Raw genomic sequence first — 72,089 nt, 5'->3', positions numbered from 1 at the left:
AAACTTGTGTGTTGTGTGTGGATATCAACAATGAGATAGTCCTTTGTCGAATGTGAAGCTTCAATGATCAATTCAACCAAGACATACACAATTAGCACTAGATCATGTGACCAATCTCAATTATAGAAATATGAATATATGACCTCTCACACAACTTGATAACATAACTTGGAGTTTTTCATTTGACTCCACTTTCAGCCTTAACATTTGATCTTTTGAGGCAATCATCTCTCATTGTGAGAGGGATATGTAACATTTCTCTTTGAAGAACAGGCCTTTGGCCTTTTTGAAAGAAATTTCACTTTTAATATAAGGTCGCTTACCCTTTTTCCTAGTCAAATACTAGAATGTGCGACAGGCTTTTGCAGCTCAATATCTCTTTTCATTTGGAGATTTACATTTGGTGAGCTCTTTTTAGCAAAAAAAATAAAAAGTGGGAAGAGATATAGACACAAGTCTATGCATATTTCAAGATCAACATAACCATTCACTAATCATTCATGACAAGTTTGAAGATCTATTTACAACAATCACATAGATTTCCAGATTTTTCCCATAGTGATATGAGTGCATGAAAACAAGCAATGCTCGAAAATGCACAAAGCCATTAGCACAAAGGTACAAGGCAAAACGAGTTTTAAGACAAAAACTCAACAAAGTCAATCAAGCTTTTTGATTTTCAAATTTTTTATGTAATTTTTGGATTTTTGACTCAAGAAACAAAAAGATTGATAAAACACAATTAAGAAATATTCACAAGAAGAATAATCAAGCAAACAACCAAAAACAAAAACAACAAGCATACCAAACAAACATAGTCACAAAGCATAGGAAGTATTAATGCATGGACATGTTGTAATGCTTATGCATGTGTACCCCTTTTCACCCACACGGCACTTGCGTTTGGGGTGATTTCCTTAAAGGATTGGGTACGGGAGTTAGGGCTTTCAAACCTTCGTGAGAAGCTTTCCAAGCAGTTGGTGAATGCACCAATCATCTTCATCACGTTCACCATTCCGGGATCTCCATTTTGCTCTCTAGGTTGATCACCTGCCCAAGTTCTCCTATCAATTCTTGGTCCTCCTGACCTTTGAGGAGTTGCACTGTTCTTTGCTCTCAGCTTTTGGCAATTTGGTCGAGTGTGCCCTTGAAGTCCGCAATAATGGCACACATACATTCCTCTAGGACCTCTTTGTGGTCGAGGACGTGACTTGGCACGAGATTCAGACCTGCCCACCGACTGATTACGATGATTCAGCATCCGTTGGTCCACCACATTCTTCTTCTCCTCCACCTCGAGCTTCACACCAGTAGAGTCAGCTACAACTGGATCTTTGGCCTTTACAAACTTCACTTCTTTAGTGACATTTCCAGTTGAGCTACTTCCTCCGGCATATCCCAGTCCGGATTTGTCTGAAAAGCTCTTTTGAGATGATATAACATCATCTAGTTTCTTGGTGGTGACCCTCTCTATTTTAGCATTTGCTTGCATCACCTCGTTCTCAAGAAATCTCACTTTAGTGTAAGCTTCGGACAGCTCACCATTCAGAGTTTCAATCTCGCATTTGGCCTCCCTATACCGGATTAGGAGACTTTTGTAGTCCTCCTCAGCCTTCTTCATCTTTCTCACAGCAGCCTTGGCTACCCTTGTGTATTCACCCGACTTCTCCAAGAGTGAGTTGTAATTTTCTTGAAGAGTTGCTGTGCTTTCTTCTTCTTCAGCTTCAGACTCTTCAACAATTCCTAGTGAGTCATCATCACTATGTTCTCCAAGGTCTTGAACAATCAAATTCAATTCATCCGAAGACTCAACATGAGCGATAGTCATGAAAGCTGAATAGTTCCCTTCTCCATCACAGCTCTCTTCAGATTCTGAGTCGGACGAGTCTGAATCACTCAAGGTCGTGGCATACACCTTGCCTTTCGATTTCAAATAATTAGGACATTCCTTCTTGAAGTGTCCATGCCCGTTGCATTCAAAACAAGTTACACCTTGTGTGGATTGGGATTCTTTTCCATCTTTCCTGTTGAAATCCCTCTTCTCCCTTCCAGAATTTTGGAATTTTCTCTTATCATCAAATTTTCCATTGTTTTTGAATTTCAAAAACTTCTTGAAATTTTTAACAAGATAGGCTACTTCCTTGTCCACCATATCTTCTCCCGATGAGCCTTGATCTTCCACCTTCTCATTAACGGTCTTTAGAGCAAGGGATTTGCTCTTCCGTTGATTTGGCAGCGACATCTCATAAGTCTGTAGTGAACCAACCAGCTCCTGTACCTTGATGTCGTCAAGATCCTTGCTCTCTTCAATGGCTGTCACTTTAGCACGGAAGCTTTCCGGAAATGATCGAAGGATCTTCCTTACAATCTTTGAGTCCTCCATCTTCTCCCCCAAGTTAAACTTACTGACAACCACTTCATTTAACTTCCCATAGAAAGAGTCGAAAGACTCATCCTCACTCATCTTGAGCTCCTCAAACCGAGTGGTCAGCATTTGTAACTTGGTATCTTTTACTTTCTTCGTGCCTTCATAAGTTGTTTCCAGAATCTCCCATGCATCTTTGGCAATGGTAATGTGAGAAATCCTGTGAAATTCATCTGGAGACACACCACAGAAAATAGCATTTAGTGCTTTACTGTTAGCATTAGATGCAGCAAGTGCTGCCTTATCCCATGTGGATTTGGCTGCCTCAGGTTTGGTCCAACCAATCTCAACAGCATCCCACACGGATTCATCAATAGAGCATAAAAAAGCTCTCATACGAACCTTCCAAAATGCATAATTACTTCCATCAAAATATGGAGGTGCATTAAGGGATTGAGACCTATCCATCTCAAAAAGGGAGTCAAGGATCACACAATGGTAATGAAACCAAACAGCTGTGTACCCGCTCTGATACCAATTGAAAGTTCAAAAACGTGTACAATAACACTTTTGAACGTTTAGACCCCCAAAAACCAACTTAACCAACCCAAGCAATATGTCAAACAACTAGTGTGCGGAAACTTAACATATGCTATAATAAGGAATTGATTAAACAACTATCTAAGCCACAACAAAATAAACCACAGCAGATAATGTAAAGGCAGAGATAGAGAGGAAGGAAGATGCAAACACAGAGATAACACCAGATATGTTATCGAAGAGGAAACCGAAGACCTCGGCGAAAAACCTCTCCGCTGCCCTCCAAGCGGTAATCAATCCACTAGAAAATACAGTTGGGATACAAGGACAGCAATAGACCCTCCAAGCCTAATCTACCCAATGCACCTAAGCCCTCCAAGCTTCTTGCTCCAACGAGGTTGCGCCGAACCTTTTTCTTTTCTAGCTTTCCGGATTCCGCTACTACACTGTAGCATCAACCAATGAATATTGGCTCCTTCCTAACTGCTTCCCAGAACTCCAAACGACTGTCTCACAGAGATGATAATGGTGAGAACCAGGTTTGGTATAAAGCCTCTCAAGGATTTGACAATGGAGAGGAAGAGAGTGAGGGAATTTGATGAGACTCTAAGGTAGAGATTGTGGGTGAAACAATCTGGTTTTTCTTTAGGGTTTCTCTCTCAAAATTCTCTCTGGAAGCTCTCTTTCAATCGTGGGTTAAAAGGGTATTTATACTGGAGTGAAGAGGAATGCGAAACGTCAGGTTTTCCCAAAACAGGGGTGGCTCGCGGCTTGACCTCGCGGCTTGAATAAGTCACGAGTTCCAGTCGCGAGTTAACCGTATGGCCAGTTGTCCTGTTTTGTCCTGTAGTGCTCCAGCTAGCATGTCTGTTCATCTTCCAGCATGCTTGGCACGTGTGCATCTTCTGGCGGGTTGAAGCCGCGAGTCCACCAGCGAGTCCCAGCCGCGACACTCTGTTTTCTTGCACACTCTTGAGCAATCTTCACACTATCTCACTCACTACCCTTACAACAATCCCACCTAAATACAGGGTTACTAAATGCTGAATTACAAGCAAATTTGGCACGGAATAAAGCCAATTAGATGGTTGAATAAATTCAACCTTACAAAGGATAAAGTGTTTATCTGTTCTGGCAATAATGTGGATGGTCTTTATATTTTAACTCTTGTTAAGCATGAATTATATAATTTTGAATTAGATAATAACTCTCATGTGAAATCATTAAAGAGAAAGTTTCCTTCTACTAGTGATGCATATCTTTGGCACTTGTATTTGGGTCATATTAATTCAAATAGGATTCAAAGACTGATCAAAGATGGACTTTTAGAGCCCATGGACTTTGATGAATTTCCAGTTTGTGAATCTTGTTTGGAAGGCAAAATGACCAAACGACCTTTTAACGCAAAAGGTGGAAGAGCCCAAGATTTGCTAGAACTAGTGCATTTTGATGTATGTGGTCCTATGTCAACCGAAGCAAAAGGAGGTTATGAGTATTTAATCACTTTTACTGATGATTACTCAAGATATGGTTATGTGTACCTAATGAAACGGAAGTCCGAAGCCTTTGAAAAGTTCAAAAAGTTTAGGGCTGAAGTTGAGAATCAATTAGGTAAATGCATAAAAGCCATTCAATCTGATCGTGGTGCTGAATACCTTCTTAGGGATTTCAAGGATTACTTAACTCAAAATGGGATTGTATCCCAATTGGCTGCACCTGGAACTCCCCAACAGAATGGTGTAGCAGAAAGAAGGAATAGGACTCTTTTAGAAATGGTTAGGTCCATGATGAGTTACTCAACTTTACCAATTTCTTTTTGGGGTTCTGCCTTTAATACAGCAACACTTCTTTTGAATTTAGTTCCATCAAAATCTGTTCCCAAAACACCTATGGAATTGTGGAGTGGGCGTAAGCCTAGTATGAAATATCTCCACATTTTGGGTTGTCTTGCACATGTGTTAAAAGGGAAGCTTGATAAATTGGAACCAAAATCAGAAGTGTGTTTGCTTATAGGTTATCCAAAAGAAACTAGGGGTTATTTAATCTATAGTCGTAAAGATAACAAAGTTTTTGTTAGTACAAATGCTAAATTCTTGGAAAATGACTATATGAACAATTTTACTCCTAGAAGTTGAGTTGTTTTGGCTGAAATGAATGAACCTGTAAGAGAACAACCAATGGATGAAACTAGGGATGATGTGGCTGTATTAGATACACCACAAGATACTACTCATGAGATGTCTAGTACACAGGTGCCTCATCGTAGTGGGAGAATTGTTCGGCCTCCTATAAGATTCATAGGTTTGGGAGAAACTTATGAAGCTATCTCAGAAGAGGTTGAATCGGATCCCTACACTTATGAAGAGGCAATGAATGATATAGATGCACATCATTGGGTCAAAGCTATGAAATCTGAATTAGATTCTATGTATTCCAATCAAGTTTGGGATCTTGTAAAGGCGCCTAATGATATTAAACCTGTTGGTTGCAAATGGGTTTACAAGAGGAGAGAGGGATAGATGGAAAGGTTGAAACCTTTAAAGCAAGGCTAGTGGCAAAAGGGTATACACAAAAAGAAGGAATTGATTATAAAGAAACCTTTTCACTAGTAGCAATGCTTAAATCTATCAGAATTCTCTTATCCATTGCTGCTTATTATGATTATGAGATTTGGCAAATGGAAGTTAAGACTGCATTTCTTAATGGCAATCTTGAAGAGAAAATCTATATGATGCAACCGGAAGGTTTCATAGCAAAGAACCAAGAACATATGGTATGCAAGTTGAAAAGGTCCATTTATGGACTTAAGCTATCTAGGTCATGGAACATTAGATTTGATCAAGCAATCAAATCATTTGGTTTTGAACAAAATCTTGATGAACCATGTGTGTACAAAAGACATTAAGATAAAATAGTATGTTCCTAGTGCTTTATGCTGATGATATTCTACTCCTTGGAAATGATGTAGGGGTAATGTCATCGATAAAGGTTTGGTTATCAGGCCAATTTGATATGAAGGACTTGGGTGAGGCTAACTTTATTCTAGGGATCAAGCTTTGGCGAGATCGCAAGAATAAGATGTTAGGCTTATCACAAGTTGGATATATAGATAAGATTCTAGAACGGTTTAGCATGCAAAACTCCAAGAAAGGATTACTTCCTTTCAGACGTGGAGTTCCTTTGTCTGATGACCAAAGGCCTAAGACTCAAGAGGAAGTAGATATAATGAGACAAGTTCCTTATGCTTCTGCAGTGGGAAGTCTCATGTATGCCATGCTTTGTGGCACTCGCAAACTTTTCCGGAAGAAGATTGATGATGGGCTCAAAGCCCACCTCCCGGATATAACCCCTAGTTTTGGGGGCAAGTAGGTTGAACCACTCCACCACCTTATTGGTGCTTCATTTACCAGCATAAAGGGATGATGACAGCAAAAAAGAAAGATGTCATTAGATTCATGATTCAAGAGAGATTCAAGAAATATGGTGTTTTAATGCGAGAATAAATATGAAAAGAATGATACAGTGATAATCGGGTGCAAAATTGTCAAGAATATGCATTAGAATTGCATGTGGAAGTGAAACGGTTAAAAAAAGAAGTAGGAATGGGCAGAGCAGGGCTTCTACCAGGAGTCTCATGTACGCGAGTTAAAGCCCATGAATGCAAGCAAGACCTAGCATACGCAGGTCCATTCCCACATACGCAGAAACTCAAGAATACACCTGCATAAACAAGAACAGAGCTGCATACACATAAATTCAAGCTGCATACATAGGCCCGAGCCCACGCACGCAAGAACACATACAGAAGCAGTTCTTCGACATTCTCAAGGAGGCTTCATCCAAAATCAATCCTAGACATGTTCCTACCCCTACTAAGGCATTAGGTTTTCATCTAAACCTATCCTACATCAAAACCCAAGCATTTAGATAGCAAAAAATAAATCTAAACCAAAGATTAAGGGGAAAATTGAAAATGTGAAAAAAAGAAAAACTTACTGATTCACTCGCAGGAATGTGATTCTCTATCCGGTATATCAATGGTGGAGGCCCTACTAACCTTGTGGCTCCACTCCAACGGGTGAGACGGAAGGCATCATTAGCAAGGGCGTGGGAGGATTTCTTAGCCTTGGCTACCATTGGAGGAGATGATGAGGGGAAGAGAAAATGAGGAAATGAGAGAGTTTGAGAGAATGAGGAGGTCAGAAGGTGTATGGAAAAGAAAGGGGAAAGAGAGGTTTTTGTAGAGAGACAAGAGAAAGGAGTTATGAAGAATGTGAAGGGGTGAGGAAGATGAAGAGAATGAAGAAGAAGAAAGAAGAAATGGTTGGCAATCGTTGGAGAAAATAAAAAGGCAGGAACACACTTGATGGCTAAACTACGTGTAGTTTAGTCATGACTAGTAAAAAAATAAATAAAATAAAATAAAATTTCTTTCAAGGAAGGGATGTCTCAAGGTTCCTACAACTAAACACAAATTATCAAAAAAAAAAAAAGAAATAGCCCTAATGGATCAAGCACATCACACACTATCCCTGGTGGTTCAAGCACCTCAAAAACCTTCCCTCAGCGGGTCAAGCATGTCAAATACCATACTTAGTATGGAAGTAGAAGACTCTTCCTCAACCTTTCAAGCATCTCAAGCAAAACATCCCCAGTGAGGAAGCAGAAGATTCTTCCTCAAGTGAATCAAGCATGTCAAACACCATACTTGGTAAGGAAGCAAAAGACTCTTCCTTAACACTCCAAGCATCTAAAGCAAATCCCTAGTGAGGAAGCAGAAGATTCTTCCTCAAATGTATCAAATGTCATCCCCATGAAGGAAGCAGAAGACTTTTCCTCAATGATCCTGGCATGTCAAGCAAGTCCCCAGTAAGGAGGCAGAAGATTCATTCCTAATAGGCCCAAGTACATCAAAGCAAGTCCCTAGTAAGGAAGCAGAAGACTCTTACTCAAAGTATCCCTAGTAAGGAAGTAGAAGATTCTTCCACAGTGAGTCCCATATATAAAAAACATCCCCAGCAAGGAAGCATAAGATTCTTCCTTAAAATCCTCAATAAATAATGAAGGAAGTAGAAGATTCTTCCCCAGTGGATCACACATCTACACTACTCCTCAAAGAGTTCATCTATACTACTCCTCAGTGAGTTTCTTATCTCCAAGCAAGAGGTAGAAGATTCCTCCCCATGCACATCCACTCCTCAGTAAGTTTTTCACCATCCCTAGTGGATCCTACTCGTGCATATATCCTTTGAGAACTGCAGACACAGTAGAAAAAGGTATAGATAGTGATAGAGAAAAAGGCCAAGGCCAACCCGAGGCAAGAGCCTTACTCAACAAGGTAGAGAAAGAAGTGAAGAAGATAGGAGGAATAAGTCACCCGAAGAAGTTTGAGACAAGAGCCCTAGATGGACACCACAGAGACTATATCCTTTTGTTGTTTGTTGGGTTAGCTCGCAAGAGCACCCTTATTTGGTTTTTTTTTTTTTTCTTTTTTCTTTTAGTGACTCTAGGATAGTAAGTCACTCATCATTTTCTTAAAAGTGGCAAAACAGGTTCTGGGATATTGAACTTGTTATTGCTCGTTTTCTGAACAACAAAGGTGAGACTTTGGACATACGAATCCCACCCAGGTCTTTGGAGTTGCACCCCACCCTATGTATTCATGATGTGTATCGTGTGCGTGGGTTGGGCCCAAGCCGTACATTGAAACCAAATGTTTTGTCTCTTATTCTTTTGATTCCATTTGCAAAGCTCATGAATCAAAAGAGAGGCATCTGTAGACACCGTATTTTGTACCTTTTACGACTTGGGCCCTCATTCCCCAATGATACTCAAACTCTAAGGCCCAAGGCTAGTTTAGACCCAATCAGATATTAAATTGACTTGAGGAGCATTAAAATGGAAAATATAACCATTTCAATGAGAAAAAAATCTATTTTTGAAAATAAATTGACCAAAGTAACCCTCAGCCTACGTACGTGGGTCGCAGCCTGCGTATGTGTGCCACTGCATGCGTACACAAGCACGATCCTTCACACGAAATGCAAGTTTTCTGCAATAATTGCTGAGGTTTGAAATGAATCCCACATAATTTGGGAGCCACTCCAAACCCTATCTTTTCAACTATAAAAAGCCTTACATGGAAAAACCTGAGATTCACCAGAAAATAGTGAATTAAAAGGGAGTTTTTTACAAAACACCCTCAAGTCATTTTTATTTGATCAGGACATTTTCTGGCCCCAATCTCTTGAGTTTACGATTATTAATCACTTTTTCATTGAATTTTGATAGATTTGACTGGGAAACAGTAAAAAATCAAGCCTAGAAGCTTTCGCTTTAAGGTACTCTTTTAAACTTTTCTTTTTCTTTTCTGTCTTTAATTCTTGTTTTAATCTATTTCTTTTGTTTAGCTTACGTTTATATATGTTTGTTTAGGTTAGTTTTAGGTTTTGCTTATGTTTTTAAGCATGCTAGGTTGTTAGATTTTACGTTTTTGGTTATTGCTCTGTTTTTGTGTTTCTATCTAGGCCACGGGCTTTGAGCCTATCATCCTTCTTCTACCAGAGAGGTCGGCGAGCGCTCTCCTAGCTCAATGTCCTATTGAGAGGTGGTGGGACACTACTCACACATTTTATATTGCTGAAAGGGAGATGACTGTTACTCCCCGAGACTTTCACCGCATGATCGGCCTTAGGTGTGACAGTGTTACCATAAACCTGGATGGCAAGTCGGGCACTTGGTTGGTAATTGACTTGCTCGGGAGGAGTTATTCTTTAGACACAATCTACTACTTCAACATTAATGTGGATTACCACCCCCTTCCTTAGGAGATGGCTGTGTACTGTGCCCAAATGGCTAGGGCATTCTTGTTGTACATTATAGGGGCATATCTCTTTCCCAATAGAGGGTAGACTGTATCCTTGAGGTGGCTAGCCCTCTTTCATGACTTCAAGGTTGCTAGTGGAGCTAACTAGGGGCAGGCGTGTCTTGCTTACTTGTACTCATGCCTGGACACACTTAGTCTTAGGGTCTTGTGCTAGTTGGTGGGGCCTTGGAAGCTTCTAGAGGTTAGTTTCTTTCTCTTTTCTCTTATGATAAGCCAAAATGTATTGGCCCCTTTGGTAAATTAGTCAATTAATTATCCAAGTTAATTAATTAAGTCAATTTAACATGCAATAGCGTGGTAGCACAAAAAATCACCAATTATACTAAATGCAGTGGAAAATAAATTTGATAGAGGTGATTTGTTTACAAATGGGGAAAACCACCGAGGCAAAACCCCATCGAGTGAATTTAAGGTCACCACTCCCAAGAATTCACTTTTATCAATCATAAGCAGTTACAAGTAAAAAGAATCCTAGTACCCAATACCAATCTACAGTTGAACCCTTACCCTAATACCCAATTGGACTTATATTGTAGTGGCAATCTCTTTATTCAATGCACAAATCCTAGTACGTGACTAACTAATGATACACAGATCCTAGTACGTGACTAACACACCAACTTGAGGAAGATGTTGGCTGCAAAGTTCTTCAGTTCATCCAACAATGAAGATCAGGAAGCTCCTTGGTCACAAAACCCTTAGCATAAAGATGCAGTATCTTCTACAAATAATATGATGAACTAGAGCAATTTCTGTCATCGGTCACAATATGCATGGATTATCACTTTGCATCACCTTGCATCACTTGTGACGGCTCTTAAAATAATCCTTATATATGTCCAGGGTTGTGAGAAAAGAAACCCTACAAAAACTCAAGGATATGCATGTAATCTAATTTGGAAAACCTGATTTTGTAATTCTCGACAGATTCAGCTTATGTCGAGCTTCTGTCAGTAATTCTCGATAGAAAGGATTCTATCGAGACTTTTGTCGAGTTTTAATGAGTAACAATTCCTTTACTTGTTTCTTGGTCAGATTTGCATGGCTTCAATACTAAACTTGAACACTTGTTTCTTGAAGTATTAAACCCATCCTAGATCTACCTAGTTACAAGTAAAGTTCATTTTGTCAAAGGATTAGCCAATTACATAGATATGTCCCTAACATCTTTGATAGGCCAAAAACGTATTGACCCCTTGTGATGAATTAATTGATTAATTAGTCAATTTTATTAATTAATCAAATTAACATGCAAATGTGTGGTAGTACAAACAAATCACCAATAAACTAATTATGCAGCGGAAATTAAATAACACGGTGATTTGTTTACGAATGGAGAAAACCTAACGGCAAAAACCCCACCTGGTGATTTTCAGGTCACCACTCCCGAAACTCTACTATTATCACAACAAGTGGTTACAAGTAAAGGAATCCCAAGTACCTTACCAACCTACAGTTGAACCCTTACCCCAAGACCCAATTGAACTTGTTCTGTAGTGACAATTTCCCCTTTTGATGCATGGCTCCCAAGTACGTGACTAACCAATTGCGCGGATCCCAGTACGCGACTTCAATCACCAACCAAGAAGGTTGTTGGCTACAAAGTTCTTCAATTCATCCACACGATGAAGATCAAGAAGATGCTTGGTCACAAAACCCTACGGTGCACATACATAGCAACTTCTTCAAGAGAGAGAGATGAACTAGGGCAAGAACTTCGTCTCCGGTCACAATTTGCTTGAACAGAGTTTGCTCAATGCTTGTGCAACTTGTGAACTGTTTGACGACTCTTAAAACAATCGTTTTATATTTCTAGGGTTAGGAAAAAAAAAAGGCCCAAAGACACATTCACGGATTCCAAGAAAAACATATCTGAATTTCTGTTTCTTTAAACCTTGATAGATAGAAGCTGTCAAGCATCTGTCGAGCTAGCTGTCGAGCCACGGGGCTGAAACAGTTTCTTAAACCTCAACACATGCTAGCTGTCAAGCTTTAATAACTCTGCACTTTTAGCTTGTTTTCTTGAACAGACTTGAAGGCTTCAACACTTGATCTTGAAACATGGTTTCTTGAAGTATTTAAACACATCCGAAATCTACCCAAATACAAGTAAAGTACGTTTTGTCAAAGGATAAGCCAATTACATAAAATAGTGACATATGTTCTTAACAACTGAATCACATATGTCCTAACAATCTTGTAGCTCTTGTACATGCTAAGGAAAATGGTAACCCATGTTATTGCAAACTGTCTTCACACTCTCTTTGTGCCTTGCAAACTGTCATCTTACAAACTATATTCTCTGTACACTATAAAACTACATTCACTTCTACACTGTAATTCTTGCTAACTGTATTCACCTTATACACTATGCTCTTGCAAACTATATTCACCTTGTACACTATGCTCTTACAAACTGTATTCATGTTTCTCTTTTTCTTTTTAGTGCCAGGCTGTTTGATATGGTCTTATCATTTCAAGGCTGAACTTGAGCCTTAGGAATTCCCTTACAGTAAGGGCCCATCTAGATGGGTTATCTTCTGGTGATGTGAGTTTGAGATTCAATGCCTTTCATTATGTGTTTTTATTTATTTATTTATTTTAATTATTTTTTTACGCCTTCTTTCTAACCTTATGCATTTTTTAGGCCGGTGTTCCTCCTATTTTGACTCCTCATTTGGAGGCATCTACTATTATTGTTGCTGAGATCACCCAGCCTTTAGAGGGTGCAAGTTTAAGGGTGCTCTATTTGGCGAAGTGAGTGCACTACCAATTGGTGGGAAAGGATGCCCCACAGGTGCCTATGGACCCGTCGGAGTTCATGCTTACCCCACTCTCCATGATTGATGCTGAGTACACCTTATGGATTCCTGGTGTGGCCTATGTCAGTTGGCTTAAAGAGGATTTGGACTATGAGGAGTTCAACTACACTTGCCTCATGCTCTCCCTTACTGTTGAGGTATGTGCTCTTTCTTCTCATCCTTTCCATTCCTACTCTTCTTTTGTGTTCTTGTACATGGTAATGTTGAACTAACATGCTTGTACCAGGATGCCCTTGCTCCTAGCGTTCCTATTGACCCTCCTCATTTGCCTTGGAAGATCTATGCTTATGGCCATGATGGCTTTGCTAGGGAGCATCCCGTGCCTCATAACACAAACGTCATGGGCTATCCTTTTCCGGACAGCACATAGGCAGTGAGTTCTCTTCCATTTCCTTCTTCTCTATTTCTTCTTCTCTTACATCTTTCAACTACTCATTCTAACCCATTTCCATTCACATTTTTGTTAACTATCTAGGAGCACAAGGAGTTGGTATGGCTAGTTGGGAGCCTCAAACTAGAGGTGACTTAGTTTTCGAAGGACTTGTACAGTCCTAGAGGATTGGAGGTGACTCATAATCAAGGAAGATGCATTTCCAGTGATTCCTATAGACAGATAGATAGATAGGTATAGACACAACATAACATAGCATACCCTTTTCTTTATCTTCTATTGCTTTTATTATTTTCTCTTTTTAGCACACATTTCTGAACTTTGGATTTAGTTTAAGACATTGGGTTGTATTTTAAGAACATCTTTTACATTCTTGCTTTTTATTTGGGATATGTACTTAATTTACAACTTATGGGAATGGATGCACAATTCTATGCTTCTCTTATCTTTGATGCTTGAAAATCTGAGCTTGAGTTATGTCTTGAATAGTCCTTCAGGCCATAGGATTCATAGAAGAAACATGTAGAAGAAAACCATACTCAAAACATAGAAAATTAGGGTTTTTCCACTTGCTATGCATGCGTATAAAGGAACCTGCATACATAGCCTTGACCTTGCATATGCAGCTTTGACCATGCATATGCATGCCGTAGGTCAGAGAAACTCTAGCCACCCCTCCTTAGTATAAAATAGCTGTTGGGGGTTCCCAAACCTCACCAAACATATTTTGCTCCAAGAAAACGCTCTTTTTAGGTTTCCTAATGGCAGAATTCTCCCTCTTTGAGGTCTCAGCTTGGATTAGGAAGCTTGGCCCTAGTTTCAAAGAGGCTATCATTTCTTATGGCCTCTCTTGCGTTTTTCCATATCATTAAATCAAGGTGGATGAATCTCTTCTTCGTGCTACTACCAATTATTGGATACCTACTCAACATGTTTTTCATTTCAACGATGTACAGATATGCCCCACTTTTGAGGAATTTAGTGCAATCATGGGTGAACCTTTAGTGAATAACCTTGTCTTTCGTACCATGAGTGGTGATCTTCCAACTTTAATTCAAGTTTTGTTAGGTGTTCCTCTTGAGAAGGCCAAGCAATGGTGTGTTTTTGGCAAGGTGAATGTTTGTCTCATCTTTGCATACTTCTCTCTATTAGTTGTCCCAACGACCAAGATACTGCGCTTTCGGTTCCTCAATGCCTTTCACCTATGCATGCTGGCAAGGTATTTCTTGGTTCATGAGACTTATTGTGTGGATCATAGGATGTGCTTGGTGGTTGCCAATTTGAGGAATAGAAACCTTGTGGGCATGATATTGGCTGAGACCCTCAATGGTTGAATGCATTTCATAGGAAGGAAGCAAACTTCTTTGTAGGGAGCCCTCTCCTCCTTCAAGTATAATCCCTAATTTTTGCCTAGGTTTCCAACCTAGCAGGATGTTGGAAATATGCATATACGCAGCAGAAAGTTAAACGGATCTACTTCATTCACAATCTATAACATGCACTATGTAAATTTAAGAATTCAAGTATAAGAGAGCATACCTTGAAGCGGTGAATTTCAAAAACTAAGATCAAAGCACTTGGGAATACTTTTAATCTTCACTCCAATTCCACTAACGCCCAAGAAGTGTGGACTCTCAATTGGTTACAAAGGATGAATTTGAGAGTAACATACATTCACCTACACCATTTTACAATGATGTTTCTCATACACAAAATTCTGTACGTTTTTCCCTTTGTATCTAACCAATTATCTAATTGGGCTGACCTTTTGGGCCTTTCCAATTGGGCTTAAGTGTGTGGCTTGGAGTGGGACCAAAAGGGACTAATAAGACACTAGCTCCAATGGGCCTTGGGCTTTTCTGTCAACTCTTGACAAATCCAAAGTTACCATTAACTATATTTAATACCACTATATAAATATAGTTGCACTCTAGGCCTTATCTATAAATTATATCCCAAGACTTTATTGTTCATGCAACCCCTTCATAAAATATTCGTAGTAATACAAAGTCATTAATGTAGACTGTCACTTTGTAAATTACTACATCTTAATTCTTGAGTACCCGGTTTAATCATTTTAAGTTATTCACCATATATTTATGAAATCCAATTTCATAAATATATACTTTAGTAATTTCTTACTAAAGTGGTTAGGCCTAACTCTCTGAATAACTAAACCCATTAAACTTATCTCAAGGGAATATTTTATATCTCCGTTAAGAGACTATGAATTCCATCTTGAGAATATATGTTCCATCAACACTAAATGTGGCTGCCCAATATAATGAGGTTTTGACCGTTACTTTAGATCTCACTCCTGATATATCAAAGCAACCTACACTTCATGATCAAGTCCATTATTCTCTCAGGATTAAGAGTTCATGCAAATATAAGTCGTGAGATTTATTATTCCATTGACAGTCTTTACAAGAATAATAAATCTCACAGCGGTCCAGTTCAATATGTTTTAACTCTTAAAACATATCAACATATCAACTAGAAGTCACCACTTCCATGATCAAGACAAATCATCTTAGTTGATACGTTATAGTCTTCGCAGATGAAACGCCCAATTTCATCACCGACTACGAACTAAATTTGAGTTTACAAAGAACTTGTAATTTATATCTTCTGTGACTTTTCACATAAATCACATATTATGCATCTCATGGACTATATGATAATGTCCAAATATTCATGCTACCATAATTTCAGATAATAATAAAACAAATTTATTAATTACAATATTAAGTCATACATCATGTCATACATAATGTCACACATAATATCATACATAGCATCATACAATAGGATTTAAGGGCACTAATCCTAACACGGGATTCCTTTAATTTTTGCATGGGTTACCTTTCGATTTTCAACCCATCGATGCACCTTATATCATCTTTTCCATCTTTTTTTTTTCTTCACATGCTCTCTTTTTTCTTTTCTTTCCCTTCTTTTGTAGATATGGCTGTCTAAGAGGCTCCGTTTACTTCACCTTCCTGTTGTTCCTCCTAGTTAATACCAGCCCAAGCATTATCATGACTGTAGGCCCAAGCGTGTTGAGATGAGCTTTGAGGAGTTCATTGAGCTTATGGAGCGTATTGATGCTATAGACATCCAATGGGTGGTGAAGTGGTAGCGCATCTCAAGCATGGCTTACCGTAGCCTTAAGGACAACTGTGTTCCCTCGGGTGGGACTTCACTTTTGCTTTTACTACTCTACATGTCACATTGCTAGACAGTTTGGTGACTGCCAAGGGGTTTCTAGTGATGATGGCTCTTCCCATACCTTGGAGTTCACTGATAGGACTTTGAGCAGGATTCTTGAGGCTTGGTCATAAAGAAGGGTGACTAAGGACATTTGTCCTTCCCCATTCCTTCATCTAACTTCAGGGTACAAGAAGTGCCTACAAGATGACATGTAGTGGGTCCTAATAGATGAAAAAGCTTACAAGAAGTCTAGTTAAAGGAAGAGGGCTGAATGACAATCTTGATATGGCCCAAATTTTACTTTTCTACACTTTATAATTCTCTTGTCTTTTCTTTTGAATTTAATAAAGGATTGGAATATTCCAAATCCCCTATTGAAACAATTTATCATCTTTTAATTTGAGCAATAAGAGAGTCGTTTATTTATTATCTTTGCTTATTGTCTTAATTTTTTTTTTCATGCCATGTAATTTTTGCCATGACCATGGTCTTTCCCCTATCTTTTGCCTAGATCACCCTTTTGGGTTTTCAACCTAGCAAGCTTTTTTATTTTCTTTTCTTTTTCAAACATTATATTTCCAGAGTCTATCCATGTTGATTGGGCGAAGCATTTCTTCCTATGCCAAATCTGTAATCCTTGTGGCACCCTTTAACATAATCCTCTTGATACTGAAAAGCTCGGACCATCTTGGCTTCATCTTTCCACTTGGATCGAAAGTTTCATCTCTAGGCACTTTTAGGACCAAGTCCCCTTCTTTAAGGTTTCTAGGTTTCACCTTTTTGTTAAATGCACCAGCAATCCTCTTTTGGTATCCTTGCGCATGGTACTGTGCCCTAGCTTGCTTCTTATCTATCAAAGCCAATTGCTCATATCTTGCCTTCATCCAGCCTTCTTCTAAGACCTTAGTTTCTACCAGCACTCTCAAAGATTGTATCTCCATTTCAATTGGAAGCATCGCTTCACTCCTATAGACCAAAGAGTAATGTGTTGCCCCAATTGATGCATGAATAGAAGTTCTGTAACCCCACAAAGAAAATGAAAGTTTCTCGACCCAGTCTTTGTATGTCACTACTATTTTTGTTAGGATGTTCTTGATGTTTTTATTGGCTGCTTCTACGGCCCCATTAGTCTGCAGTCAATATGGTGAAAACTTGTGATACTCAATGTTGCACAACTCCATGATCCTTCGAATCTCCCCCTCAAAGTGGGAGCCATTATCCGAGATGATGTCTTGGGGTACCCCATATTAGTAAATGATGTTATTCTCTATGAACTAAGCCACGTGCTTGGCTTTCAACATGAAGTAGGAGGCCGCTTCCACCCACTTGGTGAAGTAGTCGATTTCCACTAAGATGTACTCATGTCCATTTGAGGCCTTAGGGGCTATTCTTCCAATCATATCTATGCCCCATACTGTTAAAGGCCAAGGAGAGGTCATGCTATACAATTCGCTATGCAGTACGTGGTTCAAGTTTGCATGCGTTTGGCGGTCATGGCAACCCTTCACAAAGTCCACACAATTGGTTTCCATCGTGTTTTAATAGTACCCTATCCTTAGAATCTTCTTGGCTAGCCTCCTCCTATTCATATGATGACCACAAATCCCTTGGTGAATTTCCTCAATAGCTCTCTTTGCTTCTTCTTTCTTTAGACAATGAAGGTGTATGCCATCATAGGACCTCCTATAGAGCTATCCTCCGCATATGATGTATTGCATTGCCAACATCCTAATCGAACGATGCTCTATCTTGTTGGCACTATCTGGATATGCCACCAACTCCAAGAATTTCATGATATTATAATACCATGGAATCCCTTCCTCTTCTATAACCAAGATTGAGGCTTCATTCTTCTCCTTGTGCACTAACTCATAACTCGGTTCAATCTCTAAATGCCATGTCCATACTCCCTCGGGTATTTCCACCATGGATGCCAAAGTAGCTAAGGCATTTGCAAATTGATTTTGAGCTCTAGGGATGATTGTGTACTCAATTTTGTCAAAAGTTTTTGTCAAATACTCTAGATACCGTTGATAGGGTTTCAAATGTTCTTCCTTTACCTTACATAACTTCTAGGCTTAAGCTATAGCTATTGATACCGTATTTTGTTCGCCCTCAATTTTCGTGCCAAACCCCAAAAAATCCAAAAATATCATTTTCTCTCCATGGGGCTGCAAGAACATCCAAAACGACGTGGCGCAACCCGTTCAGGCACTAGAGCACCCGAAGTGCCTTTTTTAGCTAAAATGACCAAAATGCCCCTAGTCAACCGTAGGTTGGACCAAAGGTCAAACGAGGTTGAAACTCTCATAAAATGACATTTTTCATAGTTTCACATCAAACCTGAGCTTCTCGAAGAATTTTAACAACTTTGATCAAGTTTGATCTGAAATCGATCTTATGTGGGCCCAAAAACCCTAATTATGATCCGGTTGTCAAAATTGGTCGAAAGCAATGCCATTGCAAATATTATCAAATTCTCATTCCAACGACTATTCATGGGTCAAAATCGGAGTTAGAATGGCTGAGATATCACGAAAACCGGGATGACACATCGATCGATGCATCGGTAACTTCCGAGAGCCAAAACTTTTGATCCGACTGTTGGATTTCCAAGTTCCATACCTTTTCAGAAATAGGGAGTCAGGATTTTTCTAGGGGTTTCAGGATTAGCCCCATCTCAGGCCCTTTGAAGCCGACGGTCCTTGAAGGGCCCTCGCCTCGAAACGCGTGCCGGGGCTATAAATATCCCTAGGCACCCCTTAGACTGAGAAGGAAGACATTTTTATGATTTTTTGCTCTTTTTCTGGTTTCTCTACATGTTTTTCTCTATTCCAAACACCAAAAAACACACATAAAACACCCAAAAAGCACATCAAACCCTCTTGATTCTTCTCTCTTCACCAATAACACAAGGTATTGTTCATATACCCAATCTTCCTTTCCTTGGTTCTACACTTTGGATTTGGGGTTTAGAGTTATGGATGTAGCTTTTTTAGCTATCATCCACACCCCTAACCTTCTAAATGTTTTCCTAGCATTTATCTTGCTCTTTTTGCTTGAATAACATGATTTATTGCTTTCTTTGGCATGTTTCTTGCTTTATTTGTTTCTAGCTTAAATCACTTTGTGCCATGTTTTATGTCTTATGCCATGTTTTGTGCTTAGATCTATGTTCCCACATGTTCATATGTTTAGATCTACATGCTTAAGGTTTTATGCCATGTTTTTCTATGTTTTGTTCCTCTTTTTGCTCTATGTTGATGTTAGGGTTATATGCTCACATGCTTGATATCATGTCTATGGTTATGTCTTGCTTATATCTACAAGTTTTTATGCACGTTCTATGCTCCTATGCCTATATCCGAGTCTTCACATGCTTGTATGCTTGGATTCATGTCCTTCCATGTCTATGCACTAAATTTATATATGTTTACATGCATGTTTCTATGTGCCTATATCTGTGCTTCCACATGCTTGTGTGTTTGGATCTATTCTCTTTACATGTTTCATGTTATTTTCCATGTGCTTGTGCGCTCTATGCCATGTTCGCATGCCTAGACCTAGGTTATATTTGTCCTGCCATGTGCTATTGTAGCCCTTTTGTCACTTTATCTTTCTTTCTTATGTTTTTGGCCTATTGTTTCGAACCCGATCTCACCCTATGGTCTTTGTCATCATCCATACACCTTGGCCCATATCAAAGGATTTGGCTCACCCAATTTGCATGTCTATGCTTGCTTGCTTCTATGCTTTATGCTTATGTTAGCCTTTCTTGTTCTAGGCTTTGCCATGCTTGACACCTTTAACGGGTTTGTGGTTGTGTGGTTACACCCGATGCCCACGAGGCCTTGTTTGGGTGACACCACTTGGGAGGAATCTCCATGATGCTGGTTGCTTCAGCATACCTTTACCCTTTTCCACTCCGTGCGATGATATGCTTGCCATGCTTGTTTGTGCCACCTGTTGGCTTTATATGCATCTTTACACACTTGCTTACATGTCCATGCATGGGTCTTGTTTGCTAGTGTGTCGTCCATGCTTCAACACAATGAAGTTATGGAAATTCACTCCAAACTTACATTTGTCCCTCACGAACACCACCTTTTGTTCATTTTCTTGCTTATTTGCTTTTCCACTTGTTTGCTTGCTTTCTTGCTATGCTTGCCATGTCTATCACACTCATCTATTTTATGCCTTTTCATATACTCTTTGCATCTTTTCCTTCCATTGCTTGTCTGCTGGTTTCTTGTCTTTGCATTTGCATGTACACATATGGAGTGAGGAAGCATGGAGCTAGGGCACGGTTTCCCAGGCATAAGCAAAAGGGACATGGACACGAGCATGTGGTTAAGCCAAGTGGCTGTAGTTAGTAGGTTTAGGAGTTTAGCTTCTCCCCATAGGTTATGTACTATTTTAAACTGATAGGCCAAGAATGTATAGACTCCTTTTTATGAATTAACCAACTATTTAGCCAAGTTAATTAATTGATTCAATTAGCATGCAGTAAGTGTGGTAGCACAAACAAATCGCCAACTAAGTTAAGAATGTAGCGGAAATTAAATTGACATCTTGATTTGTTTACGAATGAGGAAAACCTAAATGGCAAAAGCCCTACCGGGTGATTTTAAGGTCATCACTCTCGAGAATTCACTATTATCAAAACAAGCGGTTACAAGTAAAGGAATCCCAGTACCTTATACCAACCTACAGTTGAACATTTACCCCAATACCCAATTAAACTTGTTCTCTAGTGAGAATCTCTCCTTTCAATGCACAGCTCCCAGTATGTGACTAACCAATTCGATGCATGGATCCCAATACACGACTTACTCACCAACTTGAGAAGGATGTTGGTTGTAAAGTTCTTCAGTTCATCAACATGATGAAGATCACGAAGATCCTAGGTTACAAAACCCTATGGTGTACAAACACAGTAGCTTCTTCAAAAGAAAGATGAACTAGGGTATATGTCTCCGGTTCACAATATGCTTTGTGAAAAACTTTTGCCTTGAGTTGCATCAGCTATGACGGCCCTTAAAACAATCTTTGTATATGTTTGGGGTTGTGAGAAAAGAAAGCACAAACATCTATTCATGGATTGGAGTGAAATCAAATCTGAAAAACTGATTTTCATAAACCTTGATAGATACCCTATCTATTGAGCAGCTGTCAAGCATTGAGCTTAAACATCCCTTTAAACCTCGACAGATACTAGTTGTTGAGCTTTAAAATCCAGCACTTCTTCACTTGTTTCTTGGATAGATTTGCATGACTTTAACATTTGGTCTTGAACTCTTGTTCCTTGAAGTATTTAACATATCCTAGATCTACCCAATTAAAATTAAAGTGCGTTTTGTCAAAAGAAAAGCCAATTCTATATTGAAATATGTTCCTAACATGATTCACATATGTCCTAACATCCGCATTCGTTATTAACATTATAGTATGGTCTACAAAGTCGAGGCCACTTTCAGCCAATCTGCAAGCTCAGAACCTCGCAAAACCCTAAACTAGGGCAGTTTATTTTGCGCAGTTCTCTTCCCCTTTGTCCAATATACAAGAATGGGTTCATCCCACTGAGGATGTGTCTCTCATGTTGAGAATCACATAAAACCCTAAATTGGGGTAGTTTATTTCACGAAATCTCTCCACTTTCTCTCCTTAAAACGGTACAATCATTGTTCAAAAGCCACTGACAAACCCTTGAATCTGCGGTGCAAAACAAGTAAGTGTGACACAAGTTGGTTTAGAACCACCATCCACGATGAAAATACGGTGGTGCATGCATACATCGGCAACCCTCTCAAATGCAATTTCCAAAGTTATACATGTAAGTCCTATCCAGAGACTTTTTTTTTTCATACATCAGCAGCCCCCTCAAAGGTGATCTATCTAGTGTTATGCATGTAAGTCCTAATTAGAGGCATTATCTTCCACATACATCAATAGCCCTCTCAAAGGAATTTTCCAGAACTACACATGTAAGTCCTATCTAGAGGCATTGTTTTTCACACACCAGCAGCCCTCTTAAAGGCGTTCTATCTAGAGTTATGCATGTAAATCCTAATCAGAGGCATTGTCTTCCATATACATCAACAACCCTCTCAAGGGCAATTTATCTAGAGTTATGCGTGTAAGTCCTAATCAGAGACATTGTCTTCCACATACATTAGCAGTCCTCTCAAAGGCAGTTTCCAGAGCTGTACATATAAGTTCTAATTAGAGGCATTGTTTTACACATACATAGGTAGCCTTTTCAAAGGAAGTTTCCAGAGCTATACATATAAGTCCTAATCAAAGGCATTGTTTTACACATACATCAGCAGCCCTCTCAAAGGTAGTTTCTAAAGCTATACATATAAGTCCTACCCAGAGGCATTGCTTCTCATATATGTCTACGGCCCTCTCGAAGGCGATTTCTCTACAGTGATATGGCAGCCCTCTTAAAGGCAGTTTCCTAGAGTTATACATGCAAGTCCTAATCACAGGCATTGTTTTTCATACACATCTGTGGGCCTCTTAAAGGCCCTTTTCCTAAAGGGCATATATTAGCAGCCTTCTTAAAGGCGATTTTCTCTTGAATTATACATGTATGTCCTAACAAGAGGTGTTTGTAAGGTTGAATTTAATCAACCATTTTATTGGCTTTATTTCGTGTCAAATTTGCTTGTATTTCAGTATTTAGTAACCCTGTATTTAGGTGGGTTTGTTGTAAGGGTAGTAAGTGAGATAGAGTGCTGATTGCTCAAGAGTGTGCAAGAAAATAGAGACTCACGGCTTGTTCTCGCAAGTGGCTCGCGGCTTCAAGCCACCAGACGCAGCACACATGCCAAGCATGCTAGAAGGTGAACAGTCATGCTAGCTAGAGTACTACAGGACAAAACAGGACAACTGGCCATACAGTTATCTCGCGACTCAGTCAAGTCGCGAGGTCAAGCCGCGAGCCACCCCTGTTTTGTAAATCCTGACGTTTCACATTCCTCTCTTACTCCAGTATAAATACCCCTTTTACCCACAAATGAAAGAGAGCTTCCAGAGAGAATTTTAAGAGAGAAACCCTAAAGAAAAACAAGATTGATTCACTCAAAATCTATACATTAGAGTCTCTTCAAATTCCTCAACTCTCTTCCTCTCAATTGTCAAATCTTTGAGAGGCATTTTACCAAACCTTGTTCTCACCATATTCATCACTGTGAGAGGGCTGTTTGGATTTCTAGGAAGCAGTTAGGAAGGAACCAATTTACATTGGTTGATGCTACGGTTTAGTAGCGGAATCCGGGAAGTTAGAAAAGAAAAAGGTTCGGCGCAACCTCGTTGGAGCAAGAAGCTTGGAGGGCTTAGGTACATCGGGTAGATTAGGCTTGGAGGCTTTATTGCTGTTCATGTATCCCAACTACATTTTCTAGTGGATTATTGACCGCTTGGAGGGCGGCGGAGAGGTTTTACGCCGAGGGCTTCGGTTTTCTCTTTGATAACACATCGTGTGTTGTCCTTGTGTTTGCATCTCTCTTCCCTTTATCTTTGCCTTTTATTTTCTGCTATGGATGTGATTTTAATTGGCTTAGATTGTTTACCAATTCTATATTATAGCTTATGTTAATTTTTCGCACACTAGTTGTTTGACATAATGCTTGAATTGGTTAAGTTGTAATTTGGGGGTCTAAACGTTTCAAGGGTGTTTTTACACTATTTGAACTTTCAATTGGTATCAGAGCGGGTACAATTGTTGTGGTTTTATTATCTAAGTGTGATCCTAGACCCCTGTGTTGTGGTAGCTGTTATGGAAAATACCATGCTGAATTGTAGCTTAAGTGTTTGTGAAAATGACTCTATGCATATGTCTGAAGGGTGTTTTACCAATGATCTTGTAGAGCTGTTAAAAACTAAGAAACATGCTAGGATATTTGTTCACATGCTGGAATATTTTGTGAATCAGAATCATGTCTTACACAGTAGCATATCTGAATCTAAATCATTGATTAAGAAATATAAAAGAAAGAATAGAATGTTGTGTGAGATGCTTGAGAGTCTAAAAATGAAAGGTCAATCTAAAAGAAGCATGAAATCTGATAATGAGTTTTTGTTTAAAGGTCAAGAATGTTTGTCTCATGTGAGCTTATTTGTGCATACCTCATTGAAGGTGTTTAATGCATGTTTGTGGTATCTTGACATGGTTGTTCTCGCCATATGACAGGGGATAAGTCACTGTTTAAGACACTCAAAGAAAAGGTTGGTGACTATGTGACCTTTGGAGATGGAAGTCATGCTCAAGTCCTAGGCAAAGGAACTATTGAGATACCTGGATTACCGCTGTTGAAAGATGTGTTATACATAAAAGGGTTGAAGGCAAATCTGCTGAGCATCACTCAAATTTGTGATGATGATTTCCTGGTACAATTCTCTAAGAAGGGATGCTTGATCATCAGTGAAGAAGGGATTCAGGTTTTGGAGGGAAATCGGACTACAGATAACTGTTATGGAATAGTTCCCACGACACCCATTTCTTGTCGAAGTGCTCGTGTGGATATGTTGGAGCTGTGGCATCACAGATTTGGGCATGCCAATTTCAAACAAGTAGCTAAAGTGTCCAAACTTGAAGCAGTTGAGGGACTTCCTAAGTTTGGGAAGGTGAAGAAGACCGTTTGTGGTGCATGCCAAATGGGAAAGCAAACAAAAGCAAGTCATCACAAAGTGAATGTGATTGCTACTTCTCGGTGTTTGGAGTTACTTCATGTTGATCTAATGGGGCCTACCAGAACTGAAAGTCTAGGGGGAAAGAGATACATTATGGTCATTGTGGATGATTACTCAAGATACACTTGGGTTGAATTCCTTAGAGAAAAATCAGAAGCATGTGAGAGGTTGGAGATTCTGTGCAAGAAACTACAAAATGAGAAAGGGGTCCCTATTGCCAAAATTAGAAGTGATCATGGGAGGGAATTTGAGAATGCAAGATTCGAGTCTTTCTGTGAAAAGAATGGAATCAAAAGAGAATTTTCAGCCCCCAAAAATCCACAACAAGATGGAGTGGTAGAGAGGAAAAATCGGGTGATTCAGGAAATGGCAAGAGTCATGTTGCTTAACAAGCAAATACCTCAAAAATTTTGGGGAGAAGCTGTCAACACCTCGTGTCACATTGGCAATAGAATATTTTTCTGAGTAGGAACAAAGAAGACCACCTATGAGATTTGGAATGGAAAGAAGCCTAGAGTGAAGTATTTCCGGGTGTTTGGAAGTAAATGCTATATCCTAAATGATCGGGAGAATCTTGGGAAGTTTGATGCGAGAAGTGATGAGGGTATTTTTCTTGGGTACTCTACTACGAGTCGGGCGTATAGAGTTTTTAACAAGAGAACTAAGACAGTGATGGAGTCCATCAATGTCAAGATTGATGATGCCTTATCTGAGATGGAGATGATTGATGATGGAGAAGGGCCAAGCACCAAAGAGCCTGATGTTGAGGTCGAAGCTCTTGAGATAGAAGGTGAAGAACCTACACCAGAAGAAGAATCGACTCCCATCAACCCAAGAATGGAAACGAGATCGATGTCTAGAACATCAAGTCCTCTTACTCCTCTGGAAGTCCATCCTCCTATCGCTCGAAGTGATGAAGTCTCCACATCAAAGAAGCCATCTTCAAGAGTAATTAAGAACCATTCGGAAAGCAACATCATAGGGTCTCTAGATGAAGGTCTTCGCCTCAGAATAGGAAACATCCTGTTAGCCAATCATGTAACATATCACTGCTATCTTGCGCAATTTGAACCAAAAAGGGTAGAAGAGGCCCTTCAAGATGAGAATTGGGTTGAGTCAATGCATGAAGAGCTGAATCAGTTTGTGAGGAATGATGTGTGGGAACTTGCTCCAAGGCCTGAAAATGTTCATGTCATAGGCACAAAATGGATTTTCAAAAACAAAACTGATGAAGACGGAGAGATAATTTGAAACAAATCTCAGTTAGTAGCTCAAGGATACACTCAAGTAGAAGGAGTAGACTTTGATGAATCCTTCGCTCCTGTGACAAGACTCGAATCCATTTGAATTCTCATGTCCATTGCATGCACTATGAACTTCAAACTCTATCAAATGGATGTAAAGTGTGCATTTCTGAATGGATATCTAAATGAAGAAGTGTTTGTTGAGAAACCAAAAGGATTTGAGGATCCTCATTTTCTAGATCATGTATTGAGACTGAAGAAAGCCCTTTATGGCTTAAAACAAGCACCTAGAGCCTAGTATGATCGGCTTACACATTACCTTCTAGATAGAGGATTCAAAAGGGGGTATGCAGACTGAACTCTGTTTGTCAAAAATGATGAGTATTATCTCCTTGTGGCACAAGTTTATGTTGATGACATAGTGTTTGGGGCAACCATTGAAGATCGTGCTATTGAATTTTCTGAGGAGATGAAGAAGGAATTTGAGATGAGTATGGTGGGGGAACTCACATTTTTCTTGGGTCTTCAAGTCAAACAACAGAATGAGGGTATATTTGTTTCACAAGAGAAGTATGCTAGAAACATTGTCAAGAAGTTTGGACTAGACTCCAAAAAACATGCCTCCACTCCCATGAGCTCATCCACTAAACTGGGCTGGTAGTGTAGATGATCGGAAAAGTACTTCAGGCGGCTGTTTCTACCTTTGTAACAATCTTGTCTCGTGGATGAGCAAGAAATAAAATTCCGTGTCTCTATCTACTGCTGAAGCAGAATACATCGCCGCTGGAAGTTGCTGCACTCAGCTTCTTTGGATGAAAAAATTACTTCATGATTATGGAATTCCTTAAGAGACGATGTGTGTCTTCTGTGACAACACCAGTGCCATCAATCTTTCCAAGAATCCTGTCCAGCATTCAAAATCTAAACACATAGAGATACGTTACCATTTCATTTGGGATCTGGTAGAGGAAAGAGTTGTGTGTCTTGAGTTCATACACACCGACAATCAAAAGGAGGACATCTTCACCAAGCCTCTCGATGGTCCACGGTTTGAATCACTCCGTAAGACCATTGGTGTTGGTACAATTCCTTGACTCTCTTGTGTGATGTGTGCTTCACATATTTATAATATGATAAGCTTGTTTGTGTTGAGGCACACACTACTTTGTTAGTTCTTTGTGTAGCATGATTATTGATTGTTTGTCTATTTGTGAGTATTGTTGCTCCTTTTTATTTTTTATCAATCTTTTTCTTCTTTTATGTCAAAAATCCAAAAATCACATAAAAATTAGAAAATCAAAAAGTTTGATTGACATTGTTGAGCTTTTGTCTCAAAACTTGTTTTACCTTGTACCTTTGTGCTAATGGCTTTGTGCATTTTCGAGCATTGCTTGTTTCTTTGCACTCATATCACTGTGGGAGAAATCTTGAAATCTATGTGATTGTTGTAAATAGATCTTCAAACTTGTCATGAATGATTAGTGAATGGTTATGATGATCTTGAGACATGCATAGACTTGTGTCTATATATCTTCTCACTCTTTATTTTTGTTTTTGCTAAAAAGAGCTCACCAAATGTAAATCTCTAAATGAAAAGAGATATTGAGCTGCAAAAGCCTGTCGCACATTCTAGTATTCGACTAGGAAAAAGGGTAAGTGACCTAAAATTAAAGTGAGTGTTTATTCAAAAAGCCAAAGGCTAGTTCATTAAAGTAAAATATCAAATATCACTCTCACAATGAGAGGTGATTGTCTCAAAAAGGATCAAAAAGATCAAATGGTATGTTTGAAAGTGGAGTCAAATGTAAAGCTCCAAGATATGTTATCAAGTTTTGTGGGAGGTCATATATACATATTTCTATAATTGAGATAGATCACATGATCTAGTGCTAATTGTGTATGCCTTGGTTGAATTGATCATTGAAACTTCACATTAGACTAAGGACTATCTCATTGTTGATATCCACACATAACATACAAGTTTATGTTCAATAAATGCCATAATCATTTGTGTGATTGTACTTGATGAAATGTGTTTTCACATGCTCAATCTTTGTTAATTCAAGTACAAAAAGATTTTTGAGTGTTTTAGGTGTTTTTGGAAAGTATTTTGTTTAAAAAATCTGAAAATTTCAAAAAAATTTTTTGCCCTGTTTTGGCGACTCAGTCGCGGGTAAGTCAAGTCGCGAGCCTCTGTCGCGTCTTCGCGGGTCATTTTTGGCGACTTGTTCGCGAGTGGAAGGTCCAGTCGCGAGGGTTACTCAGAGATTTTGGCGGCTCAACTCGCGACTCTCTCATGGGTAGACCTTCCAGTCGCAAAAAACACTTAGAAAATTTTTTCAAACTTTTATCCTTGAGTGTTTTGGCGGCTTGAACTGGCGACTTTGTGGCAACTCTCTTCAGTTGCGAAAAACGCGTGTTTGGCAAAAATAGGGGCAGTTTTTTAAATCTTTTTCAGTTTTCCCTCGAACTCTTGTGACTGTTCATCTTCTTTCTCAATTGTCTCCTTCCCAAACACTCTGTGCACCCATTTTTCAAACTCCATTGTTTCTTCTTTTTAGCTCAAAATCCTTAAGTAACAGGTATGGGTTTTCTGTCTTGAACTCTATTTTACTTATTTTTGTGTTTTTCCCTCTAGATTATTCACATTTGTTTATGATTTTGAGATGGATTTTTAGTTCGGCAATTACTCTTTGTCCATGCTTAGCCTGTGGAAGCTATTGTTTCAGTTTTGAGCTTTATTAAATTGTTGGTTTTGTTCTTCATCATGTGCTTAGCTAAGGTTTGTTATTTGTTGGTTTCTCATCTTGTCTGATCCGTTGTTGATGTGTTGATTCAAAATGTTCCTGTGTTGATTGTGTGTTTTTCTAAGCTGATTGTGTGGTTTTAATCTGACCCACTCTACTATGTAGCTACATTTGGGCCATTTTTGTCCCTCATTGCTATTTTTTGGTCATTTTCATCTAGCTATTAGGGTTTCTTCATTATCCCTAAATTACCACTAACCCACTGCTAATAATGTCGGTTGGATTGTGTTCTGTCATTTCCTCTATTCATGATTCAGACTAGACATGTCACCATTCAAGAAAGCAGTTGTGAAAGGAGGCAGTTCCAAAAGGAAGGAACACGTCATTGATGTTGATGACTACCCAACTCAAACAAAAGAGACTCGTTCTTCATAAAAGAGATTCGATCCCAACAAGTTCAGATCCTATGCAGCCTATCAGTTTCATGAGAATTATTTCCAAAATGCTACACCATTACTAGAAAGAACTGTGGATCAATCATCACTTCATGATACTGACATTCCGAAATGGTTTGCTCACAAGGACTGGAATTACCTTCTCTCTGATCTGGATGACGCGAATGAAGATTTGGTAAAGGAATTTTATGCCAACGCGATTGTGGAAGAAGATGAACTTAAGTGCTGGGTTAGGAAAAAGAGCTTTTCAGTCTCTCCTACATATTTGGCAGAAATCCTTCACATCAACAGACCAATATTTCGACACTCACCGGTTTATGATGATCTTTGTCCTGATGAGGAGCTTCTCAAGGAAAGTCTTGGACAAGACTTGGAGTTCTCACCCAATGGAAATTCCATCAGTGTTTCCTCTCTTCCTCCAAAACTGAGAGTGCTTTGTGATGTTTCACAATTTGTACCCTTTATCAAGCACTGGGTATATGAACCTCGGACGTGCTTTGTTTCTTCATGATCTAATCTCTGATGTAGAAATTGACATCTGTACTCATATCTTTCATGTTCTGCGCAAAACGGTTCTACGAACTGAGTCCCGAACATGCATTCCTTTCTGCTGTCTCATTTCAAGGATCTTGAAGCTCAAGGGAATTTATCCAATGGCAGATGAATCTCCTCTCTCGAAACCGAGTCCAATCAACATGCGTACATTCAATGCAAGCATTGGACATAGTCGAAAGAGAGCCAAACCAGAAACTTCCGCATCTCACAGTGGCTCTCATTTCAGCATTCTCTCCCTTGATGAAAAACTTGATCACATTGTATCCTCTGTACACGAGTTGAATACAAAGATGTCTGGTCTCACATCTACTCTACACCATCATAGCACTCGATGGGATATGAAGTTTACCTCACTTCAAACTCAATTGGATCAAATTCAGAGAAGGCTAGAAGATGATGTATAGCCTATTCCATGACAAAAAGGGGGAGTGATAGGCCTGATCAGAGGGGGAGGATATTACCTAAGGGGGAGTGTTTTTGCATTCTTCTTCAGTTTAAGTTGTTATATTTTCTTCAGTTTAAGTTGATATATTGTGTTTTGTACCTTTTTGTACCCATGTGCTAATGTAAGCTTTTAGGGTTAATGTTTTTATGCATATTGTGTAGGCTTTATGGTTTGTACCTTGCTTAATGCAGCCTTTTATGCTATGTTGAAATCAGTACTTCTATCTAAATGTCTTGCATTTTGATTTATGTAGTGTCACTCTTGTGCCCTTGTAGGATTGTTTCTAGATACATATACTTTGTGTATTATGAATTGGTTGAGTGTTGAGCATACAAGTATCTTGCCTTGTTCTTGTTAAGTTGTATGTTCAAGTGTTCATTCCAAGTGTGAATGAGCACTGTGATCACTGATGTGCATGAAATATATACAATAAAGTATTCACATATTTACATATTAGCCTTACTTTTATGTTATTTTGTGACTGATTATATAATATCTTTGTGTTGTAGGTAACAAGGGCTTTACATGCAAAATGGGGCTAGACCAATTTAATCAAGCCAACTTACATTCAGCCAGGCATGAATTCAAGTAAAGACCAACCTAATTAAATTTAAGTCCAATTGGAGCAAGGAATCAAAGGAAATTTGTACCAAATCCAAGTCCAATTCGGATTAGGATTCCAGACTGCACATCAGTTAGTATTTTTGACATAACTTTCAGCTCAGATGTCCAATCGAGATGATTCAAGTTGGGATGAAACGATAACTTAAAGGGATACAACTTTGTAGTTTACCAAAAGTCCAAATTCTGATATTAAATGGGCCAAAATAGTCGGTTAAGTGAAGCCTAAAAATCTGGGATTTTCTCCAAACGAGAATTCAACTTGTAATAGGATTCCTTGACCTATTTAAGGGCTCTTTAGGGCAAAATTCAGGAGCGTAGAGGCTAGTGCTAAGGCTGAGGGCTGAATGTATAGAGAGTGCGGCTACTTCTTTGGTTTTCTTCGATGAGAGTTAGTTTTATTTTATTTGTCTAGTTTAATGTTTAGTATTTTATTTTTGTGTTTTCTTTCAATTACTATTAGTAGCTAAATTTATAATTAGGGTTGAGGATGAAACCTTGTTAAGGATTATCAATAATATTTATGTGATTTGATTTTTCCCACAATAGTTGTTCTTTAATGATTTAAATTGTTCTTGCTTCATATCAATTGACTAAGATGGAATTCTAGATATGAGTTCAATCATGTTTTTCTCTTGATTTAGGATTTATCTTAATTAATTGAATGCTTGGTTTATTAATTCTTAACTATAAAATTGGATATCATTTGTGATTTGTCTGTCAATGGATACAATTTATGATTTGATTTTTAGAATTGGATATATCTTGTAATTTGTTTGGCTACAGATACAATTGATGATTTGGTTTTATACTTAAGAAGCGAAGAAGAACATGCTTTAGATTTTTAAACATAAGTTTTAATGATGATATTTTCCATGATAGCAAGATTGATTTCTAGATTATCATGTAGTGAGTTGGGAAAACTTAATGATCATAAATATATGCTGATGTGATTTACAAGGCGGATTCCAAAACCTTAATTCCTTTCTCTTGATTGTTTACATCTTTTTATTGCTTTATATCTTTTGCTTAGTTTAACTATTTGCTTAATTTTATTATTTGCTTAGTTTATTTTATTGCAACCAACCAATTTTTATTAAACTAGATTAGGATTAATTTGGTTAAGTTTTAATTAATCTTCCTACATTCATTCAAGTCCCTGTGGGTTCGACCTCGTTCTTGTCCAACTATACTTCGGTACAGTTCGTACACTTGCGACTATTTTAAAATTTCACAACAAGTATTTGGCACCGTTGCCGGTGAAAGTTCAAAAACGTGTACAAAACACCTTTGAACGTTTAGACCCCCAAATTACAACTTAACCAATACAAGAAATATGTCAAACAACTAGTGTGCGGAAACTTAACACATGCTATAATATGAAATTGGTTAAGGACTATCTAAGCCATAACAAAATAAAACCACAGCAGATAATAAAAAGGCAAAGATAGAGAGGAAGGAAGATGCAAACACAAAGACAACACGCTATGTGTTATCGAAGAAGAAATCGAAGTTCTCGGCGAAAAACCTCTCCGCCGCCCTCCAAGCGGTAAACAATCCACTAGAAAATACAGTTGGGATACAAGGACAGCAATAGACCCTCCAAGCCTAATCTACCCAGTGCACCTAAGCCCTCCAAGCTTCTTGCTCCAACGAGGTTGCGCCGAACCTTTTTCTTTTCTAGCTTCCCGGATTCCGCTACTAGACCGTAGCATCAACCAATGAAGATTGGTTCCTTCCTATCTGCTTCCCAGAAATCCAAACAACTGTCTCACAGTGATGATGATGGTGAGAACCAGGTTTGGTATAATGCCTCTGAAGGATTTGACAATGGAGAGGAAGAGAGTAGAGGAATTTGGAGAGACTCTAAGGTATAGATTGTGGGTGAAACAATCTTATTTTTCTTTAGGGTTTCTCTCTCAAAATTCTCTCTGGAAGCTCTCTTTCAATCGTGGGTAAAAGGGGTATTTATACTGGAGTGGGAGAGGAATGTGAAACGTCAGGTTTTACAAAACAGGGGTGGCTTGCTGCTTGACTAAGTCGCGAGATCCAGTCGCGAGTTAACCGTATGGCCAGTTGTCCTGTTTTGTCCTGTAGTGTTCCAGCTAGCATGACTGTTCATCTTCCAACATGCTTGGCACGTGTGCTGCTTCTGGCGGCTTGCAGCCGCGAGTCACCCGCGAGTCCCAGCCGCGAGTCTCTGTTTTCTTGCACACTCTTGAGCAATCTTCACTCTATCTCACTCACTACCCTTACAACAAACCCACCTAAATACAGGGTTACTAAATGCTGAATTACAAGCAAATTTGGCACGGAATAAAGCCAATTAGATGGTTGAATAAATTCAACCTTACAATCTCCCCCTTTGGCTATTCCATGACAAAACCCTAAAACAGACTCTAGACTTAACATGTGAGTTGGGAACAGTTGAACAAAACTCACTCACACCTAACTCTAGAAGCTGTGAAGCACTTGAATCATATGAACATAATACTCCTGAAACACAACAATACACCATGATCATTGTAAGCAGAAAATTATAAATGCATATGAAACAGACAATATGTGATCAAGTAAAGATGGAGTTAAGAAACAAACCATGTGATCAAGCACAGATGTCTATTTCCACATCAGAGATTAGATCATGAAGAAACAAAGCACGTCCGAGGTTCATATACCCAGTGCTTGATAAAGGGTACAAATTGTGAAACATCACAATTGTAAGCACTCTTAGTTTTGGAGAAAGAGAGGAAACACTGATGGATTTGCCATTGGGTGAGAACTCCAAGTCTTGACCAAGACGTTCTTTGAGAACCTCCTCATCAGGACAGAGATCATCATAAACCGGTGAATGTCGGAAAATGGGTCTGTTGATGTGAAGAATTTCTGCCAGATATGTAGGAGAGACAGAAAATCTCTTTTTTCGAACCCAGCACTTAAGTTCATCTCCTTCCACAATTGCGTTAGCATAAAATTCTTTTACCAACTCTTCATACGCGTCATCCGGATCAGAGAGAAGGTAATTCCAATCCTTGTGAGCAAACCATTTCGGAATGTCAGTGTCATGAAGTGAGGACTAATCCAAAGCTCTTTCTAGTAATGGTTTGGCATGTAGAAAGAAATTCTCATAAGACTGATAGGCTGCATATGATCTGAACTTGTTGGGATAGAATCTCTTTGATGAAGAGCGAGTCCCTTTTGGTTGAGGTGGGTAATCATCAACATCAATTACTGGTTCCTTCCCTTTGGAACTACCTCCTTTCACAGCAGCTTTCTTGAATGGTGACATGACCAGTCTGCATTATGAACAAGGGAAATGACAGAACACAAACCAATAGACTATATTAGCAGTGGGTTAGTGGAAATTTAGGGACAATGAAGAAACCCTAATAGCTGGATGAAAATAGTCAGAAAATAGCAATGAGGGACACAAATGGCCCAAATTGAACTACACAGTAGAGGGAGTCCAAATAGAACCACATAATCAGCTGAAAAAGGACCCACATTCAACAACACATCAACAGGATGCCACACAGGATCATAGTGAAACACGACATCAATCAGCAGATCAGACAAAAATAGCTAACCCTAGCTAAGCACATGATGAAGAACACAACCACCAAAATAAACTAGCTCAAAAACATAAACACAAGCTTCCATAAGCTAAGCATGGACAAAGAGTAATAGTTGAGCTAAAAACCCATCCCAAAAATCGCAATCAAATGTGAATAATCCAGAGGGAAAACCATAACAACAAGTAAAATAGAGTTCAAGACAGAAAAACCATACCTGTTAGTCGACGATTTTGAGCTGAAAAGAGGCAAATAATGGAGATCGAAAATGGAGGCACGGTGTGAATGGATAAGAGCAGATGAGAAAGACAATGAACAGTCACAAAAAGATCGAGGGAAAAACAAAAAGTTTAAAAACTGCCCCTGTATGTCCAAAATACGCGATTTTCGCGACTGAAACGAGTCGCCAAAAAGTCGCCAGAACAAGCCGCCAAAACACTCAAGGACAAAAATTTGAAAATTTTTTCTAAGTGTTTTTCGCGACTGGAAGGTATACCTGCGAGTGAGTCGCGAGCTGAGCCACGAAAATCTCTGAGTAAACCACGCGACTGGACCTTCCACTTGCGAACAAGTCGCCAAAAATTACTCGCGAAGACGCGACTGAGGCACGCGACTTGACATACCCGCGACTGAGCCGCCAAAACAGGGCAAAACTGGATTTTTGAAATTTTCAGATTTTTCAAACAAAAGACTTTCCAAAAATACCTAAAACACTCAAAAATCTTTTTGTGCTTGAATTAACAAAGATTGAGCATGTGAAAACACATTTCATCAAGTACAATCACACAAATAAATATGGCATTTATTGAACATAAACTTGTGTGTTGTGTGTGGATATCAACAATGAGATAGTCCTTCGTCTAATGTGAAGCTTCAATGATCAATTCAACCAAGGCATACACAATTAGCACTAGATCATGTGACCCATCTCAATTATAGAAATATGTATATATGACCTCCCACACAACTTGATAACATAACTTGGAGCTTATCATTTGACTCCACTTTCAATCATAACATTTGATCTTTTTGATCTTTTGAGGCAATCATCTCTCATTGTGAGAGTGATATATGTCATTTTACTTTAAAGAACAGGCCTTTGGCCTTTTTGAATAAACATTCACTTTAATAAAAGGTCGCTTACCCTTTTTCCTAGTCAAATACTAGAATGTGCGACAGGCTTTTGCAGCTCAATATCTCTTTTCATTTGGAGATTTACATTTGGTGAGCTCTTTATAGCAAAACAAAAATAAAGAGTGGGAAGATATATAGACACAAGTCTATGCATGTCTCAAGATCAACAAAACCATTCACTAATCATTCATGACAAGTTTGAAGATCTATTTACAACAGTCACAAAAATTTCAAGATTTCTCCCACAGAGATATGAGTGCAAAGAAACAAGTAATGCTCGAAAATGCACAATGCCATTAGCACAAAGGTACAAGGCAAAACAAGTTTTGAAACAAAAACTCAACAATGTCAATCAAGCTTTCTGATTTTCTAATTTTTATGTGATTTTTGGATTTTTGACACAAAAGAAGAAAATGATTGAACAAACATAAAAGGAAACAACAGTATTCACAAATGGACAAACAAACAATAAACATGTTGCACAAAGAGCTAATCAAAGAGGTGTGTGCCCTAACACAAACAGACTTATCATATTATAAATATGTGAAGCACACAACACATAAGAGAGTCAATGAATTGTACCAACACCAATGGTCTTACGGAGTGATTCAAACCATGGACCATCGAGAGGCTTGGTGAAGATATCTGCCTTTTGATTGTCGGTGTGTATGAACTCAAGACACACAACTCTTTCCTCTACCAAATCCCGAATGAAATGGTAACGTATCTCTATGTGTTTGGATTTTGAATGCTGGACAGGATTCTTGGAAAGATTGATGGCACTGGTGTTGTCACAGAAGACACACATCGTTTCTTGAGGAATTCCATAGTCATGAAGTAATTTTTTCATCCAAAGAAGCTGAGTGCAGCAACTTCCAGCAGCGATGTATTCTGCTTCTGTAGTAGATAGAGACACTGAATTCTGCTTCTTGCTCATCCACGAGACAAGATTGTTACCAAGATAAAAACAGCCGCCTGAAGTGCTTTTCTGATCGTCTACACTGCCAGCCCAGTTAGCATCTGAATACCCAGCAAGACAAGCATTTGAGTCTTTTGAATACCACAGACCATAGTTTGCAGTACCATTTACATATCGAATGATTAGCTTAGCAGTAGTCAGATGAGATTCCTTCGGATTAGCTTGGTACCTGGCACAAACGCCCACACTGAAAGCAATGTCCGGTCTACTGGCTGTAAGGTAGAGCAAACTCCCTATGATGCTCCTATACAATGTAGGACTTACTTCAACTCCCGACGAATCCACATTTAGTTTAGTGGAAGAGCTCATGGGAGTGGAGGCATGTTTTTTTGGAGTCTAGTCCAAACTTCTTGACAATGTTTCTGGCATACTTCTCTTGAGATACAAATATACCCTCCTTCTGTTGTTTGACTTGAAGACCCAAGAAGAATGTGAGCTCCCCCACCATACTCATCTCAAACTCCTTCTTCATCTCCTCAGAAAATTCAGTAGCACGATCTTCGATAGTTGCCCCAAACACTATGTCATCAACATAGACTTGTGCCACAAGGAGATAATCTTCATCATTTTTGACAAACAGAGTTCGATCGGCGTACCCTTTCTTGAAACCTCTATCTAGAAGATAATGTGTAAGACGATCGTACCAGGCTCTAGGCGCTTGTTTTAAGCCATAAAGGGCTTTCTTCAATCTTAATACATGATCTGGAAAATGAGGATCCTCAAATCCTTTTGGTTGCTCAACAAATACTTCTTCATTTAAATATCCATTCAGAAATGCGCACTTTACATCCATTTGATAAAGTTTGAAATTCAAAGTGCACGCAATGGACATGAAGATTCGAATGGATTCGAGTCTTGCCACCGGAGCGAATGATTCATCAAAATCCACTCCTTCTACTTGAGTGTATCCTTGAGCTACTAACCGAGATTTGTTTCGAATTATCTCTCCATCTTCATTAGTTTTGTTTTTAAAAATCCACTTTGTGCCTATAACATGAACGTTCTCAGGCCGTGGAGCAAGTTCCCACACATCATTCCTCACAAACTGATTCAGCTCTTCATGCATTGACTCAACCCAATTCTCATCTTGAAGAGCCTCTTCAACCCTTTTTGGTTCAAACTGTGCAAGATAATAGTGATATGTTACATGATTGGCTAGCAGATTGTTTCCTTTCCTGAGGCGAAGACCGTCATCAAGAGATCCTATGATATTACTTCCCGGATGATTCTTGATAACTCTTGAAGATGGCCTTTTTGAAGTGGAAACTTCATCACTATGAGAGATAGGAGGATGAACTTCTAGAGGAGTAAGAGGACTTGATGTTCTAGACATCGATCTCGTTTCCGTTCTTGGGTTGATGGGAGTCGATTCTACTTCTGGTATAGGTTCTTCACCTTCTATATCCAAAGCTTCTACCTCAACATCGGGTTCTTTGGTGCTTGGCCCTTCTACATCATCAATCATTTCCACCTTAGGTAAGGCATCATCAATCTTGACATTTATGGACTCCATCACAACCTTTGTTCTCTTGTTAAACACTCTATATGCTCGACTTGTAGTAGAGTAGCCAAGAAAAATACCCTCATCACTTCTCGCATCAAACTTCCCAAGATTCTCTCGATGATTTAGGATATAGCATTTACTTCCAAACACCCGGAAATACTTCACCTTAGGCTTCTTCCCATTCCATATCTCATAGGCAGTCTTCTTTGTACCAACTCGAAAGAAAATCCTATTGCCAATGTGACACGAGGTGTTGACAGCTTCTCCCCAAAATTTTTGAGGTATTTGCTTGTTAAGCAACATGACTCTTGCCATCTCCTGAATCACACGATTTTTTCTCTCTACCACTCCATTTTGTTGTGGAGTTTTGGGAGCTGAAAATTCTCTTTTAATTCCATTCTTCTCACAGAAGGACTCGAATCTTGCATTCTCAAATTCCCTCCTATGATCACTTCTAACTTTGGCTATCGGAATCCCCTTTTCGTTTTATAGTTTCTTGCACAAAATCTCCAATCTCTCACAAGCTTCTGATTTTTCTCTAAGGAATTCAACCCAAGTGTATCTTGAGTAGTCGTCCACAATGACCATAATGTATCTCTTCCCCCCTAGGCTTTCAGTTCTGGTAGGCCCCATTAGATCAACATGAAGTAACTCTAAGCACCGAGAGGTGGCTATCACATTCACCTTGTGATGACTTGCCTTAGTTTGCTTCCCCATTTGACATGCACCACAAACGGTCTTCTTCACTTTTCCAAACTTAGGAAGTCCCTCGACTGCTTCAAGTTTGGAGACTTTTGCTACTTGTTTGAAGTTGGCATGCCCAAATCTGTGATGCCACAGCTCCAACATATCCACACGAGCACTTCTACACGATATGGGTGCCGTGGGAACTATTCCATAACAGTTATCTGTAGTCCGATTTCCTTCCAAAACCTGAATCCCCTCTTCATTGATGATCAAACATCCCTTCTTAGAGAACTGTACCAGGAAATCATCATCACAAATTTGAGTGATGCTCAGCAAATTCGCCTTCAGCCCTTTTATGTACAGCACATCTTTCAACAGAGGCAAACCAGGTATCTCAATGGTTCCTTTGCCTAGAACTTGAGCATGACTTCCATCACCAAAGGTCACATAGTCACCAACCTTTTCTTTGAGTGTCTTAAACAGTGACTTATCCCCTGTCATATGGCGAGAACACCCACTGTCAAGATACCACAAACACGCATTAAACACCTTCAATGAGGTATGCACAAATAGGTTCACATGTGACAGACATTCTTGACCTTCAAACACAAACTCATCATCAGTTTTCATGCTTCTTTCAAATTGATTTTTCATTTTCAGATTCTCAATCATCTCACACAACATTCTATTCTTTCTTTTATATTTCTTAATCAATGGTTTAGATTCAGATATGCTACTGTGTAAGACATGATTCTGATTTTCAAGATATTCCAGCATGTGAACAAATACTCTAGCATGTTTCTTATTTTTTAACAACTCTACAAGATCATCAGTAAGACACCTTTCAGACATATGCATAGAGTCATTTTCACAAACACTTAAGCCACAATTCAGCATGGTATATTCCAAAACAACAATCACAACACAGGGGTCTAGGATCACACTTAGGTAATAAAACCACAACAAGTGTACCCGCTCTGATACCAATTGAAAGTTCAAAAACGTGTACAAAACACCTTTGAACGTTTAGACCCCCAAATTACAACTTAACCAATACAAGCAATATGTCAAACAACTAGTGTGCGGAAACTTAACACATGCTATAATACGAAATTGGTTAAAGACTATCTAAGCCATAACAAAATAAAACCACAGCAGATAATAAAAAGGCAAAGATAGAGAGGAAGGAAGATGCAAACACAAAGACAACACGCTATGTGTTATCGAAGAGGAAACCGAAGTCCTCGGTGAAAAACCTCTCCGCCGCCCTCCAAGCAGTAAACAATCCACTAGAAAATACAGTTGGGATACAAGGACAGCAATAGACCCTCCAAGCCTAATCTACCCAGTGCACCTAAGCTCTCCAAGCTTCTTGCTCCAACGAGGTTGCGCCGAACCTTTTTCTTTTCTAGCTTCTCGGATTCCGCTACTAGACCGTAGCATCAACCAATGAAGATTGGTTCCTTCCTAACTGCTTCCCAGAAATCCAAACAACTGTCTCACAGTGATGATGATGGTGAGAACCAGGTTTGGTATAATGCCTCTCAAGGAACCAGGTTTGAAGAGACTCTAAGGTATAGATTGTGGGTGAAACAATCTTATTTTTCTTTAGGGTTTCTCTCTCAAAATTCTCTCTGGAAGCTCTCTTTCAATCGTGGGTAAAAGGGGTATTTATACTGGAGTGGGAGAGGAATGTGAAACGTCAGGTTTTACAAAACAGGAGTGGCTCGCGGCTTGACCTCGCGGCTTGACTAAGTCGCGAGATCCAGTCGCGAGTTAACCGTATGGCCAGTTGTCCTGTTTTGTCCTGTAGTGCTCCAGCTAGCATGACTGTTCATCTTCCAACATGCTTGGCACGTGTGCTGCTTCTGGCGGCTTGCAGCCGCGAGTCACCCGTGAGTCCCAACAGCGAGTCTCTGTTTTCTTGCACACTCTTGAGCAATCTTCACTCTATCTCACTCACTACCCTTACAACAAATCCACCTAAATACAGGGTTACTAAATACTGAATTACAAGCAAATTTGGCACGGAATAAAGCCAATTAGATGGTTGAATAAATTCAACCTTACAGCCGGGGACTGGGTTAGGAAAATAAATTAGGTCTTAATCGAATTTTTTCTTCTACTAGTTGCAGTTAAAATTTATTTATTTTTTAAATAAAAAAACAAAAAAAAATTTTATTTCTTTGTGCTTGGTGTATGAGAACTTGGATACGTGATAAAGAAAATCGTCTTGTTAGTTTTGATTATCCATCCATAATGGGAGAAATAGGAGATGATTCAAAAACTCTTAGGGAGTTGTTCTCACCCATAACCACCAACCCTCCATCTTGCATAGTATTGCCTGCAACCACTGCTGCACATTTTGAGTTAAAGCCACAGATAATCCACCTTCTTCCTACTTTTCATGGATTGGATAGAGAAGATCCTTATATGCATGTGAAGGATTTTCTTGAGATTTGTGCTACTTGTAAGTTTCAGAATTTCACTGATGACTCTGTTCGCTTGCGTTTGTTCCCTTTTTCCTTGAAGGATAAGGCAAAAGCATGGCTTAATTCTTTGTCACCTGGATCTATCACTTCATGGGAACTGTTGGTCACAAAATTCCTCTCTAAATTTTTCCCAATGGCCAAGACCAATGCTTTGAGGAGAGAAATTGCAGATTTTTATCAGGATGAACAAGAGAAATTTTATGAGTTGGGAGAGATTTAAGGACTTGATCTTAAAGTGTCCCCATCATGGTTTTGAAACATGGAGACTAGTACAATATTTTTATAATGGTTTGACTCAGACAAATCGTAACATGATTGAGTCCATGATTGGTGGTGGATTTTTGAGTCTTGTAGATGATGAGGCATACAAATTTCTTGAGAATTTTTCTAAAAGTTCACAACAATGGGATTTTTCCAATCGTAAAGAGAGATGTGCCCCTGGAATTAAGAAAGGAGGATTCTATGAAGTCAGTGAAGATTTAGACATAAAAGCTAGGTTGGACAATCTCACTCGTAAGGTTGAAGCTTTAGCTTTAGGTAGAGGGATGAATTCTGTCAATCAAGTTCAAAGTGAAACATGCTCTATTTGTGCTAGTCCTATGCATACAACACAAATGTGTCTTTCTGTAGCTGGGTACCCTGATTTTTATGTTGAGCAAGCAAATGCACTGAATAATTATGAAAAACCATTTGCTAGTCCATTTTCAGAGACATACAATCCAAATTGGAGGAACCATCCTAATTTCTCATGGAGGCAAAATCAGCCTCCCACAAATGTAGGTGGACAACAAGTGCATCAACAAAGTCAATTTCGTCCACCTACTCAAGCATATCCTTCCATTCCTCAATCAACACCTCAGTTTGTAGCACCACCAAGACAACAACCATCTTTGGAGGAGTCTCTCAAAACTTTCATGCAATCAACTAGCCAAGCCATTCAAGAGATGAAAAGTTCCACCCATTTGAATACTCAAGCTATTTCAAAGTTGGAAAATCAAGTTGGCCAGTTAGCAACCCAAGTTGGAGAGAGGGAAAAAGGAAAGTTTCCTAGTCAACCTATACCTAATCCAAAAGGGCAGTATGCAATTAATGGCTCTTCTAGTTCTACTCATGGACAAGAACATGTTCAGTCTATTACTACCCTTAGGTCTGGTAAGCAAGTTGATCATCAAGTGAAAATGCCAGAAGTGGAGGATGATGAAAATATTGTGTTAAAGGAAAAAGGAACTCATAGTTCACATGATGATCATAGAGAAAAGAAGGACAACCCACCCGCCACTCCAATTCAGGATCTTAATTCCCCCCTTGATAAGAGGTTTGTTCCTAAAGCTCCATTTCCTCAAAGGTTAATCAGTCCTCAGAAAAGTGCACAATTTGGAGACATTTTAGAGGTTTTTAAGCAAGTGCAAATAAACATTCCATTTCTTGATGCAATTCAGCAAGTTCCTGCTTATGCCAAATTTCTAAAAGATCTTGTGACAATGAAGAGAAAGACAAATGTCCCTAAAAAGGCATTTTTGACAGAGCAAGTTAGTTCAATCATTCAGAATAAATATCCAGTGAAATGTAAGGACCCTGGATCTCCTACAATTTCATGCAAGATTGGGGATCATCTCATTGAGCGAGCTTTGCTAGATTTGGGGGCAAGTGTGAACCTATTGCCATATTCAGTATACTTACAGCTAGGTTTGGGGGATTTAAAACCAACAACCATGACACTTCAATTAGCTGATAGGTCTGTGAAAATCCCTAGAGGTATTATTGAGGATGTGCTGATTAAGGTGGATGCATTCTATTTTCCTATTGATTTTGTTGTGTTAGACACTGAGCCTGCTCTAAATGCCAGTACACAAATCCATGTCATTTTGGGTCGCCCTTTCTTAGCTACATCCAATACTTTGATTAATTGTCGTAGTGGTGTGATGAAGATTTCTTTTGGGAATATGACTGTTGAGCTTAATATTTTTGACATAAGTAAGCAAGTACTAGACAATGAGAATATATGTGAGGTTAACATGATTGGGAGCCTAGTCCATGATACTTTCCTACAATCAAGTTGTGAGGATCCCCCAAACGCTTGCTTAACCCGTTTTGATTGCAATTTGGATACTGAAAAATCAATTGAGGAGGTCAATGCATTGTTGGATTCTGTTCCTCTCTTAAGTATTGATAGCTGGCAGCCAAAAGTGGTCCGTTTCCCACTTTCTTCATCCCCATTCCCATCTATTGTAGAACCACTAAAGTTGGATGACTTTTGGGAACACCAATTCATAAGTATACTTCAAGAGCATAAGGAAGCTATAGGTTGGAGAATTGCTGATATTAAGGGTATTAGTGCTTCTGTGGTTATGCAAAGAATTCACTTGGAAGACACTACAAAAGCTTCTCAACATGTTTTTGACCCAGGTAAGTTACAATATCATTGGACTAGTCCATTCATAATATGAATTATTTATCTTCATGGTGTTGTTGGGGTTTGGATGGTCCTGTTTATCAGGATTAATCTCCAGTTGTGTTAAATCTTTTTGCAAAAAAAGAAAAAAAAAAAGAAAAAGAAAATTCTTGTTTATTTTCTAGTTTTAGATTAATCTTTGTGTTTATTTTCTTGTTTCATTTTATTTTCTTTTGTTCTAGCTGATATTTGACAGAAATTAAAATTTTTAACAATCAGCTTGATTAAGGTACGTCTCCTCCTTCTCCTTACCTTACTTTTCCTACTTGAGTTTCTCATGTTGCATATTCATATTTTGCTCTCTTTTCATTCAAGACATATATTTGAGAGTATCATTTTTAACATTGAGGGCAATGTTTGGTTTAGGTTTGGGGGGGATTTATATAGATTTCTATCTTTTTGTTTTGTTTAGTTGTGTTTAAAAAAAAAAAAAAAAAAAAAAAAAAAATTTTGCCTAGCTTGAGGTTTATGTTGTGAGTTCATTATACTACTCTTGCTTAAAGAATTTCATTGCACATGCACGTAGCCACTCAAACACAACTTGTTGTTGAAGGATAAAAATGATTAGAAAATCTTGATGATAACAATGTGGAGACTATAACCCTTGTGAGTTTTGAGCCAATCATTATTTTTGGAGGGTTATTTATTGTTTCTAATCTTAAAGTTCATTTGGAAGTACGTAACATGTTTCCCTTGTTGTAGTCTCATTGTTCTTTCTTTTGGCCAAGAAAAAATATATGATTTTATGCCACACTTGAATCTTTTGAAGTCATTGATGTTGAATGAACTATACTAGTCTTTGAGAGATGAGATTAGGCCATTTTTGTCTACTTTGAGCCATATATGTGTTTTTCTTTTTTTGATACATTATCGCTAGTCACCCCATTGAGCCTTTTAATTAGCCTTTCTTTCTTAAAGCCCTTATCCATAGTGTTTCAAGATTGAATTTGATCAGTTTGTTTCAATGTGGTGGTTTGTACGAGAATTCAAAGAAGAAAGAAAAGAGAATTCAAAGAACAAAAGAAAAAAAAAAAGGAAAAAAAAAAGAAGGAAAAATGTCAAAAGAAGAAAATAAAAAAGGTTCTCATCAAATTTTGAGAAGTGAAATGGAAGGAAGGAGTACTACTTTGAAGAAGATGAGTTGAAAAAAAAAATTTGTTAAATGAAAATTCCAAAAAGAGTTGACATTCCAACAAATCTTGAAAACACTTCTTATTATTTACCTTCACCCATTTTTATTTCATTCCCTTTGCTTTTACCCTACATTACGTCCTAATAAAGTCCTTATTTGATCTTGAAGATTGTGTAGTTCAGATATTGATATGACTGAGAAGAAAAAAAAGTGTGGTATAAATTCTTTTTGGCATCCTTTCATGAGACTACTTGTTCTTTCTTGATTAAGTGTTTTTCATGTGATTTATATGTGAGGTGTTTGATTTTGCTTACATTATTCTGCTCACATATGTTGTCGAGAGTGTTACACCCCATTTCAAAGTGATTTCATTTGTTGAGTGATAACATCGGAAAGATTTGAGTTGAAGCATACTTTCAAATAGAGATTCGAGTCAAGTTTATTCTAAAACTAAGAGTATGTTTGGGTTGGCTACCACTTTTCACTCACATTGAGTTTTGATGGCATGAGAAATTTTTTTAGCATATGTAGTGTTTTTGAACTTGAACTAATCCTCTTTGCAAAAGGCAATTGAAAAAAACATATATATATATATATATATATATATATTTCTTTGTTTTGTTTTTATTTTTTTTAAGTATTCATTCTTAGAATTTTGTGGGTATATTCCCTGCAAACCCTCACGAGACTACAACTCGTCCACTAGTGTAAGCTAGGGGTTTAAAGGCTTGTTGCATACGCTAAATGCAATCGAAAATTCCAGCGAAAGTGGATTAGTTAGGATTTCCTTTTTCTTTGTTTTTAATTTCTTTGTTTTGTTTTACTCTTTATCTGTTTTGCTCGAGGACTAGCAAAATGTAGGTTTGGGGGTATTTGATGTGCATGAAATATATACAATAAAGTATTCACATATTTACATATTAGCCTTACTTTTATGTTATTTTGTGACTGATTATATAATATCTTTGTGTTGTAGGTAACAAGGGCTTTACATGCAAAGTGGGGCTAGGCCAATTTAATCAAGCCAACTTACATTCAGCCAGGCATGAATTCAAGTAAATACCAACCCAATTAAATTTAAGTCCAATTGGAGCAAGGAATCAAAGGAAATTTGTACCAAATCCAAGTCCAATTCGGATTAGGATTCCAGACTACACATCAGTTAGTATTTTTGACATAACTTTCAGATCAGATGTCCAATTGAGATGATTCAAGTTGGGATGGAACGATAACTTAAAGGGCTACAACTTTGTAGTTTACCAAAAGTCCAAATTATGAAGTTAAATGGGCCAAAATAGTCGGTTAAGTGAAGCCTAAAAATCTGGGATTTTCTCCAAACGAGAATTCAACTTGTAATAGGATTCCTTGACCTATTTAAGGGCTCTTTAGGGCAAAATTCAGGAGGGCAGAGGCTAGTGCTAAGGCTGAGGGCTGAATGTATAGAGAGTGTGGCTACTTCTTTGGTTTTCTTCGATGACAGTTAGTTTTATTTTATTTGTCTAGTTTAATGTTTAGTATTTTATTTTTGTGTTTTCTTTCAATTACTATGAGTAGCTAAATTTATAATTAGGGTTGAGGATGAAACCTTGTTAAGGATTATCAATAATATTTATGTGATTTGATTTTTCCCACAATAGTTGTTCTTTACTGATTTAAATTGTTCTTGCTTCATATCAATTGACTAAGATGGAATTCTAGATATGAGTTCAATCATGTTTTTCTCATTATTTAGGATTTATCTTAATTAATTGAATGCTTGGTTTATTAATTCTTAACTATAAAATTGGATATCATTTGTGATTTGTCTGTCAATGGATACAATTTATGATTTGATTTTTAGAATTGGATATATCTTGTGATTTGTTTGGCTACAGATACAATTGATGATTTGGTTTTATACTTAAGAAGCGAAGAAGAACATGCTTTAGATTTTTAAACATAAGGTTTAATGATGATATTTTCCATGATAGCAAGATTGATTTCTAGATTATCATGTAGTGAGTTGGGAAAAATTAATGATCATAAATATATGCTGATGTGATTTACAAGGCGGATTCCAAAACCTTAATTCCTTTCTCTTGATTGTTTACATCTTTTTATTGCTTTATATCTTTTGCTTAGTTTAACTATTTGCTTAATTTTATTATTTGCTTAGTTTATTTTATTGCAACCAACCAATTTTTATTAAACTAGATTAGGATTAATTTGGTTAAGTTTTAATTAATTTTCCTACATTCATTCAAGTCCCTGTGGGTTCGACCTCGTTCTTGTCCAACTATACTTCGGTACGGTTCGTACACTTGCGAGTATTTTAAAATTTCACAACAATCACTACCTTATGGTGATTACTTGGTTGATCAAGCCTTGATTTAAATCTTCACTTCATCTTTACTTGATCACCTTAAGCTTGTTTCATATGCATTTCATGTTTTTCTGCATACAATGATCATGGTGTATTGTTGTGTTTCAGGAGTTTCATGTTCTTATGATTCAAGTGCTTCACAGCTTCTAGAGTTAGGTGTGAGTGAGTTTTGTTCAACTGTTCCCAACTCACATGTTAAGTCTAGAGTCTGTTTTAGGGTTTTGTCACGGAATAGCCAAACTCACATGTAAGGTTGAATTTAATCAACCTTTTTATTGACTTTATTCCGTGTCAAATTTGCTTGTATTTCAGCATTTAGTAACCCTGTATTTAGGTGGGTTTGTTGTAAGGGTAGTGAGTGAGATAGAGTGTTGATTGCTCAAGAGTGTGCAAGAAAACAGAGACTTGCGGGTGGCTTGCAGCTTCAAGCCGCCAAACGCAGCACACGTGCCAAGCATGCCAGAAGGTGAACAGTCATGCTAGCTGGAGCACTACAGGACAAAACAGGACAACTGGCCATACGGTTATCTCGCGACTGGATCTCGCGACTCAGTCAAGTCGCGAGGTCAAGCCGCGAGCCACCCCTGTTTTGTAAACCTTGACGTTTCACATTCCTCTCTTACTCCAGTATAAATACCCCTTTTACCCACAAATGAAAGAGAGCTTCCAAAGAGAATTTTAAGAGAGAAACCCTAAAGAAAAACAAGATTGATTCACCCACAATCTATACATTAGAGTCTCTTCAAATTCCTCAACTCTCTTCCTCTCCATTGTCAAATCCTTGAGAGGCATTTTACCAAACCTTGTTCTCACCATATTCATCACTGTGAGAGGGCTGTTTGGATTTCTGGGAAGCAGTTAGGAAGGAACCAATCTACATTGGTTGATGCTACGGTCTAGTAGCGGAATCCAGGAAGTTAGAAAAGAAAAAGGTTCGGCGTAACTTCGTTGGAGCAAGAAGCTTGGAGGGCTTAGGTACATCGGGTAGATTAGGCTTAGAGGGTCTATTGCTGTTCATGTATCCCAACTACATTTTCTAGTGGATTATTGATCGCTTGGAGGGCGACGGAAAGGTTTTACGCCGAGGGCTTCGGTTTCCTCTTCGATAACACATCGTGTGTTGTCCTTCTGTTTGCATCTCTCTTCCCTTTATCGTTGCCTTTTATTTTCTGCTGTGGATGTGATTTTAATTGGCTTAGATTGTTTACCAATTCTATATTATAGCTTATGTTAATTTTCCGCACACTAGTTGTTTGACATAATGCTTGAATTGGTTAAGTTGTAATTTAGGGGTCTAAACGTTTCAAGGGTGTTTTTACACTATTTGAACTTTTATTGTTGTTCCATACATACGACATGCAACAAAGAGATAATATCATACATCAAAGCCCACTGTGGGGCAGTACAATACATACATGTCCAGGCCTGTCAAGTGGCAATGAATAATATACATACATAAATGGCCCATCATGGGGCAATGTGTAAAAGACACATTGAAAAAATACATGCCCATTCAGGGGCTACATCATGCTACAACAAATGGCTAACCCTATGGAGAATCATCACCCCTGATAAACTGGTCCGTATCATCATCATCATCACCACTATCATCGTTGCCTACAAAAGGGCCAATGTAAGGACCCGCACCGCTTAAAGTGCCAGGAGTGTACCCTGGATCCTGGGAAGGCCCCAGAGCTTGAGCAAAAGAACCCTAACCGCTTGGCGGGCCTGGAGGAATTGGCATGCACCCAGGCTCGAATGGAGGAATGATGGGCCCTCGGCCTGGAATCTGAGGAGTAGCTGGAACAGGAATACAAGCTACTCGTAACTCTCTCGCCAAGAGCACGATATAGCCATGAAGCATGGCTAGCTCACTCTAAAACTGACTTTGCTCTCTCTTTCCCATGGTAGCTCGAACCTCCCTATCTTGCTGCCAAAGCTCCCTCTCCCAAGCTAATGCCCGAGTAGTCTCCTCTTGTACGTGTGCCTCCATAGTGGCAAGGGTGGCCTCAAGCTCTGTCACCCTAGCTTGCAGAGCCTCTACATGCGTTCTCCACTCTGCCTTGGTGGCCTCCTGAGTGCGAATAATGCCTCTTAGCACTCTACCTCCACTCACAGGGACATCTCCAATGATAGGCCCCATGGAAGACTCAGCGAACCATGTAGCATAATCTCTGTTGGTATCCATATGGGCATCAAAAGGACCCGTTGCATAAGCCCGTGATGGAAATATGAATGTATGCAGTGGAAAATTAATGGATCTACTTCATTCTCAATTGATAACATGTACTAAGTAAGTTTCAGAATTTAGGAATAAGAGAGTGTACCTTAGTATGGTTAATTTCAAAACCAAAGATCAGAAGTTCTTGAGAACACTTTCAATCTTCACTCCAATTCCACTTGTGCCCAAAAAGTGTGGTCTCTCAATCAGTTATATGTATATATTCTAGAGAGAATAAAAAATGTCCAACAACCACTTACATACCATTTCATGTTCTTTTTAAATTTTGTGTGTTTCTCTCCTTATAATTGATTATCTAATTGGACTAGCCTTTTGAGAATTTTCAATTGGGTTTTAGTATATGGCTTGGAGTGGGACCAAAAGGGAACAAATAAGACATTAGCTCAAATGGGCCTTGGGTTTTTCTATCAACTCTGGGCAAGTTCAAAGTTACCATTAATTATATTTAATACCACTATATAAATATAATTGCACTCTAGGACTTATTAATAAATTATATCTCAAGACTTTATTGTACATGCAACCCCTTCATAAAATATTCGTAGTAATACAAAGTCATAAATGTAGACTGTCACTTTGTAGATTACTACATCTTAATCCTTGAGTACCCGATTTAATCCTTTTAAGTTATTCACCATATATTTATGAAATCCAATTTCATAAATATATACTTTAGTAATTCCATACTAAAGTGGTTAGGCCTAACACTTTCAATAACCGAACCCATTAAACTTATCTCAAGGAAATATTTTATATCTTTGTTAAGAGACTATGAATTCCTTCTTGGGAATATATGTTCCATCAATACTAAATGTGGCTGCCCAACTGTTAGGATTAGTGCCCCTAAATCCTATTGTTTGATACTATATGTAATATTATGTATGACATTATGTATGACATGATGTATGACTAAATATTGTAATTAATAAAGTTGTTTTATTATTATTTGAAATAATGGTAACATGGATATTCGGACATTATCATATAGTCCATGAGATGCATAGAATGTGGTTTATGTGAAAAGTCATAGAAGATATAAATCACAAGTTCTTTGTAAACTCAGAATATAGTTCGTAGTCGGTGATGAAATTGGGTGTTTCATCTACAAAGACTATAACATATCAACTAAGATGATTTTCTTGATCATGGAAGTGGTGACTTCTAATTGATATGTTGATATGTTTTAAGAGTTAAGATATATTGAACTGGACCACTGTGAGATTTATTATTCTCGTAACGACTGTTAATTGAATAATAAATCTTACGACTTATATTAACATGAACTCTTAATCCTGAGAGAATAATGGATCTGATCATGGAATGTAGTTTGCTTTGATATATCAGGAGTGAGATCTAAAGTAACAGTAAAAACCTCAGTATGTTGGGCAGCCACATTTAGTGTTGATGGAACATATATTCTCAAGATGGAATTCATAGTCTCTTAACGGAGATATAAAATATTCTCTTGAGATAAGTTTAATGAGTTCAGTTATTCAGAGAGTTAGGCCTAACCATTTTAGTAAGATGTAGTAAATATACATGTACAATAACTTAAAAGGCCTAACCTTGGATTTCATAAATATATGGTGAATAATTTAAAAGGATTAAATCGGGTACTCAAGGATTAAGATGTAGTAATCTACAAAGTGGCAGTCTACATTTATGACTTTGTATTACTACGAATATTTTATGAAGAGGTTGCATGTACAATAAAGTCTTGGGATATAATTTATAGATAAAGCCTAGAGTGCAACTATACTTGTATAGTGGTATTAAATATAGTTAATGGTATCTTTGGACTTGTCAAGAGTTGACAGAAAAGTCCAAGGCCCATTGGAGCTAGTGTCTTATTGGTCCCTTTTGGTCCCACTCCAAGCCATATACTAGAGCCCAATTGAAAATGCCCAAAAGGCTAGCCCAATTAGATAATTAGTTATAAGGAGAAAAACATATAGAATTTTGTAACTAACAACTTGCATGAAATGGTGTATGAGAGTGTTGGATACTCTCTAATTCTCTCTTGAACAAATTCACATTACTGATTGAAAGACCACACATCTTGGGCGTTAGTGGAATTAGAGTGAAGATTAAAAGTATTCCCAAGTGCTTACAATCTTTGTTTTGAAATTCATCACACCAAGGTACACTCTCTTGTTCTTGTATTCTGAAATTTACATAGTGCATATTATCAATTGCGAATGAAGTAGATCCGTTAATTTTCCGCTGCGTACATGCATATTTCCATCAAATGGTGTCAGAGCGGTCTTCAATTTCTTATTGTATAACATGTTTTGTGAGTTTCAGAATTAGAGATTATAGTTTCATGTTGTTAGAAGATTATGCATTTAATTTTCTGCATGATTGTTGAAACTATGTTTTGATAAAAACTGATATTGATGTTATGATGTTGTTTAAATTTGAATTTAAGTATGTTAAATTGAACTTTAAGGCTATAGCATCAATGAAATTTGGTTTTGATATCATTCTCTGACTATCATGTTCATATGTTAGTTGTTTGTTCAAGAAAAACTGTAGAAAACTGCCCTAGAAAATTTCTGGAAATTCTAGTTTCACGAGTTTCGATCGATCGAAAATCACTTTCGATCGATCGAGTGAAACAGTGATCAGACTTTTTAAATAGATTGATTTTCGATTGCTAGTGGATCGATCGAATTTGTTTTTCGATTGATCGAGAGGCAATCAAGTATCGATCGAACAAGTCAGGTGGTAAAGTTCGAATTTTTTAATTTTTTCGATTGATCGAAAGAAGGAAAATCAAAAAATTTTCTAAGTGTTTTCAAATGTATAAAGAGCAAGGTGATGTGTAATTAGATTATGCATGTTTCAAAATGAAAAACCTTTCTTTTAAAAACATCTAGTGGGAGAGAGATACAAGGGTTGGATCTCACAGCCTCCATTGTCAGTTTATTGTAGTGCGATTAAGCACCTCGCCTTGGCGTATATGCCTTGCTCCCTTCGAAGGGTGTTTAATTCATGATACTACAGGTTAAACTTCTTAATGATGGATGATATGTGTTTTTACATTATGAACGACTTTGCTTTTGTGGAGTTACTTAATGTCTTTACATAGAATTTAGTCAATGGTGTACACTAGACTAAGTTTAATGTTAACCTCCCTTCGGAGCTATGTCATTAGTACTTAGAGGCTGAAAGAAAAGCGGCAAATTAATTTGTTTGGTAAGAGTTACCATGATAGCATTACTAATGAGAATAATTCTCGCCTGATCATAGTGATTGGTATGACCTCGCTTCCGAGGAATATTAATTGCGGGATTACGTTGTCGTTGCATATATTATATTATGGTTTTATTAAGGTTCCATACTATATGTTTATATGCTAAATTGATAATGTCCAGTTTACTTATTATATTCATGTTTATTGTTTTCAGATTTGAACATGGCATCATTTAGCCCACTTGTAACTATTCTTAATCAAAACAAACTAACTGGATCCAACTATGTTGACTGGAAAAGAAATTTGGACATTGTTCTTATTGCTGAAGAGCACAAATATGTGCTTACTAAACCATGTCCTAGCTTTCCTTCATTAGATGCTCCTCTTGAGGAAAACCAACGATATGATCATTGGTAGAAATCTAATGAGATGGCCAAGTGCTACATCCTAGCATCTATTTCAAATGTTCTACAGCATTAGATGCAGGATGTGGAACTAGCTTCAAACATTATGCTAAGTCTGAAGGAGATGTTTGGTGAACAAGGCCGTTCTGCAAGGCAAGAGACCATGAGGCAAATTTATAATACCAAAATGGTTGAAGGTAGTTCAGTAAGGGAGCATTGTCTTAGAATGATCTCTAATCTAAATACATTGGAAGTTTTAGGTGCCAATATTGATGGAGAATCCCAAGTGGATATCATACTCTAGTTACTACCAGAATCATTCAAGGAATTCAAACTTAACTATAATATGAACAAAAAGATTTATAAATTGTCTGAATTAATGAATGAATTGGTAGTGGTAGAAGGCATTCTTGGTACTTCTAATGTTGAAGCCAATATTGGTGAAGCTTCTACTTCTCAACCTAAGTCGAAAGGCCTGTAAGAAGAAGAAGAAGAAGGACTTCACCAAGCAAAAGGGTAAACAAATTGCCTTAGGGGTTGCTGACAGAGGAAAGAAGATCAAAGGAAAGTGTTTCCATTGTGGTGAGAAAGGACATTGGAAGAGGAATTGTCCAATATTTAAGGCTGCCAAGAATGAGGGTATGAATAATACATTCCTTTTTGAAATATGTTTGGTACAAAATCCCACAGATTCTTGGTTTGTGGATTCAAGTTGTACTAATCATATCTGCGATTCCTTGCAGGGGTTCTAGAAGACCAAAAAGCTTAAGGAAGGGGAGTTGTTTTCTTACTTTGGCTGATAGGAGCAAGATTCCGGTTGTAGCTATTGGTGTTTAGAATTTATGGTTTGAATCTAGAGTTCTAATATTGGAAGACTGTTTGTATGTACCTAATGTTCGTAGGAATTTAATTTCTGCTACTTACTTAGGTAAACATGGATATTGTGTTATCCTAAAAGACAATGTTGTAATAAAGAAGGATAAAGTGTTTATCTGTTCTAGCAATATTGTGGATGGTCTTTATATTTTAACTCCTGATAAGCATGAGTTATATAATTCTGAATTAGATAATAACTCTCATGTGAAATCATTAAAGAGAAAATTTCCTTGTACTAGTGATGCATGTCTTTGGCACTTGCGTTTGGGCCATATTAATTCAAACAGGATTCAAAGACTGATCAAAGATGGACTTTTAGAGCCCATGGACTTTGATGAATTTCCAGTTTGTGAATCTTGTTTGGAAGGCAAAATGATCAAACGACCTTTTAATGTAAAAGGTAGAAGAGCTTAAGATTTGCTAGAACTAGTGCATTCTGATGTATGTGGTCCTATGTCAACCTAAGCAAAAGGAGGTTATGAGTATTTCATCACTTTTACTGATGATTACTCAAGATATGGTTATGTGTACCTAATGAAAAAAAAGTCCGAAGCCTTTGAAAAGTTCAAAGAGTTTAGGGTTGAAGTTGAGAATCAATTAGGTAAACGCATAAAAGCCATTCAATTTGATCGTGGTGGTGAATATCTTCTTGGGGATTTCAAGGATTACTTAACTCAAAATGGGATTGTATGTGAAAGTTCAAAAACGTGTACAAAAACACTTTTGAACGTTTAGACCCCCAAAAACCAACTTAACCAACACAAGCAATATGTCAAACAACAAGTGTGCGGAAACTTAACATATGCTATAATATGAAATTGGTTAAACAACTATCTAAGCCATAACAAAATAAACCACAGCAGATAATGTAAAGGCAGAGATAGAGAGGAAGGAAGATGCAAACACAAAGATAACACCCGATGTGTTATCGAAGAGGAAACCGAAGACCTCGGCGAAAAACCTCTCCGCCGCCCTCCAAGCGGTAATCAATCCACTAGAAAATACAGTTGGGATACAAGGACAGCAATAGACCCTCCAAGCCTAATCTATCCAGTGCACCTAAGCCCTCCAAGCTTCTTGCTCCAACGAGGTTGCGCCGAACCTTTTTCTTTTCTAGCTTCCCGGATTCCGCTACTACACCGTAGCATCAACCAATGAAGATTGGCTCCTTCCTAACTGCTTCCCAGAACTCCAAACGACTGTCTCACAGAGATGATAATGGTGAGAACCAGGTTTGGTATAATGCCTCTCAAGGTTTTGACAATGGAGAGGAAGAGAGTGAGGGAATTTGGTGAGACTCTAAGGTATAGATTGTGGGTGAAACAATCTGGTTTTTCTTTAGGGTTTCTCTCTCAAAATTCTCTCTGGAAGCTCTCTTTCAATCGTGGGTTAAAGGGGTATTTATACTGGAGTGAAGAGGAATGTGAAACGTCAGGTATTTCCAAAACAGGGGTGGCTCGCGGCTTGACCTCGCGGCTTGACCAAGTCGCGAGATCCAGTCGCGAGTTAACCGTATGGCCAGTTGTCCTGTTTTGTCCTGTAGTGCTCCAACTAGCATGACTGTTCATCTTCCAGCATGCTTGGCACGTGTGCAGCTTCTGGCGACTTGCAGCCGCGAGTCCACCCGCGAGTCCCAGCCGCGACACTCTGTTTTCTTGCACACTCTTGAGCAATCTTCACTCTATCTCACTCACTACCCTTACAACAATCCCACCTAAATACAGGGTTACTAAATGCTGAATTACAAGCAAATTTGGCACGGAATAAAGCCAATTAGATGGTTGAATAAATTCAACCTTACAATCCCCCCCTTTGGCTATTCCGTGACAAAACCCTAAAACAGACTCTAGACTTAACATGTGAGTTGGGAACAGTTGAACAAAACTCACTCACACCTAACTCTAGAAGCTGTGAAGCACTTGAATCATATGAACATAAACTCCTGAAACACAACAATACACCATGATCATTGTAAGCAGAAAAATATAAATGCATATGAAACAGGCAGAATGTGATCAAGCAAAGATGGAGTTAATAAACAAACCATGGCTTGATCAACCAAGTGAACACCACAAGGTAGTGATCACGGTGCTCATTCACACTTGGAATGAACACAAGGACATACAAGTTAACAAGCACAAGGCAAGACACTTGTATGCTCAACACTCAACCAATGCATAGCACACAAGGCATATGCATCTAGGAACAATCCTACAAGGGCACAAGAGTGACAGTACATAAACAAAAATGCAGAACATTTAGATTAAAGTACTGATTTCAACATAGCATAAAGGCTGCACTTAAGCAAGGTACAAACCATAAAGCCTACAAACTATGCATAAAACAATAACCCTAAAAGCTTACAAAAGCATATGGGTACGAACCACACAAATACCTGAATAACATCAACAAAATATATTTAAAGATTAAACCAAGAGTATATGAAATGAGTTAGAAACAGCTATACACCAAAACATAGTGTATCAAAACCATAAAAACATAAGTTTAGACGATAAGACTAAAAACAAAAGTATGACAAAAGTATGTGTGTACTCCCCCTATCACTATGCACACTTCCCTTTGAACTTTTCTCCCCCTTACTGAATGCTCTCCCCCTTTTTGTCACGAATAGCTAAAGACTCTCGTCCAACTTTCGTTGAATCTCATCTAGCTGATTCTCCATAGTCTCGAGGCGCATTTGGACATGGTTGTTTGTGGAGTAGAGAAGTGCCACAAGCTCATCAACGCGTTTCTGAATATGCTCAAGTACACTGTCAACTCTGTCAGTATGAGAAGCAGTTTGTGCTTGCGGAATACCAGCCGGTGAAGCTTCAGGAACAGCACGAGATGCAGATGTGGTATGTGCAGGAGTCTCTAAGTCAGGGGCAAATGAAGTAACCGGAGAGATGTGAGCACTTCTTGGTGATTTGGAGGAGTGACTTCTGCTCGCTTGAAGGGTGAATAAGGAAATGGGACGTTGACGAGTCAACATTTTACCATCTGCAGGAGGAGTAATGCCTGCACTAAGAATGAGTTTCATGACGAGACTGCAAAATGGAATGATTCCTCGAGCTGTAGATCGACACGCGGTCTTCCTCAAGTTGTAGTACATGTGAGCACATATATCAATGGGGGCTCCGGTAATGAGATCACACAGAAATATAGCTCTCCCAAGATTGATGAATGTAGTGTTGGACAGTGGGTAGAGATTGGTGAACATGATCAACTTCAGTGTAGTCAGCTCAGGTGCAAACTTTGCGGTGCTGATGGAAGTTCCTGCACTGGATACCTCATGATCGTGTCCTAGGATTTGTAAAATTTCTCCAACCTCTGGATTTCGTTCATCATAGGGAGTTAAATTCACATTCGGAGGTCTGGTGATGCCGAGAAGATCTGCGATGGAGTCTGGGGTAACACTAAACTCTGTTCCTCTGACCCAGAAAATGAGGATAGGTCCAAGATCAGTTGCATTGGAGAAGCATTCTTTGACCAGCTCATCCATTGGATCATCGAAGTTTCCGAACAAGTTTACCCAGTCTCGTTTCTCAAAGATTCGAGGGATGAAAGTAGTCCCTAAGGTGTTGAACTCTACTACCCGCTCCACTATAGTTGTTGACTTGTCAAACACATTTGAGTAGGCGTGTGAGTTAAGGGGAACTCTGAATCTATCCTCATTGGGATCTTGAGATGCTTGAGATGATAGACGAGTCCTTTTAGCAACTGGTGTTGCTGGTTCGTCAGCAACAATGTCTTTACCCCTGGAAGATCGACGAGACATCTGCAAGAGACCAGGCCAACAGAAAAGAACCAAGCAACAATACCCCACAAAAGATTGTCAATAAGATTCAGTGTAAACAATATTTCAATATAAAAACCCAGATTGAAGATAGTGCAGACCCAACCAAAAACTACCAACAATACACAGAAGCACAAACTAATACGTGCATCAAACTTGGTGAAAGTGCACCAAGACAAAGATAGACATCTCAACTGACAAAACTGTCATTGAGACAGGTTAACATGACCATGATATGCAATAAGATACAGCATATGAACATTTAGAGCAGATAACATAAATCACTCCATCAGAGACATGAACATGGGGAAAATATTTCAATCATGAAGAAACCAAACATCCACACTGGAGCACGTGGTTGAGAAACATACATTATGTTATCATAACAACTCAGTGACCAAAACCAAACACCAACATCAATATTCAGGCAAGTGTAATAAGTAAGTCAAATAGACACCAAACCCATTTCAGAAAAGATTCTCAGATTCAATAATAGGCAAAAATCAGAACAATGAAATACATATTGTGACTGTTCAGCATGAAAACAGGTGAGAACAATATCAAACAAGACACTCCATACCCATTACACATAGAGATAAGTATAATGAATACAATACCAGTCTAAACAGTAACAGAAATATGCAGGAAAAAGAAAATGAGATTGAGAAGACAAAACCCATACCTTTTCTTGATGATTTGGAGAAGAAACGAAGCACCAAAAGGGTTTGACAAATGGATTCACGAAGTGTTTGGAAGGGAAAAAATTTTAAAGAGAAGATGAACAGTTACAAAAGTTCGAGGGAAAAACTGAAAGAGGTTTAAAAACTGCTCCTGTTTCTGCAAAACACGCGATTTTCGCGACTGGATTAAGTCGCCAAACAGTCGCCAGCTCAAGCCGCCAAAGCATTCAAGAACAAAATTTTGAAAAATTTTTCTAAGTGTTTTTCGCGACTGGAAGGTCTACCCGCGAGTGAGTCGCGAGCTGAGCCGCGAAAATCTCTAAGTGATCCTCGCGACTGGACCTTCCACTCGCGAACAAGTCGCCAAAAATGACCAGCGAAGATGCGACTGAGGCTCGCGAGTTGACATACCCGCGACTGAGCTGCCAAAACAGGGCAAAACTGTATTTTTGAAATTTTCAGATTTTTCCAACAAAATACTTTCCAAAAACACCTAAAACACTCAAAAATCTTTTTGTGCTTGAATTAACAAAGATTGAGCATGTGAAAACACATTTTATCAAGTACAATCACACAAATGAATATGGCATTTATTGAACATAAACTTGTGTGTTGTGTGTGGATATCAACAATGAGATAGTCCTTTGTCTAATGTGAAGCTTCAATGATCAATTCAACCAAGGCATACACAATTAGCACTAGATCATGTGACCCATCTCAATTATAGAAATATGTATATATGACCTCCCACACAACTTGATAACATAACTTGGAGCTTTTCATTTGACTCCACTTTCAATCATAACATTTGATCTTTTTGATCTTTTTGAGGCAATCATCTCTCATTGTGAGAGGGATGTATAGCATTTCTCTTTGAAAAACAGGCCTTTGGCCCCTTTTGAATGAAATTTCACTTTTAATATAAGGTCGCTTACCCTTTTTCCTAGTCAAATACTAGAATGTGCGATAGGCTTTTGCAGCTCAAAATCTCTTTTCATTTGGAGATTTACATCTGGTGAGATCTTTTTAGCAAAACAAAAATAAAAAGTGGGAAGATATATAGACACAAGTCTATGCATGTCTCAAGATCAACATAACCATTCACTAATCATTCATGACAAGTTTGAAGATCTATTTACAACAATCACATAGATTTCAAGATTTTTCCCACAGTGATATAGGTGCATGAAAAAACAAGCAATGCTCGAAAATGCACAAAGCCATTAACACAAAGGTACAAGGCAAAACAAGTTTTGAGACAAAACTCAACAAAGTCAATCAAGCTTTTTGATTTTCTAATTTTTATGTGATTTTTGGATTTTTGACACAAGAAACAAAAAGAATGATAAAACAAAATTAGGAAATATTCACAACAGAATAATCAAACAACCAAGAACAAACACAACAAGCATACCAAACATACATAGTCACAAAGCATAGGAAGTATTAATGTATGGACATGTTGTAATGCTTATGCATGAGTACCCCTTTTCACCCACACGTCACTTGCGTTTGGGGTGATTTCCTTAAAGGATTGGGTACGGGAGTTAGGGCTTTCAAACCTTCGTGAGAGGCTTTCCAAGCAGTTGGTGAATGCACCAATCATCTTCATCACGTTCATCATTTCGGGATCTCCATTTTGCTCTCTAGATTGATCACCTGCCCAAGTTCTCCTATCAATTCTTGGTCCTCCTGACCTTTGAGGAGTTGCACTGTTCTTTGCTCTCAGCTTTTGGCAATTTGGTCGAGTGTGCCCTTGAAGTCCGCAATAATGGCACACATACATTCCTCTAGGACCTCTTTGTGGTCGTGGACGTGACTTGGCACGAGATTCAGACCTGCCCACAGACTGATTACGATGATTCAGCATCCGTTGGTCGACCACATTCTTCTTTTCCTCCACCTCGAGCTTCACACCAGTAGGGTCAGCTACAACTGGATCTTTGGCCTTCACTTCTTCCCCCGGTATATCCCAGTCCGGATTTGTCTGAAAAGCTCTTTTGAGATGATATAACATCATCTAGCTTCTTGGTGGTGACCCTTTCTATTTTTGCATTTGCTTGCACAACCTCATTCTCAAGAAATCTCACTTTAGTGTAAGCTTCGGACAGCTCACCATTCAGTGTTTCAATCTCGCATTTGGCCTCCCTATACCGGATTAGGAGACTTTTGTAGTCCTCCTCAGCCTTCTTCATTTTTCTCACAGCAGCCTTGGCTACCCTTGTGTATTCACCCGACTTCTCCAAGAGTGAGTTGTAATTTTCTTGAAGAGTTGCTGTGCTTTCTTCTTCTTCAGCTTCTGATTCTTCAACAATTCCTAGTGAGTCATCATCACTATGTTCTCCAAGGTCTTGAACAAGCAAATTCAACTCATCCGAAGACTCAACATGAGCAACAGTCATGAAAGCTGAATAGTTCCCCTCTCCATCACAGCTCTCTTCAGATTCTGAGTCAGACGAATCTGAGTCACTCAAGGTCGTGGCATACACCTTGCCTTTCGATTTCAAATAATTAGGACATTCCTTCTTAAAGTGTCCATGCCCGTTACATTCAAAACAAGTGACACCTTGTGTGGATTGGGATTCTTTTCCATCTTTCCTTTTGAAATCCCTCTTCTCCCTTCCAGAATTTTGGAATTTTCTCTTATCATCAAATTTTCCATTTTTTTTGAATTTCAAAAACTTTCTGAAATTTTTAACGAGATAGGCTACATCTTTGTCAACCACATCTTCTCCCGATGAGTCTTGATCTTCCGCCTTCTCATTAATGGTCTTTAGAGCAAGGGATTTACTCTTCCGTTGATTGGGCAGCGACATCTCATAAGTCTGCAGAGAACCAACCAGCTCCTGTACTTTGATGTCGTCAAGATCCTTGCTCTCTTCAATGGCTGTCACTTTAGCACGAAAACTTTCCGGCAATGATCGAAGGATCTTCCTTACAATCTTTGAGTCCTCCATTTTCTCCCCCAAGTTAAACTTACTGACAACCACCTCATTTAGCTTTCCATAGAAAGAGTCGAAAGACTCATCCTCACTCATCTTGAGCTCCTCAAACCGAGTGGTCAGCATTTGTAACTTGGTATCTTTCACTTTCTTCGTGCCTTCATAAGTGGTTTCCAGAATCTCCCATGCTTCTTTGGCAATGGTAATGTGAGAAATCTTGTGAAATTCATCTGGAGACACACCACAGAAAATAGCATTTAGTGCTTTACTGTTAGCATTAGATGCAGCAAGTGCTGCCTTATCCCATGTGGATTTGGTTGCCTCAGGTTTGGTCCAACCAATCTCAACAGCATCCCACACGGATTCATCAATAGAGCATAGAAAAGCTCTCATACGAACCTTCCAAAACGCATAATTACTTCCATCAAAATATGGAGGTGCATTAAGGGATTGAGACCTATCCATCTCAAAAGGGAGTCAAGGATCACACAATGGTAATGAAACCAAACAGCAGTGTACCCGCTCTGATACCAATTGAAAGTTCAAAAACGTGTACAAAAACACTTTTGAACGTTTAGACCCCCAAAAACCAACTTAACCAACACAAGCAATATGTCAAACAACAAGTGTGCGGAAACTTAACATGTGCTATAATATGAAATTGGTTAAACAACTATCTAAGCCATAACAAAATAAACCACAGCAGATAATGTAAAGGCAGAGATAGAGAGGAAGGAAGATGCAAACACAAAGATAACACCCGATGTGTTATCGAAGAGGAAACCGAAGACCTCGGCGAAAAACCTCTCCGTTGCCCTCCAAGCGGTAATCAATCCACTAGAAAATACAGTTGGGATACAAGGACAGCAATAGACCCTCCAAGCCTAATCTACCCAGTGCACCTAAGCCCTCCAAGCTTCTTGCTCCAACGAGGTTGCGCCGAACCTTTTTCTTTTCTAGCTTCCCGGATTCCGCTACTACACCGTAGCATCAACCAATGAAGATTGGCTCCTTCCTAACTGCTTCCCAGAACTCCAAACGACTGTCTCACAGAGATAATAATGGTGAGAATCAGGTTTGGTATAATGCCTCTCAAGGTTTTGACAATGGAGAGGAAGAGAGTGAGGGAATTTGATGAGACTCTAAGGTATAGATTGTGGGTGAAACAATCTGGTTTTTCTTTAGGGTTTCTCTCTCAAAATTCTCTCTGGAAGCTCTCTTTCAATCGTGGGTTAAAGGGGTATTTATACTGGAGTGAATAGGAATGTGAAACGTCAGGTTTTTCCAAAACAGGGGTGGCTCGCGGCTTGACCTCGCGGCTTGACCAAGTCGCGAGATCCAGTCGCGATTTAACCGTATGGCCAGTTGTCCTGTTTTGTCCTGTAGTGCTCCAGCTAGCATGACTGTTCATCTTCCAGCATGCTTGGCACGTGTGCAGCTTCTAGCGACTTGCAGCCGCGAGTCCACCCGCGAGTCCCAGCCGCGACACTCTGTTTTCTTGCACACTCTTGAGCAATCTTCACTCTATCTCACTCACTACCCTTACAGCAATCCCACCTAAATACAGGGTTACTAAATGCTGAATTACAAGCAAATTTGGCACGGAATAAAGCCAATTAGATGGTTGAATAAATTCAACCTTACAGTATGCTGCACCTGGAACTCCCTAATAGATTGGTGGAGCAGAAAGAAGGAATAGGACTCTTTTAGAAATAGTTAGGTCCATGATGAGTTACTCAACTTTACTGATTTCTTTTTGGGGTTATGCCTTAAATGCAACAATACATCTTTTGAATTTAGTTCCATCAAAATCTGTTCCCAAAACACTCATGGAATTGTGGAGTGGGCATAAGCCTAGTGTGAAATATCTCCACATTTGGGGTTGTCCTACACATGTGTTAAAAGGGAAGCCTAATAAATTGGAATGAAAATCAGAAGTGTGTTTGCTTGTAGGTTATCTAAAAGAAACTAGGGGTTATTTATTCTATAGTTATAAAGATAACAAAGTTTTTGTTAGTACAAATACTAAATTCTTGGAAAATGACTATATTAATAATTTTACTCCTAGAAGTATAGTTGTTTTGGCTGAAATGAATGAACCTATAAGAGAACAACCAATGGATGAAATTAGGGATGATGTGGCCGTATTAGATACACCACAAGATACTACTCATGAAATATCTAGTACACAAGTGCCTCGTCATAGTGGGAGAATTGTTCGGCCTCCTATAAGATTCATAGGTTTGGGTGAAACTTATGAAGCTATCTTAGAAGAGGCTGAATCGGATCCCTACACTTATGAAGAGGCAATGAATGATATAGATTCACATTATTTGGTCAAAGCTATGAAATCTGAATTAGATTCTATTTATTCCAATCAAGTTTGGGATCTTGTAAAGGCGCCTAACGGCATTAAACTTGTTGGTTGCAAATGGGTTTACAAGAGGAAGAGAGGGATAGATGGAAAGGTTGAAACCCTTAAAGCAAGGCTAGTGGTGAAAAGGTATACACAAAAAGAAGGAATTAATTATGAAGAAACCTTTTCACCAGAAGAAATGCTTAAATCTATCAGAAATCTCTTATCCATTGCTGCTCATTATGATTATGAGATTTGGCAAATGGATGGCAAGACTGCATTTCTTAATGGCAATCTTGAAGAGGAAATCTATATGATGCAATCAGAAGGTTTCATAGCAAAGAACCAAGAGCATATGGTATGCAAGTTGAAAATGTCCATTTATGGACTTAAGCAAGCATCTAGGTCATGGAACATCAGATTTGATCAAGCAATCAAATCATTTGGTTTTGAACAAAATTTTGATAAACCATGTGTGTAAAAAAGACATCAAGATAAAGTAGTAATGTTCCTAGTGCTTTATGTTGATGATATTCTACTCATTGGAAATGATGTAGGGGTAATGTCATCGGTAAAGGTTCGGTTATTAGGCCAATTTGATATGAAGGACTTAGGTGAGGCTAACTTTATTCTAGGGATCAAGCTTTGGCAAGATCGCAAGAATAAGATGTTAAGCTTATCACAAGCTGGATATATAGATAAGGTTCTAGAACGGTTTAGCATGCAAAACTCCAAGAAAGGATTACTTCCTTTTAGACATGGAGTTCCTTTGTTTGATAACCAAAGGCCTAAGACTCAAGAAGAAGTAGATATGATGAGACAAGTTCCTTATGCTTTTGCAATGGGAAGTCTCATGTATGCCATGCTTTGTACTAGACCAGATATCTATTATTCAGTTGACATGGTTAGCCGATATCAATCAAATCTAGGACCAAAACATTGGCAAGCTGTAAAGCATATTCTCAAGTATCTTCGTAGAATGAGAGATTATATGCTTGTTTATCGTTATGAGGATTTAATTCCCATTGGCTATACAGATTCAGATTTTCAATCGGATCTAGATTTCAGAAAATCCACTTCAGGATGTGTTTTCACCTTGGGAGGTGGAGTCATTAGTTGAAAGAGTATTAAGCAATCTTGTATTGCAGACTCCACCATGGAGGCAGAATATGTTGCTGCTTGTGAAGCAGCAAAAGAAGCTATTTTGCTCAAGAAATTCCTTTCTGACCTTTGTGTAATGAGAATGGAGCAAGTTAAAATCACATTGTTTTATGATAATAATGGAGCAGTTGCACAATCTAAAGATCCAAGAAATCACAAGAAAGGAAAGCACATTGAGAGGAAGTACCACATCATTAGAGATATTATTGCTCGTGGAGATGTGGTGGTAGCAAAGATTGAAAGTGCAAATAATCTAGCAGATCCCTTTATGAAAGCCTTGCCTCAAAGGACCTTTGAGTCACATTTGGAGGGAATGGGAGTTAGATTAGTGCACAATAGTCTTTAGGGCAAGTGGGAGATTGTTAGGATTTGTGCCCTTAAATGCTATTGTTTGATACTATATGTAATATTATGTATGACATGATGTATGACTTAATATTGTAATTAATAAAGCTGTTTTATTATTATTTGAAATAATGGTAACATGAATATTCAAACATTATCATATAGTCCATGAGATGCATAGTATGTGGTTTATGTGAAAAAAGTCACAAAAGATATAAATCACAAGTTCTTTGTAAACTCAGAATATAGTTCGTAGTCGGTGATGAAATTGGGTGTTTCATCTGCGAAGACTATAACATATCAACTAAGATGATTTGTTTTGATCATGGAAGTGGTGACTTCTAATTGATATGTTGTTATGTTTTAAGAGTTAAGACATATTGAACTGGACAGCTGTGAGATTTATTATTCTCGTAACAACTGTCAATTGAATAATAAATCTCACGACTTATATTAACATGAACTCTTAATTCTGAGAGAATAATGGACCTGATCATGGAATGTAGGTTGCTTTGATATATCAGGAGTGAGATCTAAAGTAACGGTCAAAACCTCAGTATGTTGGGCAGCCACATTTAGTGTTGATGGAACATATATTCTCGAGATGGAATTCATAGTCTCTTAACGAATATATAAAATATTCTCTGGAGATAAATTTAATGGGTTTAGTTATTCAGAGAGTTAGGCCTAACCACTTTAGTAAGAAATTACTAAAGTATATATTTATGAAATTGGATTTCATAAATATATGGTGAATAACTTAAAATGATTAAACCGGATACTCAAGAATTAAGATGTAGTAATCTACAAAGTGGCAATCTACATTTATGACTTTGTAATACTACGAATATTTTATGAAGGGGTTGCATGTACAATAAAGTCTTGGGATATAATCTATAGATAAGGTCTAGAGTGCAACTATATTTTTATGGTGGCATTAAATATAGTTAATGGTAACTTTGGACTTGTCAAGAGTTGACAGAAAAGTCCAAGGCCCATTAGAGCTACTGTCTTATTGGTCCTTTTTGGTCCCACTCCAAGCCACATACTAGAGCCCAATTGGAAAGGCCCAAAAGGCTAGCCCAATTAGATAATTAGTTATAAGGAGAAAAACATACAAAATTTTGTAACTAACAACTTGCATGAAGTGGTGTATGTGAGTGTTAGACACTCTCTAATTCTCTCTTGAACAAATTCACATTACTGATTGAAAGACCAAACATCTTGAGCGTCAGTGGAATTGGAGTGAAGATTAAAAGTATTCCCAAGTGCTTACAATCTTTGTTTTGAAATTCATCACACCAAGATACACTCTCTTGTTCTTGTATTCTGAAATTTACGTGGTGCATGTTATCAATTGCGAATGAAGTAGATCCATTAATTTTCCACTTCGTTCATGCATATTTCCATCACCAACATACTGAGGTTTGAACTGTAACTTTAGATCTCACTCCTGATATATCAAAGCAACCTACATTCCATGATTAAGTCCATTATTCTTTCATGATTAAGTCCATTATTCTTTCAGGATTAAGAGTTTATGTAAATATGAGTCGTGAGATTTATTATTCATTTGACAGTAGTTAAGAGAATAATAAATGTCACAGCGGTCCAGTTCAATATGTTTTAACTCTTAAAACATATCAACACATCAACTAGAAGTTTTCACTTCTATGATCAAGACAAATCATCTTAGCTGATATGTTATAGTCTTCGCAGATGAAATGCCCAATTTCATCACCGATTACGAACTAAAATTATGAGTTTACAAAGAAATTGTGACTTATATCTTCTTTGACTTAATCACATAAATCACATACTATGCATCTTATGGACTATATAATAATGTTCGAATATTCATGTTACCATTATTTTAGATAATAATAAAATAACTTTATTAATCACAATATTAAGTCATATATAATATCATACATAGCATCATGCAATAGGATTTAAGGGCACTAATCCTAACAACCCGGTGGTCTAGGACAATGGTCTCGAATGACAAGCCAAAAGGAGGCGGATCTCGAATACTCCATAAACCGGCATGACCTGATGGAAGGTCCTCTCTGCCAAAAAGAACTCCCAAGCAATCAGGGCCCAAAACCAACATCGTATCCTTGACTGGCCCATGGCAATAGTGAGCTCTAGCCTCCCCTGCAGTGTGCCATCATAGGGGCGGACTATAATCTCATCCCAAGTAACGTAGTCCAAGGTTGCAAAGATAGTGACAGGTTGCACTGCAACAACCCTGGTGATCCTACAAAGAGCCTATGCATATGCTCAAGGATATGCCGTCGCTAACAAGCCTATGTACCGTGGTCACAAAGCTGGGATGTACTCATATGCCCACCACGTCAAAATCTGCTAGCATCCTTCCAAACTCCTGAAATCCCACTGGAAGGCTCGCCTCAAGAAAGCAATGAAGAGGCCATAGGTGACGGACCCCTAATTGTATGTCCAAATACCGAAGATCACTCCCATAGCCCATAGTAGCTAGCTAGTCAACACTAACAGATTGTTGCCAAAAAAGCAATTACCGAGAAACCATAGGAAGAACCAACGAAGATGAATGCCGGTGGGTGACACATCCCAAGGAATGCTACTCTGTAGCCACTCAGTGATGATCCGTGGCGATGCAGTAGGCCAAAAATATCCCCTTGTGTCCACAGTCAATGGAAGAGGGATGCCAAAGAGCTCGCTAGCCATCTTGAAGCTCATCTCCTCAATCAGAATTGGGAGGCCACCAACTCTGATACCTAAGATGGCCATCTAATCAAGAGGGAGGATTGCCTACTCCTACAGCTCAAGTGAAAGGTGCCTATGTCGGCATGGAACTACCACACCAAAGCCTTCCTGATCTTGTGCCTTATGGTGAGCGGGGGAATCTGCTAAAAATCCCCAAATCCCTGCTTTCTCAGAAACTTGGCATACCACTAATGGGTCCTAAAAGCAAACACTAGTTGGAGAAAAGTGGACCAGGAACCCTGACCCCAGAGCTTGTTGCCCCCCTACATTCAAAATCATAAGCTATTTGTTAGCACATGCATATAACAAGAATCTGAATGACCAAGAAAAAAATATAGCGTACCTCTCCCCTCCACGCCTGTTGTAGAAGGATGGTCCTTCAGCCCCTGTTGAAGGTAAGTGTCTCTAATACCTCTATCTATGGCTCTTATGTGAGCATCGACCCTAGCCTGATGTGGTAGGAACCTAGGCCTTAAGCTGCGCCTCTGAGCGCCTTACTCTGGCAAGATAACATCCCCAGAAAAGTCAGCATCTATGTCTATGACAAGATCCTCGGCTCGCATCTCTCCGCCGAAGGCCCCCTTCCTCTAGCCGGCCTGTGCCATGAGGAAGCCCCGCCAGAAACAGTATAAGACATGGAGCAGACGCTGGCCATCTCAACTGAGCACTGCCTCCTAGAACGGGTCTTTAAAGATATATCATCTGCGGAGCCACTTGCTTACCAGCTGAAGCGGTTTCATCGTTAGAAGAATCATCCTTGTGGGATGTGGCATCCACGAGGGCCTTCCCCCGGTCTCCCTTAGAACCAGCTCTCCAAGACATGATCTACAAAATAGTAAGAAATTCTGACACAACTGATAAGCCCAAAAGTTAAATGGCAACACAGATGAACTAACACTTTTTCCTAAACATGTTATGTAGGTCTATGTCAAGCATATGATCTCACAAAAAAGCAGATTCTTACAAGCATTCTATAGTGGGTAAGCCAGGGACATGCATCCTGGGCTCACAATCTACAGTGGGTAAGCTAGTGACATGTGTCCTAGGCTCACAATCTATAATGGGTGAACCAGTAGCTGCACTTTGGACTCGCGGTCTATAGTGGGTGAACTGGTGACACGCGTCCTCGGGCTCACATTCTACAGTAGGTAATCTAGCAGTGCGTGCCCTAGGCTCACAATTTATAGTGGATGAACTAGCAACTACACTCTGGACTCTCAATCTACAGTGCATGAATCGGTGACATGCGTCCTCGAGCTCACATTCTACAGTGGGTAAGCCAGCAACATGCATCTTGGGCTCACATTCTATAGTGGGTAAGCCAGCGACATGCATACTAGACTCACAATCTACAGTGGGTGAACCAGCAGCTGCACTCTAGCTTCACGATCTATAGTGGGTGAACAGCCGACATGCGTCCTTGGGCTCACATTCTACAATGGGTAAGCTAGCGGCACGCATCCTAGGATTACAATCTACAATGGGTGAATCAGTAGCTGCGTCCTGGGCTCACAATCTACAATGGTGAACCAGCAGTTGCGCTCTGGACTTGCGATCTATAGTGCACTCTATGCCATGTTCACATGCCTAGACCTAGGGTATGTTTGTCAAGCCATGTGCTATTGTAGCCCTTTTGTCGCTTTATCCTTCTTTCTTGTGTTTTGGCCTATTAGTTCGGACCCGATCTAGACCCTATGGTCTTTGTCATCGTCTATACACCTTGGCCCATATCAAAGGGTTTGGATCACCCATTTTTCATGTCTATGCTTTCTTGCTTCTATGCTTTATGCTTGTGTTAGCCTCTCTTGTTTTAGGCTTTACCACGCTTGACACTCTTAACGGGTTTGTGGTTGTGTGGTTACACCCGATGCCCATGAGGCCTTGTTTGGGTGTAACCACTTGGGAGGCATCGCCATGATGCCGGTTGCTTCGTGCATACCTTTCCCCTTTTCCGCTCTGTGCAATGATATGCTTGCCATGCTTGTTTGTGCCAGCCGTTGGCTTTATATGCATCTTTACACGCTTGCTTACATGTCCATGTAAGAGTCTTGCTTGCTAGTGTGTCGTCCATGCTTCAACACAATGAAGTTATGGATATTCGATCCAAACCTATGTTTGTCCCTCGCGGACACCACCTTTTGTTCATTTTCTTGCTTGTTTGCTTTTCCGCTTGTCTAAAAGGGCCAAATTTTCATGTGATGGGCTTTGGCCCAATAGCCTTCGGGTGACGATAAGGCACACCCTTTTCAACCGTTTCGCAAAAGGATGCATTCGGATTCAAACCCAAATTGTCCGTACCTATTTTTTAGAGTCTTCTAGCCTCTATAAATAGAGATGGAACCTCAAAATCCAGCACTTTTTTTCCACGCTCTGAGAGGCACACATTTTGGGCTCCCAAACAGCTCATATTTTCTGATCTCCTCTCTGATTTTCTGTTGAAGCTAGGCTTTTTAGGTTTCAAAGATAACTGAATAAGTTTCTTTGAACCCTAAAACATCCTCTCAAGTAGAAGAGTGCTCATGCAAGAGGTTGTTTTCTAATCCCTTTTATTTTTATGCTTTTCTTATCATGATGATGTATGTCTAATTGTTTTAAATATTCATAATCTGGTTTATAAAAACACGTTCTTGATTTCTTTATTGTTGATATAATCTTTTTCTTAATTTTAAAGATCTGCATGTAGTCAACTATTTTTCTTCAAATAAAACGGATCTTCATCTTTCTAGCTGTAGATCTGAATTTTTCTTGAAATAAAACGGATCTGCATCTTTCTTAGATGCAGATCTGAATTTAAAAAAATAAAAAATAAAAGGGCTCTGCATATTCCTTAGATGCAGATCTAAATTTTTCTTACGTCAAAAATAATTTTGTATCTTTCTTAAGATACAAATATGATTTTTCTTAAAACATATGCAGTTTTTTGAAATAAAGAAAGAGATCATGAATTATTGTTTTGTTGTTTATTTTGTTTGAGTCATGTAACATTAAATTATTTTGTGAATGAGATCCTCTTCATAAAAAAATAAAAAATAAAAAATAAAATTCTTTATTATTAAAAATAGATCTGATTTTTTTTTTTTAAACTAATAAAAAGCATTTTTTTTATCATAAAACAAATTTGAATTTTTATCTCCAAAAACCTTTTTTTTTATCTCACAAAACAGATCTGGTATTTTGACAAACCAAATCAATTTTTTTTAATCACTAAAATAGATCTGAATTTTTTAAAACAAAAGAAGAGATTTCATTCATAAATAAATTTGTGTGATTTAATTTGTTTCACATGTTCAACATATCATTCATGGCATGCATAACATAGTACATTGGTCAATAAAGTCTAGAAGACCAGACTCTATCTGGGCGGAATAGGTGCCTAACACCTTCCCATTCTATAACCTAGCCTCCGGATTTAGGTTTTTTGGTTTAGTAGATCTAGCCTTGTCTTCATTTGTTTTGGGTAGAATGTAACTAGGATAACAAGCCATGTAAATATTTGGTAGATTGTAACTAGGACCCAAAGAGATTGTAACTAGGACCCAAAGCCATGTAACTTTTTAATTTTCTTTTAGATATGTAATTTTATTTAATCAATGAATGGAACTATTCAGTCATGTACTTTGTAATTAGTATTTTTTTTTTTTGTATAAAAAAATAAGTGGCGACTCCACACCACTTATCCAAAAAAAGAGGTTCACTGAAAGGTACCCAAATCTCTTTTTTGAGGGACGCTTTTCATCGAGGTTTCTTATAAGGTGTACCTAGTCTCAGTATCATGGAACCTTTGGCTCAAGTAGTACACTGCCCTTTCATTCTTATCATCGTCCTCTTGTGCAAGCATACTTCCAATTGCATCTTCTATGATAGAAAGGTATAATAGTAAATGCTTTCCTTGTTGTTGAGGTACTAGGATAGGTGGATGGAGGAGATATTCCTTAATAAGTTCAAAGGCCTTCTAACATTCATCATTCCATGTGTGAGTCCATTCTTCTTTAGGAGTTTGAAGATGGGCTCACAAGTAAAGGTGAGCTTGGCGATGAACCAACTAATG

At 38.5% G+C, this 72,089-nt stretch overlaps 1 protein-coding gene and 1 non-coding gene across 2 annotated transcripts; one reads left to right on the top strand and one right to left on the bottom strand.

Moving 5' to 3' along the window:
• Positions 1 to 41,495: 41,495 nt before the first annotated feature.
• Positions 41,496 to 41,602, bottom strand: LOC126720086 (small nucleolar RNA R71). Its single transcript, XR_007653251.1, has one exon. It is a non-coding gene; the product is annotated as a small nucleolar RNA R71 (small nucleolar RNA).
• A 58-nt stretch (positions 41,603 to 41,660) lies between these two features.
• LOC126719588 (uncharacterized) lies at positions 41,661 to 43,994 on the top strand. Its single transcript, XM_050422122.1, has 2 exons — positions 41,661 to 43,755; positions 43,984 to 43,994. The coding sequence occupies exons 1-2, from the start codon at positions 41,661 to 41,663 to the stop codon at positions 43,992 to 43,994; spliced, it is 2,106 nt and encodes a 701-aa protein (XP_050278079.1).
• Positions 43,995 to 72,089: the final 28,095 nt, after the last annotated feature.

Source organism: Quercus robur, chromosome 3, assembly GCF_932294415.1.
Source record: "Quercus robur chromosome 3, dhQueRobu3.1, whole genome shotgun sequence".
Classification (NCBI taxonomy): domain Eukaryota; kingdom Viridiplantae; phylum Streptophyta; class Magnoliopsida; order Fagales; family Fagaceae; genus Quercus; species Quercus robur.
Note: the sequence above shows the minus strand (reverse complement) of the source record. Positions and strands in the feature narration are given on the sequence as shown.

Coding starts and splice junctions, on each gene's coding strand:
- LOC126719588 (XM_050422122.1), top strand. CDS start 41,661: ATGATTGAGTCCATGATTGGTGGTGGATTTTTGAGTCTTGTAGATGAT.